The following is a 72,089-nucleotide window of genomic DNA, read 5'->3' on the forward strand; positions in this document are numbered from 1 at the left end:
CAGATGCAACTTTAGGAATTCTTAGAGAAAGGTCACATTCATCCTAGCATCTCCCCTTGGGGCGCACTAGTCATCTTCGTAAAGAAGAAGGATGGATCCCTTCGGTTATGTATGGATTACAAACAGTTGAACAAAGTGACCATCAAGAATCGATACCCTTTTCTCAGGATCGATGACTTATTTGATCAGCTTTAGGGTGCCAAAGTATTTTCTAAGATGGATCTAAAGTCAGGGTACCATCAGTTGAGGATTGTAGAGAGTGATATCCACAATACCGCTTTTCGTACTAGGTATGGCCACTATGAGTTCACTATGGTTCCATTCGGTCTTACGAATTCTCCAGCTATATTCATGAGTCTCATGAATGGGGTATTACGCACTTTCCTTGACCGATTTGTGATTGTGTTCCTCAACAACATATTGATATATTCTCAGAATGAGAAGGAGCACAAGGAGCACTTTAGGCAAGTATTGCAGTGCTTGAGAGATAATCAGTTGTATGGAAGTTTGTCAAAGTGTGCATTCTTTAGATCAGAGGTCAGATATCTAGGGCATGTATATCTAGTGATGGGATCTTAGTTGACCCATCAAAGATCAGAGCTATTATGGATTGGCCAATGCCAACTAATGTGACAAAAGTCAGGAGTTTCATGGGTCTAGAAGGGTACTACAGACGCTTTGTTAAGGGGTTCTCTAGGGTTGCACATCCTATTACATCTCTTCAGTGGAACGGAAAGAAATTCAAGTGGACAAAAAAGTGTGAGAGGACCTTTCTGGAACTCAAAAGGGCACTCACTAGTGCACCTATTCTTGTTGTGCCAGATCCCTCAGCCGATTTCATGGTATGTACAGATGCTTCCTTGGATGGTTTAGGAGTAGTCCTTATGCAAGAGGGTCAAGCTATAGCGTATGAGTCTAGGAAACTTAAGACTCGCAAGCTTAAATACCCTACTCATGACCTTGAGCTTGCAGCAGTGGTGCACGCACTTGTGAGGTGGAGACTTTTTCTTTTGGGTCATTGTTTTGAGCTTCATTCCGATCATCAGAGCTTGCAGTACATATTTACTCAGTCTAATCTTAATGCTCGTTAGAGAAGATGGATGGATTTTTTTATGTGAGTATGATTTTAATGTTCACTACATCAAGGGGAAAGAGAACATAGTTGCAGATGCCTTGAGTAGGAGACATCATGAGATATGCTCCATTTTTATAGACACATATTTGAGAGATCATATATTGCAGAAACTGCTAGAGGATGAGTGGTATTTAGAATGTATGTCAGGTAGTGCGATCTCAGGAGACCCTAGAAGGGAAGTATGAAGATTATTCATTAGAGTCTGATGGAGTACTATGCCATAGAGGGTGCATCTATGTACCTTTTTCTGAAAGATTGCATAATTTTATTATGATGGAGACTCATAGAGATCCTTATGCAGCACATCCCAGAGTTAAGAAGATGCATACAGATTTGAGACAGTTATATCATTAGCCAGGTATGCGGCAATTTATTGTTGTATTAGTAGCTTGATGCCTTGAGTGTCAGAGAGTCAAAGCGGAGCACCACCATCTAGGTGAGTTGCTCCAGTCTCATATGATACCAAAATGGAAGTGGGATACTATATCGATGGACTTCATCATTGGTCTTCCTATGTCATTGCGTCGTCATGATGCCATCATGGTGACAATTGACAAGTTGACCAAGGTGGCCCATTTCTCACCATTTTGAACTACCTTCACAGCATCATAAGTGGCACATGTATTCTTGCGGGATATTGTCAGGCTTCATGGCTTTCCACACAAGATTATTTTAGACAGAGATTCCCTCTTCACTTCTTCCTTTTGGAAGGCATTATAGGCAGCAATGGGTACCAGACTCAACTTTAGCACAACCTATCATCCGGAAATGGATGGACAGGCAGAGAGGGTAAACCATGTGCTATAAGACATGCTTTATATGTATGTCATGGATCATCAGACCAGATGGGAAGATTACCTTCCTTTGGTAGAGTTTGCCTATAATAATGGGCATCACACTTCTTTGGGGATGCCACCTTTTTAGGCTATGTACGACAAACATTGCAGGACACCTTTGAGTTGGGACCACATTGAGGATAGAGTAGCTATTGGTCCCGAGATAGTTTGTGATATGGAGCAACAAGTGGATTTGATTAGACACTACCTTAGAGAGGCATAAGATAGATAGAGAAGTATGTAGATGCGAAGAGGATAGATCGTAACTTCATGGTTGGGGATAGAGTTTTCTTGAGAGTGTGACCGCATAAGAGTCTACTCCATTATGGAAATGGTTATAAGCTCGTACCTCACTTTGTTAGACCATTTGAGATCCTTGAGAGGATAGGACTAGTTTCTTATTGTCTAGCTTTGCCATCTAGCCTGTCACGCATCCATGATGTGTTTCATGTATCCGTTCTGAGGAAATATATTTATGATGAGTCTCATATTCTAGATTGGGATGCCTTGTAAATGGAGTCGGATGGGTAGCTAGCTTTGGAGCCCATTTGCATTTTGGCTTGCCAGACGTTGGCTCTTCGAGGTTGAGAGCTAGACCAGGTTAAGGTCCACTGGGATTGTTATGACGAGGTTATGACATCATGGGAGGATGCAGCACGGATGAGATCCCAGTACCCCCATCTTTTCGATGAACTTCAGGAGGAAGTTCATGCCTAGAGGGGAAGGGTGTGAGGCCCCACCCTGAGCCGTCATAGAATTACAGTTATTTCTCATGTTTTGGAACTATTATTGATACTTTATTTTGATGCATTATTGACATAGATTCTATATGATCTAGTGATTGGATAATATCGATATGGTGTATGTCACTTATCTCTGATTTGTAGTACTTTATTTTTTATGCTAGAAATTATGGATGCATGATTTATAAATGATTAAATTTCATGATGATTATGATGATGCCATTGAGTAGATTATTTTATGTGGATTTTATTGGATAATTGAAAACTCGATTATTATAATCAAATTGTATGCAAATGTTTGAACTGTATTCTTTTCATATCATAATATTATGTGATTATTGGAATTACTAATGTGCAAAGTGAGATGTGCAAGAAAACTAATCCATGTGACCATGGAAACTATTCGAATAATCAAGCCTAAACCTATGTGTGTTTGTGAAGCCAAGGGTTGTCTATTTGGAGAGACAACACCTCATGTGTAATATGTTTTATTTGTAAATGCTTATGCTTGAATGTGTGTTTAAATTGAATTTGTTAAATTTATTAATTCCAAAAAAAATGGACATTGGCATGTGTATTTAAATATTGTGTATTTGTGTGGTGTCACTTGACACATGTGTTGTTAAGTGAGTTGGCAGTGACATGTACCTTGGAGGGAATTTGTTTTACCAATGCATTTTTCAAAATATCCTAGTATGGTCCCAAGAAAGTCTTGGATATGGAGCCATTAGAAAGGTCAACTCAAGGTTGATCCTTAGGTAGACTTTGGTTGAGTTTCTAGAGGGTTAAACTAACTCCCAAGGTTAGGTTAGGGGCATTTTTAAAGGTCCATATGTTATACCTGTGGGTAAAGGCCAATTTTAGCCATGTGTCCACTCCCTGGTGACTGTCTAGTCACCTCAAAAGTTGGGGTTTTCAAGATGACCGAATTTCAACTTTTGAGGATCTCTCCTAGGTTAGACAACCTTCCAAATGAGTGATATTTGCTCTTCCCCATTTTCTTTTACCTTTTTGGGTTGCCTTGTTTAGAGAGCTTGTAAGGTGTTGGGAAGAGAAACCTATGAAAATCTCTCACCCTTTCCAAGAGGATTGGAAAGAGTGAGGAGGGTCTTTTTAGGGAATGGTTTGAGAGGGAGAATTTTGATCACCCACTCTCCATTTTTGGAGACATAGAATTTCTGTTCAAGTTTTTTTTTAGTTTTTGGAGTTGGATTTTTCTAAGTCTTGAGAAGGAAAAAGAATAGTGGATTGGGCAGCTCTCCTACAACTTCTCCTCATTTTCATTTGCAGATTTTAAGGTTGGTTGAAATACTTCCTTACATATTCTTGTATTGTTTATATGAAAAGATTATTTGTGTTTTTCTATGGTTGTTTTCTTTGTAGGCTTGGAAAGATTGTTTTGAGTCCTTCCTTGTGTATTTTTCTTGCATGTTGTATGGTATATGTTTTTCGGTGTTTCAAGGCCATACTCACCTTTGGGAGGGTAGAGTAGTCTTGGGGGTGAAGGGCTTCTTGACAGCCTAAGAGTGTAGAGACTCTCTTCTTGAAAAAGAGAGATACACAAGGGTTATGGGACCCTTGCTGCATTTTATTTTTATGTTGTTTATGCAAAGGGGGTCATAAGGGGAGATTTGGGGCTTGCATGCCATGGGGTACATAATGGTATTTTGGGACAAGTATGTGATTTGTGGTGGTTTTGTTTTGGCAGCCTTGTAAAGGCATTGTGTTCTCCATATTGCAGATTCTCTTCTAGGTGTTTGGCCCACCTTCACCCCTCAAAGGAATAGTCGCTTGGTGACTTTGTTTAACCTTGGGTTGGGAGTTCAAATGTTGTGAAATTTTCTTGTGTTGTGTTTGCATGTTTGTATACTGTTTAGCCTTGCTTCTCCTAGCTCGAGGGTGGCTTCATGTCACATATATTTGTAACATTTTATATTTTTGTTAAATAGATCAGATCATTTAAATTTGAATGAATATATTTGTGCATATATATATATATATATATATATATACATATAAATATGTATATATATATATGTATATATGTATGTACATATGTATATATATGTATATATATATATATGTATATATACATATATATACATATATACATATACATATATGTATACATATGTATACATATATACATAAATATACATATGTATATGTATACATATATATATGTGTGTGTGTGTGTGTGTGTGTGTGTGTGTGTATATATATGTATGTATATATGTATGTATACGTATACGTATATGTATATATATATATGTATACATATATATATATATATACATATATATATATGTATACATATATGTATATGTATATGTATACATATCTATATATATGTATACATATCTATATATACATACATACATATATGTATGTATGGAAGAGTTAAGGGGGATCAAATAAAATAATATAAATAATAATATTATTATTTTTTGATAAAAACTAAAAAATTATTTAAAATTTATTTAATTTAGAAAGAATTGTCCACAAGATTGATGATATTTATGGGATGTCTTGAAATTAGTGTAATCAAACCTATAAAAATAATCCATATTAGTTTTATTGTTCATTTTGCGATAATATTATATTAGGATTAATTTATTTTTTATTTTTATTAAAAGTGATATTACCTATTATTATTATAAAAAAAATTAAACTTCTCTTGAGGTCGGCCTCTTGGCGGGGCCGTGGGGGCCATGGCTGCCACAGCCGTAGGGCTTACCCCTGTGACTATGGGAAGGCCTCCCCATAGTCACCGGGTCAAGGCTCCGTGGTCTGTGAGGAAGGCATCCCACAACCGTAGGGGCAAGCCCTTCGACTGTGGGTGGTGGTCGCCACGATGGACCACCCCTCGCAAACCCCCACTCCACCGTCCCTTCGCCCGCACCACCCTGCTTCAGCCCCCGCTATGTGCAACACCTCCACCTCGGTCACCCACACCCAAACCTCCACCCCTCTCGACGTTAAAACTTTGTGCTCCTTCGGCCCTCTATTCCTTCCTTCACCTGCACACACACACAAAATAAAATGTGTTAGTGCTTCTCAATAAAACCCTAACCCAATTTCGGGTTAGGGTAAAATAAAATGAAAAGGAAAAGTAAAGAAGTGGGAGTCGTAAGGATTTTAAAATAGAACCCTAGTAGGGTTGGAAGATAATAACAAAATAGATAAAATAATAAAAAAGACAAGGAAAATATTTCTTTAAATTTGAAATGGGAATTGCCCCATTTAATTTAAGTTATTATTTAATTTGGCTGACTATTTAGGATTTTAGTTGGAGTTGAAATTAAATATTTATATAACAATATTATTCTCGTATTTGGGTAAATTTATTAGAAGAGTTTATTAATGGGAACTTAAAATAGAATAATGAATAAATTTAAGGAGGTAGTTTAATGATGAATATTAAATAATTAATATTTAATGTTTGGGAAATTTATTTTGCCAATTAAATGAGGTTATTGACTAGGTTATCATTATATTGGATTTAGTTAATTTTAATAGATGGAGTTAAAAACATGATTACTATTGCTCAATTTATTAGTTTAAATACAATGAAATAGGTGTTAACGCTATTTAAATTAGTCCAAAAGAAATTAAATACTAATTGGAATGATTAATATCTCTTGATTAGAAAATTGAAGAATATTTGGGGAAAATTAATTAATTAATAAATAAAGTTGTGATGACCACTTAGGTAAAATTATTTCAGTATTAAAAATATAAACACTATAATGTTGCATTAATTAAAATAACTTTAAGAACCCATTCTTTTAATGCATAAGTCAACCCTTAGTATAGAGAAACTTATTTATCGCATCATGTAATGAATAACATTTAGTATTTTTATGTTGTTTTTAAAAAAAAAATGTTGTTGCGTTTTTGCCCAAAAGTTTGGGCATGACAAAAGCTTTCTTCATCTTTTCTTTGTCTAATTTCCACTTCCTACTAACATTTCTTCCATCAATCCTTGCAATCATCTTGGTCTAATTATGGCGTTATTGTTGATCGATTGGTCTTTTTTAGATTTTTTTGGCCAATTTCTCGAGGGGGAATACCTATATCTTGTTATTGTATGGGGCATTATTCTTGATTGTTCTTTGAAACAACGCTCATAATCACATTGTCTCAAAGAAGGGCAAAATGTAGGCATCTAAAAATAGTCAATGCTTGCGGTGTCGTACTTTAACATGTTTGTGTGACCCTATTTTAGGGTTTTCGCATCTCATCATTAACATTTATTCTATGTCACACACTTGATATTTATCATTTGTCAATATTGTGTCCTTTTTGTGTGTTTCTTTCTTATTCAATTCTAATTCTCTCGCATTTGAATTGGGTCTTGTTAGTATCACTTTTGAATTGCAATCTTTGGTCATGATCATCCTATCATGTCAATTAGATATCGTTGTGTCGAATTAGGGTTTTGTCCTGGGTTTTTACCATTTTCAATCAATTGTAAATCATCCTTGATTAATTATCAATCATCTTGGATCACTTTGGATCCCTTTAAATCTTCAATTTTTCATCATTGTCAATCCTTAATAGATTTGTGATGGATTTGTCATCGGTCCTTATCAATCTCTTCAGCCTTCATCAAATCAACCTTTTATCAATCTTTTATCGATTTGTCATTGATCTCAATTAATCATCAATCTTCATCAATTTTGGATCAATTAGTCATTTATCCTTTGTCATTGATCCTTTATCAATTGAATTATTTTTCATATGTGACCAATTCATCATTGATCTTTGTCAATCTATGTCATCTCAATTATCAAGTACTTGTCAACTGTCCTTTCAATTGCGACCCTTGTCATTTATTGGTTTTAATCATGTCAAGATCCAATTCTCATCTATTTCATTTCTAATCCATCTCTTAGGGTTTAATGATTTATTCATTTAGTCCTTTCTAGCATTTCCCCTTTGGTTAAATAAATTTATTTATTTATCCTAAGTCATAATTAAGTTAATCATTTAGTTGGATAATTTATTTTCCTCTTGTGTGAATTAATTAATAAATGTAAATTTATTAATTAATTCTACCTAATTTACTAATTTTTGAAATTCAAATTCCCACTAATTTCCCCCCTCCATTTTCTCCACTAATTTGTCTCCACTTTTTGTGCTTAATTTGTCATTCAATGAATGAGCTATTTTTTAGGATAATTTGTCATAAATCAAATGGCTATTTTCCCTCTCAATCATGTCATAATTGATGAGCACAATTTTCTCTCAATTTGTCATATTTGCACATAGTAATTTATCATGAAACTTATCATTCAATTTGTGATAATCAGGCCAATTTGTGAATCAATTGTCATTTTTCAAATTTAGCGACTTTTCATCTATAAATTGAGCTCTCTTTTCACTCAATCATTGTTACTACTTATCAAATTGCCATTAGTTTCATATCCAAAGTCATACTATATATTCTAGTTGGTTAGTATTACTGAATCATGCAGTCGGTACATTCAGAGAAGTCGGTATGAACAACCTAGTCGGTTACAGAAGAAAGCAGTCAGAGAACGCAGTATTCACCGACCTATTTACCGAGTAAAGCTTCATGGCTACCGAGTGGTAAAGTTAACTCACTGAGTGAAACATTTTACCAGATACATTGAACCTGGACATGCACATGAAAACATGTTACAACATCAAGGCACATCTAACTGTTTTTGCATTGGGAATTGCACTATGAGATTGTGTATGATTACAAGGTCAATCTAACCAATGAGATATTTTGTTTAGTTATTCATTCGAAGAATCTTTTGTAAGGTTGAAGCAATGAATCAGATCACTGTTGTAAGAGATCTATTTATATAGCATGATATGGGTTAGATATATGAGATGCAATAAGAGATAATAGAGTGTATGCATGAAGGAAGACTGTTACAGAGACACAAAGAGGTCACCGAGAAGGTTATCAGTGAACAGTCGAAGAACAGAGTAAACAGAAGGGTTTACCGAGTTCTATTATGGGTTACCGAGGTATGCTACAAGCTAGGTAATCTTATTCAAAGCACATAGAATCTGCTTTAGCATTTCAAATGTAAAGTTGCAGATATTTGTAATGATTTTATTGTAATATTTTGAAGTTGTAAGAGAAACCTTTAATAGGGTAAAAGACTCTAACCAAGTCTATAAATTGTAAATCCTTTAACCAGGTGCTACACTTATATAGTATTGTAAAAATCCTTTAGTAAGGTAGATCTAACTGATCTTGATACTCCTAATAGGGTAAGCTATCAGAAATAGCTAAATGTAGCTCTTACTGAGCATTCTTTATTATTGCAGTAGTGAAGTTGTGGGTGCCATCCCCACCACAGTTTTTCTCTCTAACCAAGAGTTTTTGCGTGACCAAAATATATGTGTTATGGAGTGAATCATGTATGATTGTTATCTGTTGATTATAGTTTTATTTTATGTTACTGCACTATTTTGTCTATGCATAATAGTAAGGTTATTATCAGAGAAAAGTTTTGAAGTACTGATTCACCCCTCCCCTCTCAGTACATTAGCTTTCTATATTGGGCCTAACAAATCATAACCACATTTTTGAGTATCCTTACACTGTCAATTTCACTCTATTTTTCTATCATCTTGCTTGTATCACACTTGCATATTGTAGGTGAGATCCACAAAAGTCCCATTTGAAGGAGAAAGAAGAACAATGGAGGTCAATGATGGAAACAAATTGCGATGGTTTGTGTTTTGTTTTAGTGTTTTGCCTACATTCTTTTATTGAGTGTATTAGGAATTAATTTCATGAGCTTATTAGGTTTTTTGGTTGCCTAATTGTATGCTTTTGATGCCTTTTCTCAAATTCCTAGCTACATTTTCTAGTGAACTTGACGTGAAAATGTTAAATCTGATAATTTTTTTTAGTCTTATATTTGCATAAAGGTTTTATGTGTGGATTTATTCTTGCATGCGAGTTTTAAGTGCTAATTTGTTGTTGCATGCCTATTCTATTTATGAATTTATTGTTGCATTTAATTTTTCTAGAGTTTAAACAATGATCTATGCAAGATTTCTTAACATGCAATGAATCAAAACTTTCAAATAGCCTAATTAGGGGATCAGTGGATAATAATTCCTTGCTTCAATTTGTTAAGTGGCTAAAACTGAATTTCATTGAGCCTAATTAGGATTTCAATTTGGTGATAATTTCATGATTCCTTTTGCAAATTGGTTAAAATGAACCCTACAATCCTCATATAGATTAAATAGGGGTGTAAATTGGATAAAATTCAATCAATCCTATTCCTTCTTGGTCAAGTGCTTTTGTTTACATGAGAAAATTTTTATGTCTCTGATTTGTGCAGTACCTTGGCATTTGTTAGGAGAAGACTAAACAAAAACTACTAATGCAATCTGATGCGGGATGCATGTCAAAGATCAATATTTGAAACAAATTGTTTGCATTTTTACTAGTTATAAAACATTTGGATTTGCACATTAAAAAGAACATCTACTTTGTTTGTGTTTGCTTTGTTTGGGCATGCTTGTGTGTGTGAGCGGTCTCATAGCTAACACACACTATCCTCTCCTATTGGCCCTCGTTGTCTTGGGTGTACAAGAAAAGTGTTAGCAATACTCATTTTTTTATTTTATAGCTAGAGGGCATGTCTCCCCGAGTAGCCCATAAGGCCAAGTGAGGGGAGAATGACCCAAGTGGCAATGGGCTAAAGCCAAGTCACCTCTCAACTGCTATATAAAATATGTGGGATGAAAGTCTTCACAATGGGTGCTAATTGACTACCTACGATGACTTCCCTAGTACCTATGTTATATAGGAAGGAAGCCTCTCGAGGGAGAGAGAATATATGGATACTCGAAAGAGAGTTTTGTACTAGAAAAGCCATTGTTATAGTTTTCCAAAAACTTTTACTTGTTGACTCAAGCATTGTGATATGCGCATGTTGAAGAAACCTCTCATGTGCCCTTCAATTTGAGATAGTAAATTTCTCAAGATCTTTGGGTCCTTAGAAATTCGAAGCTTGGTATGCCCAAGAAGTGAGTGTTGTGGAGGGGAGCCAGTTCTATCAAGATTCTAACTGTCTAGTTGAATGTGGTATTTTGCAAGGGGATTTAACAATTATTATCCTCATTAGCCTTAGGTGTAATGCCCCGCCAGGAACCCTAAAGGAAAACAACACAACTAGGCAACTAAAGGGTGAAATAATTTTATTTTTTTGTTAAAGACTAAGTGCACTAACTAAAACCATTGCACATTTAACAACACAACGGAAGTCTATCATATGTTTTCCTAAGGGTAACCAACGAAGATTAATTTCGTAGATTATATTAACACCAGAGTTAATCCATTTAATTAGATAAATTGAATACTTAAGTTTAAAACTACAAATACATCCAAATTTCATAATAAAGAAATAAAAGTATTCCAATGCATCCAATTTCCATAAACCATTTGGACATAAGATCAAAACAATAACATTCATTTCACTGACATAATAATATTACAATATCCTTAAATACATGGCTTCCAATAATACCACTGATTACAAAGATACCATATCAAGGTTACATAAGAGTCTGATACAATGACCACAAGGTCTCAACTAAACAATGATCTCGAACAAGAGCTGGTACATAAACCACAAACCAAGAAACACCAACGAAGCCTTTCCTCGCCTAAAGATACAATCCAGGACATCTGATGGGAGGTGGCATTACCACCCGGCCATGTGATCTCGAAATGGAACCACCCCACCGTGCTAGGAGATAGTAGAAAAACCCTCAAGCAAGCAAAGTAAGACAAGTATGAAAGGACTACAAGACTCTGCAAACATCCATGTGACTCAACTCACAAAACACTAGTGACTCTAAGAAGAGAGTGTCATCGCATAGCTTGATGGTTACCATGGTACAGCCTCCATAGGTCTCAGCCCCCATCCTCAGGTTTCTCTTGGTAACCTCTCCCGAGCCTCCGGTTCCAACTAAGTCTCATGCGGACCCTAGCAATCCTTTCGTGAAGACAAGGTGGTAAGTTTGCCATTCCAGGCCTTCTCGTAACATTATGAGCCCTGTACAAGCACTCACCTATGCATGAGGTACATTTATCTTAATTAATATTTAATCTACCCACCCCCTAATCAATTATTAGGTTATCACTTTTTAACTAACTCTTGACGAGTTATCCTGTCATCCACTTCGGGCACGGCCCCCGCTTGAAAGCCACTCTCTCTCCTAGCACACTAACAGGAAATGTTTCTCTCTACAAGAACTCTATGGTGAAACAGACAACCATAAACAATCCTGACAAGCACAGGTGAAGGATACACAAATACCAACCCAAGATTGACCATTTGGACAAAAACACACAATGGCTCATATCAAATAGGTTATACAACAACACCTGGTCTAGGAGAAATAATAACATAGGACACAATGACAATTCAACCAGAATACCAATAAAATTTAAGCTTGACTGAAAACACCATTTACACAAGATCCTAATACAAGCAATCTTTTCTTAAAACAGCCAAAGCATAAATTATTTGCGAATAAAGATTTTTCCAATAATAAGAAAATACCACTATTTAAAAAAAACATCCTTCTTGTCATTTGTCCAAAAAGATTTAAAATAAAAAATAATTCTCCTAATGTATTTTCAACATTTTTATAAAAATTATAAGCTCTATTCCTGAAACATTCCAAACTGTAATTAAATAATATTTAAAATACATTTAAAATATTATAATAACTACCATAAGAAAAACATATATAATATATAAATATATATAAACACTAAATACGAATACACATATATCTATTTATATACATATACATATTAAATTTTATTTATCTAACCCCTGGGTACGAAACTCGAAATAGTCATACCGCAGTACGCACAGGGGTTGTAAATTAATTTAAAAAAAATTAAAAACACTTTAAAATTTGTTTTAAAGTCCTTAGCATGGTAGCCTAAGCTACTGCCAGTAGCACTACTATCGTCGGTAGCTAGTACTACCATCCAGTAGCATTGCTACCGTCTGGTAGCACTGCTACTACCGGTAGCACTGCTACCATCGACAATACTGTGTACTACCGCCGGTAGCGGATGCTATCGTAGGTAGTATGCCCTACCCTTTATTTTTTATTTATTTATTTATTTTTAAATTTTTTTTTTTTAATATATATTTTTTTTAATAAAATTTTAGCAGTAATAATAAAAAACAATTATTATATATATATATATATATTAAATTTAATTAACCCAAATAAATTTAATGTAATTAAAACCATTTCTCAGGTAAATACCCTTTCTCACAAATCTTGCAATTTCCATGCATCCTAAAATCTTGACAAATTTTCTATAATAACTTCTCTTAATTTTCTCAAAATTACATACTTCCCATAAATTAGAAATACACATCAGGCATGGATTTTAAAACAAAACTCGAATTCACCAGAAGAGGGTTTGTACTTAAAAATAACTTTACACACACACATCAAATAGAGAAAAATAGAAATATTTACTAAAAACCCACAACTAAGAATTCATCCAACCTGGTATAGCTTTCCTGGAAGAAATCTGTAGAAGAGCCCTAATCCCTTCAATAACTTCCAATAAATTTCTTCACCTAAATTCTTGACCTGTTCCTGTGTAACTAAAATAAAGACCTAACCCCTATTTAAACTAAAATTCTAGGTTCAATAGCTTTTTCACAAAAAACCTAAATTTAGAATAATAGTAATTTTTTATTTTATTTTCTAAATTTATCACATGCAATAATTAAAAAACATTATTCTTTCTTTTCTTTTCTCATGCACATTAATTAATTTTCTAAATAAAGAACTAAAATAATATTTTAATTCTAATTAATCCTTTTATTCATTTATTTAATTATAACTTTAGAAAATAATAAATACAATTAATCTAATTTATTTTTAAAATAAAAATATATTTATAATACCATGCAGCTTAATTTAATAATTTCTTTAATTAACTAAATTTATAATCTCAATGCATAAACAATACAATAATGAGATAATTTCATAAACTTAGTTAATTAATTAATTAAATCCACTAAAACACTCAAATTAAACAAATCTCAAGCAATTTCCCATAAATGATAAAATGACAAAATACAAAGACTGAACTAACTGACAAGACGACCAACTAACGACACTCATACGAGTGCACTGAGTAAAAATAGGGTCAACTACTATCTCCTCCACTTCCATCAGAAAATATAAGGCGCGCTTAGACTTGTGAAGCTAGGTGGAGACGATACCCCATACCTACCCGGTACTTGTACTTGCAATATCTTGCATCACCGAACCACACATGCATATATATACAATATAGAAAACATGACATACACACCGATGAAGGAGAATTGTGATGTTCCCTGTCTCACCGAAATGAGTGAAGGAAAATAGTCCCCTTGCATCCAATACACTCGCAAACACACAACATATAATTACACATTGCATAAATAAAGTAAAATGTCAGTACATAGCAATAATCCATAAAATGCCTTAAATCACAAATACTGAAATACTACAAATAAATTATACATTTCATCTCCAAATAAAGCATAATGTCATAAAAATCTGAATAATATATCATGGTAATGTATCCACTGAAAACAACCAATAATAAAATGTGAGTCTAATGAGTTCAAACAAGTAGGGGTACTACATTAGGATTGTGCTTGAATATTTTATTTTCATGCAAAAGTCAAACAAACATTTTGTTCTTCGTGCTTGTTAAAATTAAATCATAAACAAAGGACATAAACAACTTATAAAACAAACATTGGAAAACAAAACAACCTTCAAAAGCAATCATAATCAACCTTGGTCCTCAAACAAATTTTTCAAAAGAGTGTCCAAACAAAGTTCAAAAAAAATTCATAGCTTGGTCCAAAACATTTCAAAGTATTCATCCAACATTCAAAAATATTTCATAAACATGGCTTATCAAAACATTGGATATCCTTGTTTCAAAATTCATGTCACTTAGGGTTAGGTTTTTCATAGTCCAGCCTTATGTCTTAGGGCATACATTCATCTCCTTTCATATTAGGGCCATTGCTTAGTTATTATCCCCCTTTGCACTTAGAACCATTTCCCTAGGTCTTGATCCCTTAAATTTATTTCATTATCATATCAAATCTAGGTCTTGTCTTAGGTTGACATTGTCATACATTTGCACTCATATCCTTAGGTCATATCATAGCATTAAGTAATATTGTAACCCTAGATCATATCACTGCATCATAATCATAACTTTGTTCCATATCATACCATAAGGTTGTATCATATTTGTAGTTCATATCATATATTTAGTTCATTTCATATCCCTAGGTCATAACACACCTTGAAACTATATCATATCCTAAGTCATTGTTATTATCATTGTCAATTTGTATTTAGTCTTCAAAATTAGGTTTTTCCAAACTCGAAAAATCAAAACTTTAGATTAAACCCTAAGTTGTTTGTTAGGGAGTCTTGATCTTGTCCAACATTTTTCCTTTTCTCATTATAATTTTGTCAAACCTATCTTACTATCCAAGTGTATAGGTGAGACATTTTCATTTATCCTATTGTCATTTTCTCCTTTGTCCCTTTTCCAATTAAGGTGACTTCATCTCAATTTCCCAAGGTTGCGTCTTTAGGGTTGTGTTTTAAAGGTTTGTCCAAATCTCAAAAAACAACAAAAACTTAGGTTGCATTTGCATTCCCATAACCCAAAGTTGCATTTAGTTGCATATCATTATCAATGCCCTAAAAAATTCAAAGTCCAAAACAAAGATAGCATTCTAAGTCCAAGGTCGCATTTGCATTCCTTAAGATTGCATTTAGTTGCACACCATTCTCACTTCAAAAATTCAAAAGTCTAAAAACATAGATTGCATTATTGTCCTAGATTGTATTATCATATTTTAAAGGTTGCAACTAGCTACATAATCATTGTCATTCCAAAAATTTAAAAAAGTCCAAAAACATAAGTTGCATTGTCATCCTCTAAGACTGCATTTGTCATTCCATTAGTTGCATCTCATTGCATCCTTAAAATCCAAAATCCCAAAAATATTGCATAGCATAGTGACATGTCTATTAAAACAAGGTTCCAAGACCCTATGATGCAAAAAAGTTTGACATATCAACTGATGACTGGTCTAATGAATAACACAATGCAATCAGTTTTTAATCCAAGACAATCATAATTTTATCTAACCCAACAACAAGGCAATATTGATCAAACTTTCTATGATGAAACAAGTGTCCAAATATGAAAACTAGAGGAAAAAATAGCTCAAGAAAAAGAGATATTGGAACAAAAAATGAAAAATATTGAAAAGGATAGATCCCAAATATCCAAATGTTTCAAAAATTTCAAGGTCCAAACCCAAACTTTGAGTTAGTTGATGTACAAGCTCTCATGGAATGATCGGACATACTAGCTCTCATCTCTCAAATAGAAATGATGAAATAATTTCAAGTAACAAGCACAAATTTTAACCAAATCCCAAGTCAAACCTCATTTGATTAAACTTCATCCAATCAAAACTTGTTCAATATGACAAAATCATAGGTATGACATATCCAACCAACACAACCAATGGCTCAACATATCCAACCGACACAACCAATGGTCCAACTTATCCAACCAACATAGTCAATGGTGCAATTTCAATAATATTCTCAACCATACACACAATGTCAATAAGTGGTTCAATCAACTATGGAGTATCGACAACAACATCAGTCAATAAATCAACATCAACAAATACAACCAGAAATTCAAAAACAAAAGTTGCAACACACACCAAGCCAAATTTTGAACATGTCAAACTAGTTCAACCAAAATAAAATTCAAAATAAAAACATAACACCAAACCAAAACCAAATCACCTTCAAACAAATCCAAAATCAAAATTCAAACATGTCAAAAACTCACAAAGATTCAAATGGTTCTCCAAATAAAGGTAGCTCTTTTACAAAGCTCTTAAAGAGAATCTTAAGTGATTCTTCTGAGAAAGATCAAAATCATATACCCATGTCTAGAAACGACTCATCCCCCCATAAGAAAATTGACTCTCTAGTGGCCTCTATTCCTACACCTTTTGAAGCTTCACAAGAACCTTCCATATCATCCACATTAAATAATATAGCCAAGGATGAAATTCCCCAAGATCTATCCATAATTGATTACCAAGCTAATCCAATTAATGATGCAAGTCCATACCATGATTCATAAATGCTAGACCCATTTACACCATGTCCTTAATTTCCCATCAAAGAGAGTCCCAGTCAAAGTCCATCTCCCTCATGGAAAAGCATTGATTCCTTGCTAGAATCCCCCACACGTATTCAAAGTCCATACCCATGTCAAGAGAATGATTCAAAGCACAAAGATCAAGATCAAGATACCAAGAATGAACAATGCCATCCATCTATTGACTACAATCTCATTTCCTTTGATGATCCCACCATCCATGTCAATCCTATCCAAAGTCCTATTGATAGTCCACTCCTTGAGCAAGATCAAGATATCCTAATCCATCCTATCCCAAATGATCCTTTCCCACATTATAAACAAAATGTCCTCTTAAATCCCCTTGGAATTCCACCCCCTAAGAAATATCAAAATATCGCTTTCATTATTCCTAATGATCCCATTAAGAGTCAAGAGAAAAATGCCATTAAAATGGAATATGATGATCCTCCTCCTTGTCTAGATCCCTCCATCCCTCCATCTCCATGTCTTAATCTTTCATATACCCCACAAGATTCCATCTCCAAAGAAGAACATGGCATTCCTCCTATTCTACCTAAAGAGCCTGCCATTGATTCCAATCCCCCTCATGATCCTAGTCCCCTTCATGATATTAACATGTTGGCGGAAGATGTTCATGAACCCCCAACATGCATAATGAATTCCTCCACTTTAGCCCCTCCATATCAAAGAAAATCTTAATGTTCATGATCTCTATGACATTCCTCAAGATGTTGGTATCCCTATCAAACCTAAATCCAAACATAAGCCTTCCCCTTCATCCCTTACATCCATTTTAGGTCCTTATATCCCTTTTCCCCATATTCAAGGTCAAAAAAGGCATAAATCCTTGATCACTTTTCATACATCCAAAAGAAATTCATACCATTCTTATCTATCCACACATTCTTTCCCCCTCCAAGTAATTTGGATGCCAAGCAAAAAGTCCATAAGTCTAGCAATCTGCATGTATTCAAAGATCAACATGTCAAAACAAAGAAACATGATCCAAAAAGAAAAACAAATATCCAAAAGGCCACAAAGGACCATTGAGCAAAAGAAAGAAAAATCAAAATTTACATGTGTTCCTAAATCCCTTATGCAAGAAAAGCATTCCAAGGAACCACAAAAGCATGAAAAATCAAAAACCATGTGGATTACCAAGTGGCTCCTTAAAGAACAACAATTTAAAGAAAAATCCAAATTGGCATCCAAAATTGCTATTTCTTAATCCAAACCTTTCAAATCTATTCTTCCAACACCTCCTTCCCATTTTGGGTCCTTATGTCCCAAAATCTGCATCCTTTCCTCCATCCAAATATCAAAATTTGAGATCCAATTTTCCTCCATCAATCCACCACCTCTCAAGGTGTGTGTCAATATTGATCTTACCAACATTTCCATCCACCCATGCCCAATTATTATAGTATCCTATCCACTATCCAATGCATATTTTCAATCCTTCCATCCCTCTAATCCAATCTTTTGCATAGATACTTACCTTAGTCCCATCTCATTTCCATCCATTATCTCACCAATGTCTATGAGAATAATTTTAATAGTCATGGTCCATTTTTCAAGGCTACTATTCAAACAAAAATCTGCTTGAGTCCTTCCATCCTGTATCATGTGTCCATTTTTTTGTAAAAAGTCAAAAATAGGAAAAAAGTGAAAAAACAAAAAAATTGTCACCTTGTGTGAAATCAAAAAGAAAAAAGAAAAAAAAATGAAAAAAAAGAAGAAAAATCATTCATCCACTAGTGAAAACCTGGCAAATAGGCACCTTGGGCAAGTACTATGATGAAAACCAAGCCAACAATTGTCATGCATAATTCTCCATGAACTTCTTGCATAACATACTTGGGGTCAAGTTTCATTTATGCTATCATGTCATATCCTATTACCCTTCATTATCCTATTACCCTATCATACCCCTTCCATACCCTCCATTATCCTATCATCCGTCATGTCCATATTCCCCTTTCCACCTTTGATCTTGATAAGGCTGAAGATCTTAATGAACATCATGCATCATGTTCACAACTTTCAATCTATCATAGCTTTTGGTCTTTATTCCTTGTCTTATTGCAACCTTTCATCATTATCCCTTAGCATATCACAAATATTTAGTCCATATTCCTTATCCATCCTCGATCTTGCTTATCATATTCATATCCTATCACTGTCCATACACACTTTTCCAACCCTTGATCTTGATCCAACATAAGGACATAAAATACAAAACATGGTTTTAAAAACCTCTTGACAAGTCTCTCATGCCATGCCATTGCCTCACATTATCTAGTCCCTAGCTTATCGCATCACATGATAGCCCTTTGAAATTGAATCTACTTTGTCTTCCCTCCATCCACCAACATTTCAGCAAGCTTATTTATGTGTTTTTCATATTCCCTACCTTGCTAGACACTCAGGGCAAATAAGTTAAAAAAATCAATAAAAAGCAAATAATGTCTTGAAAAAATTCATAAAAAGCAAATAATGTCTTTAAATAATAACTAAAAATCAAATAAAATCCTGAAAAGATCAATAAAAAGCAAATAAAGTCCTGAAAAAATCAATAAAAAGAAAATGAAGTCATAAAAAAAATTCATAAAAATCAAATAATGTCTTGAAAAATACCCTAAAAATTAAATAAAGTCTTGAAAAAATCCCTAAAAATTGAAAAACGTCTCGAAATAAAATAAAATAAAATATAAAATGTCCGAAAGTAATCCAAAAAAAATCATTAAATGTCCTAAAATAATCCAAAAAATTTAAAATATCATGAAATAAATAAAAAACATTCGTAAAATGTCTTGAAAAAGGCACAAAAAATTTGAAAACTTTCAAAAAACTTAAAAATTGGAAAACATAAAATCCAAAAACAAATAGCTTTCATTTAATTTCACCAATAAACTATCCCTTTTGTATATAGACAAACATTTTAGCAAACATCAGACAAATAACACAATAAAACATTGCACTTAAAGAAATCAAGTATCAACAGATGAACTGTTCAATCAACCAAGATTTCAAACTGATCCACTTGTCTTATCAATCAATCAACATTGATATCATTGGTCCTTATAAATATTATGGGTCTTATACAGGGTGTAGTATACTCGAAACTAGACCAAGTCCTGTCTTAGATGAGGTACTGCATTCCCTAAAACCACACAGCATGATTGTCTTATTATTACAACATTACCACTTTTGACAATGAAGATCAGAATGATTGTTTGACTTATTTGAATTTATGAATCTTATCTTTCATTGATTTATCTTCAACCATGTTCCTATGTTTCTCGATGATGTCACTAAGTGATTTAGAGTGACCAGGATGGCTCATTGTCCTTTGTTTTTTTCTTTTGTTTGTGTAGTGTTTCCTCACATTCTGGGGCAAGTATGTCTTTGGTGTCTATGTTGGCATGTCCACATTGTGGCTGTCTCTCATACCTCGACCTTTGACACATGTAATGTCATAGGATGGTTGAACCATTCCTTTTCTATAATGTGTCTATTTTATGCAAAGGGATTGCACTATCGCCTTGGCCTTCATTGCCATGGTGCGTCAAATCCATTTTGCCATAGTAAATAAAGGATTTCACCTACATTGTGGATTTGTGAAAGAAATCTTTCTTCATCTTTTATTTGTCTAATTTCCACTTCCTACTAACATTTCGTTTGTCAATCACTGCACTCATCTTGGTCTAGTTATGGCCTTATTGTTGATTAATTGGTCTCTTTTCTATATTTTTTTTCCCAATTCCTTGAAGGGGAATACCTATATCTTCTTTTTGGGCAGGACATTATTCTTGATTGTTCTTTGAAACAACGCTCATAATTGCATTGTCTCAAATATGGGCAAAATGTAGACATCTAAAAATAGTCAACAAGTTTGTGGTGTTGTACTTTAACATGTCTGTGTGACCTTATTTTAGGTTTTTCGCATCTCATTAACATTTCTTCTATGTCACACACTTTATCTTTATCATTTGTCAACATTGATTCCTTCTTCTGTGTTTCTTTCTTATTCAATTATAATTATCTCGCATTCAAATTGGGTCTTGTCAATATCATTTTTGAATTGCAATCTTTGTTCGTGATCATCCTATCATGTCAATGGAACAACGTCAAACTTAATTTGTCTCGAATTAGGGTTTTTTCCTAGGTCTTTATCATTTTCAATCAATTGTCAATAATCCTTGATCAGTTATCAATAATCTTGGATCGATTTTAATCTTGAATTTTTCATCATTGCCAATCCTTTATCAATTTGTGATGGATTCGTCATCAGTTTGTGTCAATCTCTTAAACCTTCATCAAAACAACCTTTTATCAATCTTGATCAATTTGTCATCGATGTCAATCAATCCTTAGTCTTTGTCAATTTTGGATCAATTAGTCGTTGATCCTTTGTCATTTATCCTTTATCAATTGAATTCTTCTCCATATGTGATCAATTTGTCATTGCTCTTTGTCAATCAATGTCATCTCAATTATCAAGTACTTGTCAACTGTTCGTTCAATTGTGAACCTTGTCATTTATTGGTTTTAATCATGTCAAGACCTAATTATCATCTATTTCATTTCTAATCCATCTCTTAGGGCTTAATGATTTATTCATTTAATCCTTTCTAACATTCCCCCCTAGGTTAAATAAATTTATTTATTTATCCTATGTCACAATTAAGTTAATCATTTAGTTGGCTAATTTATTTTCCTCTTGTGTGAATTAATTAATAAATGTGAATTTATTAATTAATTTCACCTAGTTCATGACACGTAATTTACTAATTTTGAAATCCAAATTCCCACTAACTTTTGCCCTTTATTTTCTCCTCTAATTTGTCTCCACTTTTTGTACATAATTTTTCGTTCAATGGATGAGTTATTTTTAGGATACTTTTTCATAAATCAAATGGCTATTTTCCCTCTCAATCATGTCATAATTGATGAGCATAGTTTTCTCTCAATTTGACATATTTGCACATAGTAATTTTTCATGAAACTTGTCATTCAATTTGTCATAATCATGCCAATTTATGAATCAGTTGCCCTTTTTCAAATTTGGAGACTTCTCATCTATAAATTGAGCTCTCTTTTCAATCAATCCTAACCACATTTTTGAGTATCCTTATGTTGTCGATTTCACTCTATTTTTCTATCATCTTTCTTGCATCACACTTGCATCTTATAGGTGAGATCCACAAAAGTCCCATTTGAAGGAGAAAGAAGGACAATGGAGGTCAATGATGGAAACAAATTGTGATGGTTTGTGTTTTTGTTTTAGTGTTTTGCCTTCATTCTTTCATTTAGTGTATTAAGAATTAATTTCATGAGCTTATTAGGTTTTTTGGTTGCCTAATTGTATGCTTTTGATGCCTTTTCTTGAATTCCTAGCTACATTTTCTAGTGAACCTGACGTGAAAACATAAAATCTGATAATTTTTTCAAGTCTTACATTTGCATGCAGGTTTTATGTGTGCATTTATTCTTGCATGCAGGTTTTAAGTGCTAATTTGTTGTTGCATGTAGGTTCTATTTGTGAATTTATTGTTGCATTTAGGTTTTCTAGAGTTTAAACAATGATCTATGAAAGATTTCTTAACATGCAATGAATTACAACTTTCAAATAGCCTAATTAGGGGATCAGTGGACAATAATTAATTGCTTTAATTTGTTTTAGTGTTTTGCCTTCATTCTTTCATTGAGTGTATTAGGACTTAATTTCATGAGATTATTAAGTTTTGTGGTTCCCTAATTGTATGGTTTTGATGCCTCTTCCCAAATTCCTAGTGACAGTTCCACCAAATTATGATATGTTGTTATCAAGATAGTGGACAGTTTTTGTGGGTGGAAATTTGTAGTTAAAACTTGTCTTATGCCACTATCTCGGTGAATGGGAATGATATCAAATTGGAAAGAGAATCAAGGTTTGATACCATAGTTGAGCACATAGACCCAAACATCATAGTATGTTTTGGTGATATTGATATGGGTAACTTCAGGGTTGAACCATATCAACCACTTCCCCAAAATATAGACCGTATTAGTGAGGAAATATAGGGTGATCAAGAAGGATTGTGGCAAATGTATTTTAATGGGGCGTGCAACAAAGAATGTTCAGAAGTTGGGGTAATCCTTATTGTACCTAATGGAAAAAAATTCAAGTATTCCTTTTAGATGTTGTTTGAGTGCACCGATAATGTGGCTGAGTATGAGGCTCTGCTCTTGGGATTAAATTTGGCCATTAAGCATGAAATTAAAATATTGAGAATATAGGGTGATTCAGAATTGGTCATATCTCAAATCAGATTGAAGTACTCCTCCAAGAACAAAAGGCTGAAACAATACAAATGTGTTGTCTAGGATGCAATAGAACTATTTGATGCTTTTAATATCAGCTAGGTTGAAAGGTCAAAAAACATTATGGTATATTTCTTGGGAAACATTTCCTTGAAGATAAATGATATCACTCTTGCAGGAATATCAAAGGTCAAAGTGAAAACTAGGCCATCTATCCTAGACAACATATGAAATTGGAAAGTCTTCAATGATGATGATGATCTACTTAGGTTCCTCCATTGTGTTGATGAATATGAAAGTCAAAAAGATATATTTTAATCCTTTTGTTGAAGTTATTGATGGCAAAGATAAATGTTTGGGAATGAAGTTGTTCAGTTAAAAACCAACAAGATCCCAAAGGGGCTAGTAGCATTAAAGAGTGTTTGATAGCAATGATGGTGAAGCTATGAAATCATCCCCAATTAATAAACAAGACTTAAAAGAAGTAAACTTGGGGATTGAATCATCTCTTAAGAAGGTTTACATTGGCAATAAAATCAGCCCACAATTTAGGACCATGTTGGTAACCTTGTTAAGGAAGTACAAGAATGTTTTTGCCTAGTCATATGATGATCTAAAGGCTTATAGAGAAGACTTGTTTCAACATGAAATTCCTTTGGATCCCAATGCAAAACCTTTCAGGTATATTAGCAAAGGTTGATCAATCCAATGCTCATGACCCAAAATGCAAGAGGAACTCATGAAGCTTAGGGATGGTGGAATTATCAAACCAATTAGACATTCCACTTGGTTATCTAACTTGGTTCGTGTTAGAAAGAGAAATGGAGATATAAGACTGTGTGTGGATTTCAAAAACCTAAATATTTCTTCACTTAAAGACAACTACTCACTTCCAAATTTGGAGGCCATGTTACAAAAGGTCACTGGTTATGAGCTGCTATCAATGATGGATGGGTTTTTCAGGATATAACCAGATCAAAGTAAGAGAATCTGAGTAATATTAAACTACCTTTACTACTCTTTAGGGAACATACATGTGTATGTATGGATGCCATTTGGGTTGACTAATGTTGGAGCAACCTTTCAAAGGGATATGGATGTGATATTATTAGATATAACTGATATCATTATGGTAGTTTATTAAGATGATTTAACTGCATTTTCCAAAAGGGTAGAAGAGAATTTATTACATCTTGAGAAGATATTCACCAAGGCCCTAGAATATGGATTTTCTTTGAACCCCAAAAAGTGCAATTTTTTTGTGACCGAGAGAAAATTGTTGGGCCATATAGTATTAAAGGATGGAATTACAATAGATCTAGAGAGGGTAGAGGTGATAGATAGGATACCCATCCCAAAAATTGTGAGGTCAATATAGTCTTTTTTTGGTCAAATAAACTTTCTCTATAGATTTATCCCCAACTTTGCTAAAATTGTCAAGCCTATTCCCAAGATGCTAAAAAAAGGGGGCCAAGATTGATTGGACTACCGAAGCGTTAGAATGCATTTGCATCTATCAAATGAGCAATCAAAGAGGAACTACTGATAAAGTATCCTAATTTTAGTAAGCCTATCCAAATCTTTTCATTTGCTTCTTTTTCACACAGTTACAGTTGTGATGCTTAAAATGAATAGTGAAGGATATGAGCAGCCTATAGCCTTTTATACTAAATCACTTCAAGATGTCGAGTTAAAGTATTATTTGGTGGAAAATCAAGCCTATGCATTGGTAAAGGTAGCCAATAAATTTATGCCTTACCTTGTAGGAGCTAAGGTTACAACATATGTACCTAATGCAGTAGTAAAGGACATTTTTGTCCAAATTGAAGTGATAGGGAGGAGATGCAAATGGATTAAAAAAAATCATGACTTTAGTATAGATATCCAGATTACCATTTTAGTCAGAGGGCAAGATTTACTAAAACTCATGGAAGAAAACTTGGAAGTTTCACAAGTAAATGCTTTGTGTACTTTAGAAGATGATATATGTAGTCTTATATGCACCCCATGGTACACAAATATTATCTATTTTTTCAAATGCATGAAATACCCCGATGATTTGACAGATAATTAGAAAAGGACCCTAAAGCTCCAATCTATGAAATATGACTTTGTCAATGGGGATATTTATTATAGAGATAGGGATGGCATTCTATTTTTTTGTTTGAATGAACATCAAGCATATGTAGTATTGAAGGATATGAATGCTAGGATATGTGGAATCCATTTCACAACAAATACTACAACCCATAAAGTCTTGAGGGTGGGATATTTTTGGCCTACTTTATATAAAGATGCTTATTCTTATGTTAAAAAATGTGAGCCATGCTAGAAATTTTTGGGTAAGATGAAATATTCAAGTGCATTTCCCCTCAAACCTATCTAAGTGGAAGCTCCATTTTACAAATGGGGTATTTATTTTATTGGTGAAATAACTAAGAGATCAAGTGGTGGACATAAATGGATCCTTGTGGCTACAAACTATTTTATAAAATGGGTAGAAGCTATTCCAATTAGGGAAGCAACTAGAGAGGTTGTCATTGACTTCTTAAGTAGCAATATTATTACTAGGTTTGGGATACCAGTGAGGTTAATAATGGATAATACCATGTGTTTCGGATCTAAAGAGTTTATTGATTTTTGTGTCATATGGTATTAGCATATCTTATGCATCATCATATCACCCATAAGGTAATGGATAAGTTGAAGCAAGTAATAAGAGTCATGAAGATCATCAAGAGGACTCTTGAGAAGAATAAGAAGGCATGGGACTCAAAGTTGAAAATGGTGGTATGGGATGATAGGGTAACTATCAGGAAGGCTATTGGTAAGTCACATTTTGAGCTAGTATATGGGACACAATTTATACTTCTAGTAAACAATTTGTTGCCTAAATATAAGTTCATCCATGAAAATGATGTAGATATGCCAAGGCCACTGAGTGAGAGGATGGCTTATCTTGTTGAGTTAGATGAAGCAAAAAATAAAGGTCATAGGAAAAATATGAAACTATAGCAAAAGAGAAAATACCTATTTGATAAGAAGACAATAGATAGGAAGTTCAACTTTAATGATCTAGTTCTGGTGTGCAATACACAAGGTCTGGACAAAGGAAAACATGGGAAGTTTGAGGCCCAATGGTTGGGTCCATATTTAGTTGTAGAAAAAAATGGTGAGGACTCAGAGCTCTTGAAGGACATGAATGAAAAAATGAAGGAACTACCAGTGCATGGATAATTCTTGAAACATTTTTTTACATAATTTCCCTTTCCATGCATAGTAGGTTTATGTATATATGTAAATATCCCTTGTGTTTTTCTTTGGTTAGTCTTCTCCCCCAAAGATTTTGGATTCTTGCTTTGATCCAAGAAATCAAGTGTTCCCAACTAGAGCTTCTCTTAGGAGTATAAAACTTTTTTGTTCTTACCTGTCTTTGGTCCCCTAAAGTGCCTCCTAGGGTTAGGGTTTATCCCTTAGATTTTGCAAAAATATTGACACTATGTTCTATTTTGTCATTGACTGGCTAGGGTAGGTTAGTGGTTTTTAAGTTATGTCTTGAGGGGTGTTAGTTTGTTGTTTAACTAACCCCGTGTGCTAGGAATTGTGAGTCTTTCTAGTAAATCATTATGCAGGAGGGTCATCTTTATTTCCCTTAGTCTCCTAAGTCTTTGTTTTCCTAGGAGTAAGACCTTCTACGGCCCCCTTACCCTCAAACAATAAAGCCACATGTTGAATAAATCCACTTAAGTGAGGGTGTATGTTCCCTTGCAAGGCTCTTATTAGGCAAAGAATTAGGATGTAGGCTAGTGGGGAGCCCGTCTTAGGAAGATCCACAAGATCTATTTAGCTATCTAAATGATGCTAAAGGATAGCAGGGAAGTGGTCTAAGCTCTGTTTTAAGAACTATTTTTGTGCCTCATGTAGTTGCCTAAGTAGGTGAATTCATTCCATAGGGTAGCAGGATAAGAATGTTGCAAGAAGAAGATACCACCACTAAACCTGACATGGCTAAATCAAAAGGAGAACTCATATTGCAGGCTAGCAAGACAACATAACTTCAAAAGGAAATGGTTCTTCTCGTGGCCCCACGAGAGTCAGAAATAAAAGGAAATCATCTCACAAGCTAGTGGGATGACTACAAAGGGTGAAGAGAGAAGAACACAAATGGACACTGAGAGGGGGGTGAACCAGTGTATTTCAAAATTTTAAGTTCAGTGTGCAGATTTTAAGGATGTAATGCAAACATAAACACACACACAAGAGCACATCACATAACACTAGATGTATGAGGAAAACCCAATGTGGGAAAAACCTCAGTGAGAATAGTTGTTGGAATCTACTGCTCCAATCCAACCTCATGGTGCAAAATAGTTTACAATATGTTTTAGGGCACCAACCCAAGGAGCACCAGCCCCTGATATTCAGAGCACCAACTCAAGGAACACCAACCTATAGTTTTATGAGCACCTACTCAAAGGAGCACCTACCCCCGCTCTGAGCATCCACTCAAATATTTACAATGATTGTTCAAGTTTACAATGCAATGATATAACCTTGTTACAAATGAGTTTTGTAACACTTACAAATTTCTCATATTATGAGAATGACTCTCTCTGCCTGCTGAAGGTTTTTCTTCTATTTCTCCTCCTTCCTCTAGTTATCTTCTTCTGCTACTGAATTACACCTACCTAAATGCTCTATGCTTACTCTATTTTCTCTTGGCTGCAACACACACTATCTCTCTGTCAATTTCTTACTCTACTCTCGATAGCAACACTTTTTGTACTTCACCACCACAACACACATCTCTCATCAAATCATATCAGATTACTCTACCTACTGTCAGCTCTCTTTTTCAACAGGATCTTATTCTCTATCTATAGAATGATTTCAGACTAGTTGCATACATTAAATGTGTTTCATCTATCTCCAGGTCGATTGGTACATAGATTACTAAACCTAGTAATCTTAGTCTGCAGTAGATTGGATTTCCCTCCTTGAATCAATCACCTACATTAAATGACCCTACCTTATTTTCTTCTTTTTGGTCTCTATACAGTTCACCTTCTGCATTAGGTTGCTATTTTTAGCAAACTTGATCTATCCAACATATCTGATCCACCCACTATTGATCATCTTGATCCCATCAATAGACTACAACATGTTCACCATTAATATGCCATTCATTCTCTGTTGACCTACTCTAAAAATATCAACAACTTCTACAATCACCAACGTCTACATATCGGATTTCATTATCGACCACTTGGGGGCCACTTGTCTTCATTTTCTGCATCCACATCACTTGGTCAATGTCGATCAGCTGCCACATAAGCCTCTGCATCTATCAACATGCATCCATGGCATCAAATTTTTTTTTCAACATTTATGGTCACAGTTGGTTGACCGCCACGTGGATTACTGAGTCTATCGGCTTGCAAACATGTCATCCAAATTACCTGGTCAATCCTGGTCAATCACCCACGTGGACCCACATGCAACATATATGTGTTTAGAATATTGTGTATTATGTGCCTCACATGTATGCCTACCTATTCTTCCCATGCGGGATAAGCCTACATGGGATAAGGTCTCTCCCCTTTTAGTTTATCCTAAAAAACCTTCATTTTACTTTGTTAGCTCGCATCACATTTACAAAGTCTTTTAACTCATGTGGGATAAGCTTTGTCCCTTTTTGTCTTCGCTTGTTAAGAAACTTGTTATCTCATGACTATTTCCTTATCCCCATGGAGACGCATGGGATAAGGAAACCTTTCCTTTTCTTTTGTAGTCTAATCTTGCAACAATGTTCTTGCACTTGTAAACCCTCACGGGATAAGGGTTTCCTTCAAGGCATCACTTAACTTTGTTATCGTGCACATTCCTTGTGCAACCATTTACTTCATGCAAAATAAGGGACTTCATACTTCTCTTTAGTTTCTTGTCTCACGTGACTTTTTGTGTTCACATTTGACACTGCGGGATAAGAGGGAACAACTCCCCACTTTAACCACTTTTGACTTTCTTATCCCGGACAATCATTGTTGAACACATTTGATAATGTGGGATAAGGTAATAGCACCATTCTTTTCACTTGCGTATTATCCTATAGGTTTTCTTACATACGAATAACATGTCTTGGGATAAGCCGAGCAACATAACCTATGTTTTACTGACTTTATCCACCACACACCAGTGTTTTCCCACATGGCCACTATCTTCAACTATTCATGTTGCAGGATAGCAGGGGTCACATAACCATTGTATTATTGACATCCCTATCACAATGCAGCATTAGCCCGCAAGGTCACTATCACCATCGTATTATTGACATCATGATAGACCAACATGACTAACTTGTCATGTTATTGACAACTATGACTAATACTGCATGTGATAACTCAACGTGTTATTGACAATTGCAACAAACTTTTTCTGAGTCAGATCAGATTTCACAATACATTTTCAACACAACTGTTTGTGTCCTCCTTGTCAATTTTCATTCCCCAATGACACACCTCATGCATTTCTCCTGTATCTTCTTGTGCATATAACACAGTGTGTTATATGATGTTGCAACAACACTTTTGCCAACCTATCAATTTGAAATCTCCACTACATCTTGTCTGATCTCTCCACTACATCTTCTCAATTGTTGACATCAATGACAATCCAATGCCAAAAAAGAGGTCCCACCCCACATGGCTCTAAATACAAAGATTTCAACTCTGTGGGTTAGCGGGGTAAGGTGAAATAAGGGATAAAGTGTCACCCGCTAACTGCGGGGATAAAGTAGAGATAATAAAAGCAGTGTAGGCTAGTGGGAGGAACAAAAATAACAAAGGGAAAGATAGTCCCCTCTACCCCATAGGAAGAAACAAAGAAAATGATGACCCTGTGGGCTCGCAGGAAAGACTACAGCGGGACAGATATTGCTCGAACTTCTATCCTGCAAGGTAGTGTTGGCATTTGCATGATGATTGCATTGATGAACTATTGTGTTGTCATTTATGTCAATTGTAACCGGTAATGGAAGTTGTAATGCAATTGGTAGGTTAGTAAGTGAAGAAAACCGGTATTACTTTAGAAGCAGTGAGATCAATAGGTAACCCTACCTATTGATGTGTCAAACCCTAACTGACGGAGCTTGGTGAATTGGTTGTGTTGATCTATTATCAAATGGTGATCAGAGATGATCATGCCACATATGCATATTGCATGTGATGAGTTTCAAAGTTGTTTTGGCGCGTAGAGATAACTATTTTATCTTGGGAATGAGCGAGTACATCACATGGAGAGGAAACCATGTGATGAGTTACAAGAAACCACATGATGAGTTATAGGATTCGATGAAGAGATGATCAAGGAGAAGTCAAGGTTCTCTTGTAAAATGTACAAAGATTGCTATGTAATCCAATGGTCATGTTTGAACCAATTTGTTTGTAATCTCTATGAGATATTAGGTTTGTGATGTGTTACCAACCTATTGTTTTGCCTATAAGGTCAATGAGTTGATTTGTTGTAGTGTTGGCAATTTTGGTTAAGTGTCAGTATGATTGATTGTTGAACAAGAAGGAGTATCTGCAATATGTGTGAAGGCAGATAGGAGCATGAAAAGGATCTGATCAAGCAAAGTAGTGTTATTTACTAGATCAGCAAAACCCTATTGTTCTCTAACAATTACAACAGTTAAATTCCTTAACCGGGTAAGCTTTAACATGATTAGTGCTTTCTAAATCCTCTAACTTGGTGATCCACTAGCTTGGATTTTAAATCCTCTATCAGGGTTACTCCTAACAGAGTATTGCTTTTAATAGGGCATTATAATCAATCCCTTAACCGGGTGGTCCCTAACAGGATTTGTTCCTAACAGGACATTTTTGTAAAGCTTCTAACAAGACTTGGCTCCTAACAGGGTGAACTTCAGAAGAGTTCAAAATACTTGTGGGTATTTATCCAGGCCATGGTTTTTCCCATTTGGGTTTCCATGTCAAAGATCATTGTGTCAAGTGGTGAATGGTTTTTGAGGTTATATTTTGATATGGTTAATTTGCTTAACTGATAAATCCACTTAGATGTGTTATGATGACCGGCAGTAATTTGAAATGTACTTTTACTATTGTTAGTTAAATGGTTTGAGAGTTTCAGATTTGTTAATTTGTTATGTCAGTCAATCAATTAACTTGCCAGTGCAGTTGCAGTTTGTAGTTCAATGTTTGAACCAGTTAGTTCAGAGATTGATTTATGAGTGGGTTTTTGAGTTTGGTGAAAGTTTAGTTTGTTATTCTATCTAGTGATTCACCCCCCCCTCTCAGTAGTTGTCTGAATCCTTATTGATTCATCATATCATCAATTGGTATAAGAGCATTTTAGGTCCTCTAGTGTCTAAGCCTAATAGCTTGAGGTAAAGATCTAGGAAAACATGATGAAGAAAGAAGGTCCGAAGTTAAATAGGGAAAACTATAGAATATGGAGTGATAGGATGAATATCTATATGAAAATCTTAGGAAGTCAATATTGGGAACATGTTTTTACCAAATATACCTTGCCTAGTAGGATTCTGATTGATGATCAAAAGAAGGAGCAACAAGAGAATAGTCAAGCATTGGAGGCCATTATCAGTTCCTTATCTGATTTAGAATATGTTGATGTCCATGGTTTGGAGACTGATTATTATGTGTGGAAGAAACTTGAGGATATCTATAGTGGTGATGAGCATGTGAAGATTGCCAAATAAGAGAGTCTGAGAGGTAAATTTGATGACATTCGGATGGTTGAAGGTGAGAATATTCAACAGTATGGTCAGAGGATCAAGGAGATAGTCAGTGAGATAAAAAGTGTTGGTGGTAAAGTGGAGGATACCACAATGGTTAGTAAGGTGTTGAGAACCCTTCTATCAGTCTATGATATCCGAGTTGCAGTCATTCAAGAACTAAAGTCTGTTGATAAAACCAAGGTAGATCTTGACTCCATCATTGGTAAACTTACTACATTTGAATTAAATAGTTTTGATGGAAGTATTTAGAAACCCGAGTTTGCATTTAGAGCTTCAGTTTCTAATCCATCTATGAGGAAAAGAAGAGAAGCCAGTCACAGTTATGAGTCTAGATCCAATAGAGAAGTTGATGATGAAGACAGACTGATCGAGCTTGAAGCATTGTTGGCCAAATGATTACCCAAAGGCACTAGTAAGTATAGAGGTAAATTAACTTTGAATTGTTTTACATGTAACTAGATTGGACATATTGAAGCTAACTGTCAAAATGGAGACAATGAACATAAATGGGAAAAGTATAAGAAGTACAAAGGTAAAGGCAAAAGAGATTGCCTCATTGCAGTTGATGATGGAATCACTAATGAGGAATTTGAGGGAGATACAAATGAAGACATTGTCTTTGTTGCCATTAAAGATGAGACATCTGATCATAAGGCATTAGTTTCTCGCATGGATAGTTTTGATGATTGGATTATAGACAGTAGTTGTTCACACCACATGATCGGTGACTGAAGTAAATTCCTTACTTTGAAGGAGTTCTATGGAGGTGTAGCGAAGAATTTTTGGAGAGAAGCTGACAACACAGTTGTCTACACTATGAACCGGATATTGGTTAAAAGAGGTACAGATAAAACTCCTAATGAATACTGGTATGGTAGATCACCTAATGCTAGTTACTTTAAGGTTTTCGGTAGTAAATTTTTTATCAAGGGAGGTGACTATGTTGGTAAGTTTGATGTTAAGAGTGATGAAGGCATATTTCTTGGTTACTCCATCAAGAGAAAAGCCTACAATTGTTACAACAACCGGACAAAGAGAATCATTGAAAGTGTTGATGTCCGAGTGGATGAGTGTCCTGAAGTTTTAGGAGAAATCAACGAGGAGAAGAAAGAAGATGAACCTTACATTCTGATTTTGGAACTAGAACCGGTGAAACCAGAATTTGGTGAAGTGAATATTGCAGTACTAGTTCAACCCAAATAGGTAGATTCTGTAGAAGATGAAGATAGTGAGGAAGAAGAATCTGAAGATAATGATCATTTTATTCCAAGGTATTTAAGACTCAATCATAATCTTGATCAAATTATTGGAGATAAAGATGTTGGTGTGTTAACCAGAAGAAGAATTAGAGAGAATTCTTGTATGATCTCCACTATTGAGCCTAGAACAATGAAGGAAGCCTTTGGAGATGACCATTGGATCAAAGCTATGGAAGAAGAGCTTGACTGGACTGAGAAGAATAATACATGGACCCTAGTACCTAGACCGGTGAACAAAAATGTAATTGGTACAAAATGGGTATTCAGGAATAAATTAAATGAAGATGGAGTAGTAGTCAAAAACAAAGCTAGAGTGGTATGCAAAGGTTATGCACATGAAGAAGGAGAAGACTATGGCAAGACATTTGCACTAGTTGCTAGATTAGAATGTGTTAGGACTTTACTTTCATTTGCAATATATAGGGGATTCAAAGTATATCAGATGGATGTGAAGTCAACATTTCTAAATGGAATACTAGAAGAGGAAGTCTACATTGTACAGCCAGATGGTTATGCTTTGACAGATGCAAAGGATATGGTGTGTAAACTACATAAGGCACCATACGGTTTGAAGAAAGAACCAAGAGCATGGTATGAAAGACTACATTCACACTTGATGAAGATAGGTTTCCAAAGAACCAGTGAAGACATCAAAATATATCTTAAGACTGAAGGAGATAAGATACTGGTTAGTGAAGTGTTTGTGGATGATATCATTTTTGGAGGCAATGATGACATGAGTGATGACTCTACAAATGAGATGAAAAGATAATTTGAGATGTCTCTGGTTGGAGAGATAAAATTCTTCATAGGTTTACAAATTCAAGAGATGAAGAGTGGTATTTTTATCACATAGTCCAAATATGTGAAAGAGGTATTGAAGACATTTGGAATGGGAGACTGTAAACCAGTTGCGTCACCAATGGTTATAGGTTGTAAACTGTCTAAGGAGGATGATGTTGCATCTGTTGATGAAAAGGAGTAATAATCTATGATAGAGAAACTACAATATGTTGTTCACAGCAGACCGGATATTGCTCATGCAGCTGGATTAGTTGCCAGATTTCAGAAGAACTCGAAGGAAACACACATGGTAGCTACTAAAAGGATATTTAGATATTTGAAAGGTACTATTGATTATGGATTATGGTATCCATATGCAGGTAACTTTGATTTGAAAGTCTATACTGATACAAACTGGGCAGGAAATGTTGATGATAGGAAGAGCACAACCGGAGGTGCATCTTTCTTGGAGGAAGGCTTGTATCTTGGAGCAGCAAGAAGAAAAGTTGTATATCACAATCTACTGCTAAAGTTGAATATGTTGCAAGGTATATGAATTGTACCCAGGCAATCTGGATGAAACACATTCTGGAAGGATTCAAGTTAAAGATCACAGAATCGGTAAATATTTTATGTGATAACACCAATGCAATAAATATTTCAAAGAACCCAGTGTTACATGCTAGAACCAAGCATATTGAACTGAAATATCATTTCTTGAAGGAGAAAGTGCAGAGTAAAGATGTGTTACTAGAGTATATATCAACTAAGGAAAATCTAGCTGATATCTTTACTAAACCTCTGCCTAAGACTACTTTTGAGTATCTTAGAGGTCAACTAGGGGTTGTGCCCCTACATGAGGTCAATTGAGTAGATGTGGAAGACATTAATCTCAGAGCCTATTGAAGATCTTGAAGCAGGATTGGTGTAGAGTGGAGCTACTCCATAGAGGGAGCACCTTGTTGCAGAACGGTGAAGTATGACACTGCATGTTTTACTTTCACTTTGGCATTGTTGTCAAACAGGGAGAATAACTATATGATTATGGGGGAGAAGAACTGTATGATTGATAGGGAGAAGAACTGTAGCTAGTTACCAACTGAAGACATGGATACTCAGTTGAAGGAGAGTACATGGAAAAATATAAACCAGGATTCCTATACGTGTGTAAGTGCATTACTCTCAATCATCACATGAATCAAAGGGTATTGATATTTGTATTACCATCAATGCCAAAGGGGGATATTGTTGGCATTTGCATGATGATTGCATTGATGAACTATTGTGTTGTCATTGATGTCAATTATAACTGGTAATGGAAGTTGTAATGCAACTAGTAGTTGAGCAAGTGAAGAAAACCGATATTACTTTAGAAGTAGTGAGATCAACCGGTAACCCTACCTGTTGATGTGCCAAACCCTAACCGATGGAGCTTGGTGAATCGATTGTGTTGATATATGATCAAATGGTGATAGAAGATGATCATGCCACATATGCATGTTGCACGTGATGAGTTTCAAAGTTGTTTTGGCATGTAGAGATAATTGTTTTATCTTGGGAATGAGCGAGTACATTGCATGTAGAGGAAACCATGTGATGAGTTATAGGATTCGATGAAGCAGTGATCAAGGAGCGGTTGACACTATCTTGTACAATGTGCAATGATTGCTATGTAATCCAACGGTCATGTTTGAACCGATTTGTTTGTAATCTCTATGAGATCTTAAGTTTTTGATGTGTTACCAACCTATTGTTTTTCCTATAAGGTGGATGAGTTGTTTTGTTGTAGTGCTGACAGTTTTGGTTAAGTGTCAGTATGATTGATTGCCGAACTAGAAGGAGTATCTGTAGTATGTGTGCAGGTAGATAGGAGCATGAAAAGGATCTGATCAAGCAAAGCAGTGTTATTTACCAGATCAACAAAACCATATTATTCTCTAACAATTACATCAGTAAAATCCCTTAACTAGGTAAGCTTTAACAGGCTTAGTGCTTTCTAAAACCTCTAACCAGGTGATCCATTAGCTTGGATTTCAAATCCTCTATCGAGGTTACTCCTAACAGAGTATTGCTTTTAACAGGGCATTATAGTCAATCCCTTAACTAGCTGGTCCCTAACAGGATCTGTTCCTAATAGGACATTTTTGTAAAGCTTCTAACAAGGCAAACTTCAGAAAAATTCAAAATACTTGTGGGTATTCATCCCCACCGTGGTTTTTCCCATTTGGGTTTCCACATCAAAAATCATTGTGTCAAGTGGTGAATGGTTTTTGTGGTTATGTTTTGATATGGTTAATTTGCTTAATTGATAAATCCACTTAGATGTGTTATGATAACCAACAGTAATCTAAAATGTGCTTTTAATATTGTTAGTTAAATGGTTTGAGAGTTTCAGATCTGTTATTTTTTTATGCCAGTTAACTGGTTAACTTGACAATGTAGCTACAATTTGTAGTTCAGTGTTTGAACCAGTTAGTTCAGAGATTGATTTATGAGTGGGTTTTTGAATTTGGTGAAAGTTTAGTTTGTTATTCTATCTACTGATTCACCCCCCCTCTCAGTAGTTGTCGGGATCCTTATTGATTCATCATATCATCAGGCATAATTTAAAAGAGAAAAAGGTGGCGAGGGATAGCAGGGATAAACTATAGAAGATGATAAAAAATTAAAAGGTGGTGTTGGCAAAAGTTAAAAGATGCCACATCAGTAGTCAAGGGGGTTCAAAGCACGATCGTGGTCATCTCCAAATCAACGATGGATTTCAAACTATTGGCATTATGGATTAATTGATTATGTGTTGCATTGATGTTTTATCATTGATGTCAACACTAGTTGATATAGATGGTTACTGACGAATAAGTTTTGGTTACTGGTAGAAGATCTAGTGTTACCGGTAGAAGAGATTATCTATTGGACACTTCCAACATGTTTGGATCAGTGAAGTATATTGGATTTCATGTGTTATATGCTCCATGTGCATGTTTGGTTAGTTGGTATTGGATTGGTAATTGGATGTTATCATACACTCTAGTAAACCCTTACTGGCACTGGTTTAAGGCTTTACCGAAAGAGCTTTCATTGAGGAATCATGACAAGATGCACAATTGGTGTTGGTGCAGCTTCTTCATGGACTTCAGGATGTTGAAGATGTTCGTTGATCATGCTTCAATTGCTTGAAGACATTGCTTTGGCATGGTGGACCCAAAATAGGTCTGGTACCTATCTAGGTTATGGACCAGTATCATGCTAGTGTGTACTCTACACATTACCTGAATGATTCGAGATGATTTATGGATTTTTTATTATTGTTTTGGTCTTAAGACAACATGGCATATCATTGTAAATAGAATCATGTAATGATCTTATTGTAATATCTTTAGGTAGCCGACCTAATCGGTTTAGGCCTTAGGGTTTGTATAAATAAGAGGTAGAAACTCTTTGTGAAGTATCATGGTTATTGGAAGGTCATGGTCAGGGAATTTAATGTGTGAATGTTGTAATATCATTCATGCAGAGGAGTTGATCGATCATTGGTGATCGAATTGGATTCAAAAGAGGATTTAGTCCTCAGGCATTAAGCTTAACTGGGATTGTAATCAGACATGGTAGATGCTATTTCTAGTAGTTCACTCCATTGGATTGTTGTCCATTTATCTTGAGAAGGTTTTAGCCTCTTTGTAGTCAGTGAGACTCTTTTGTAATGAGTAGTACGCTCTAGGAAGTATGCCTTCGTGCAAGTGCAAGCCCCTTACTGTAACACATACTTTTTGCAGAAGTATCATCTGACTGTGGGTAGGTTTCCCACCATGGTTTTTCCCTTTCCAGGTTTTCAATGTACAAATCATGGTGTTATGTGGTATGGTTTCTTTACATTGATTATCTGGTTAATTATTAAATTGTATTGTTTACCGGTATCTGTTCCTACCGGCATCTGTCTGTGCTTTATCGGTACTTGATTTGTTTAAGGTCATATTGTGGATTAAAAGTTATAATCTGTTAACAACTGATTCACCCCCCACCCGTCTCAGTTGTTCACCAGTTATCCTAACAATTTGTATCAAAGCTTTGGTCCTCTTTTGTGGAAGCTTAACTGCTTGAGGTAGATCCTATGGCAACTAACACTTCTAATCCACTGGCAGCTATTTTTCAGAAGAGAAATCCCTAAGCTTGATGGAACAAATTACGGGATATGGAAAATTCTAATGGAGACTCATCTTAGATGTCTTGGAAAGGATATTTGGGAGATCACTGAGAAAGGATACACACCTTATGATATGACATCTAGCAATCTTGCTCCTATAGACCTGGATAAGAATATCAAAAATGATTGCAGAGCTAGAGAAGCCTTCCTGTGTGTACTTACTGATCAGCAGATTATGGGATTGACTGACAAATCATTAGCTAAGTTTATATGGGACAAATTGCAAACACTAAATGAAGGTGACCCCAGTTTCAAAATTGCTAAACTTGATGGTTACCGAGTAAGATATGAAAACTTAAAAATGGAAGATAATGAAAGAATTGTTGTGTTTATGGAAAGAGTAAATGAGATTGTTATGGGAATTCAATGTTGTGGAGGATTTCTAAGTGAAGATGAAATAGTTTCCAAAGTCTTGAGAGCCCTTCCACCAGCTTACAAGATGAAGACAACTGCAATTAATGAGTTAAGAACAATGGAAAACACTTCAGTCAATAGAGATATTCTGATTGGGAAATTATCTGCTTTTGAGCTTGAAGAATTTGGATCTTCTGGAGTTGTAAAGTCTGAACCTTCTTTTCATGCATCATCATCAACATCTACTAGAAAGAGTGATTGGAGAGCCCTATATGCAAAAGAACTGGAAGACATGAGGAAAGAAGATGAATAAATTGAGCAACTTGAAGCCTTATTTGCTAGAAGAGTACCTAAAGGTCCAACTAGAAGTAAGTATGAAGGAAAAATACCTTTTAAATGTTTTGCATGTAATAAGATTGGTCATTTTGCATCTAGATGTCCTGAAAGGAATGCAAGGTTTGAGGAAAGAGTTAAGAAAACTTTTAAGCCTAACCCAAACAGGTATATATTCAAGAAAAGTAAACAATGCTACATAGAAGATGAGGAAGGAGTAACTGAGGACTCTGGAGATGAACCGACAGAAGACTCTACTAGTGGATCTGGCAATGGTAAGGAATGGGTGTTCTATGCTTTGAAGGAAGATGAACCGGCAATGGAAATGGTCATAATTAAACCGGCAATGCATCAACCAGTATAGGAAGCTGAGACAGTCACATCAGCACAATCAAAAAATTCAACTGTGACTGATGATCAGAGCAGTGAACTTGAAATTCAAAAGACACCAAGGTATGTAATATTAAATCATCTTGAAGATCAAATTATTGGAGATAGAAACAAGGGAGTTATGGCAAGAAGAAAATTGGAAAATGAAGAGGTATGTCCTATTTCTCAAGTCGAATCGACAACTATTATTGAAGCTTGTAAGAATAAACATTGGTTACAGGCTATGAAAGATGAATTAGATCAGATAGAGAAGAATGAAACTTGGTCTTTAGTTCCCTGACCTAAAAATAAGAATGTTATTGGAACTAAATGGGTTTTTAGAAATAAATTGGAGGATGGTAAAGTTATATGAAACAAGGATAGATCGGTTTGTAAAGGATATTCTCAAATGGAAGGAATTGATTATGGTGAGACATTTGCACCTGTAGCTAGAATTGAAGCTATTAGACTATTTCTTGCCTATGCAGCTTATAAGAACTATAAGGTTTATCAAATGGATGTCAAATGTGCATTTTTGAATGGTAAGCTTGAGGAAGAAGTTTACATTGAGCAACCTGATGGATTTTCACTAACAGATGACAAAGATATGGTTTGAAGATTGAAGAAAGCTTTATATGGTTTGAAACAGGCTCCTAGATCTTGGTATGCAAGGTTGGATAAATATCTTTTGAAGCTTGGTTTTACTAAAGGTAGTGTTGATAGTAATCTATATTATAAGATCACTGATAATGATATTCTGATTATTGAATTTTTTGTTGATGATATCATTTTTGGAGGAGAAGATAAACTATGCATGAAATTTACTAACAACATCAAAAATGAATTTGAAATGTCCATGATTAGTGAGATGAAATTTTTCTTAGGTTTGTAGATTACTCAAGTTGACAAAGGAATTTTTATCTATCAATCTAAGTATCTGAGGGAATTGTTGAAAAAGTTTGGTATGGAGAACTCCAAACCAGTAAGTACTCCTATGGCTACAAGTGAGAAATTATCTATCAAGGATACTTCTACATCGGTAAATCCGAGAAGATATAAATCTATGATTGGTGGTATGTTATATCTAACTCGGACTAGACCTGATATTATGAATGCAGAAAGTATTGTTTCAAGATATCAAAGTAATCCTAAAGAAAATCATGAATGTACAGTAAAGAGAATATTTCGGTATTTGCAAGGAACAATAGAATATGGTTTATGGTATTCAGGAGATGATGATTTCACTTTAAGTGCATATACTGACTCGGATTGGGTAGGTGATACTAATGACAGGAAGAGCACTTTTGGTGGAGCTTTCTTTCTTGGAAAGAAACTGGTTTCATGGATCAATAAAAAATAGGCATGCATTTCTTTATCTACTATAGAAGCTGAGTATGTTGCACCAGCAACTAATTGCACTCAAGTTTTGTGGATGAAGCAAATGTCGAAGGATATCAGGGTAAATTGTAGTGAACCAATAGTTATCTACTGTAATAACTCTGTAGCTATTGACATGTCTAAGAATTTGGTATTTCACTCTAAGATTATGCATATTTCAATAGTATAACTTTCTGAAGGACAAGGTTGAAGAAAAGGAAGTCAAATTGGTTTATGTGAACACTAAAGAACAGATTGCAGACATATTCACTAAACCATTGTCTAAGGAATCATTTGAGTATTTGAGAGACAGGTTAGGGGTTTCTACCCATCTGGAAGAGACTTAATTGATGAAGTTTGTCATCAGTCCGACATGTATTATCAGAGATATTATTCATTCTGACACTAATGAGTGGTGCTACTACTCAGAGGGAGCAGTTAGCTTTGAGATTCAGAGGTTTATATCATTGCTTTGATATTTTTCTCAAATTTATGGCATTGATGTCAAAGGGGGAGTGATAGTAATGTGAAAAATCATTTAGAACCTTACAAAGATATCATTCACAGGGGGAGAGCTATTTATTGTTGGTTATCTTCCATAGGGGGAGACTTGTTTAGCATTTATTGGTACTTAGATGTTTTTCACATCTAGTGTTTCCATCAATGCCAAAGGGGGAGATTGTTGGCATTATGGATGAACTACTTATGTGTTGCATTGATGTTTTGTCATTGATGTCAACACAAGCTGATATGGATGGTTACCGATAGACAAGTTTTGGTTACCGATAGAAGATCTAGTGTTACCGATAGAATAGATTATCTATTGGACACTTCTAGCATGTTTGGATCAGTGAAGTATATTGGATTTTATGTGTTATATGCTCCATGAGCATTTTTTGGTCACTTGGTATTGGCTTGGCAATTGGATGTTATCATACACTTTGGTAAACCCTTACCGACACTAGTTTAAGGCTTTACCAACAGAGCTTTCATTGAGGAATCATGACAAGATGCACAATTAGTGTTGGTGCAACTTCTTCATGGACTTCAGGATGTTGAAGATGTTTGTTGATCGTGCTTCAATTGCTTGAAGACATTTCTTTGTCGTGGTGGACCCAGAATAGGTCTAGTACCTATCTAGGTTATGAACCATTATCATGCTACCATGTACTCTATACATTACCTGGATGATTCGAGATGATTTATGGGTTTGTTATTATTGTTTTGGTCTTAAGCTGACATGGCATATCATTGTAAATGGAATTATGTAATGATCTTATTGTAATCCCTTGATCAAGGTTACAAACTTCTCTCATGCATCTTGTGTCCTCCCATGTACCCCCTTTTTCATAAGAGACTTGTCCATAGAAACCCTAAAGTCATTTGGATTGGCCATGTGTAGGAAAACTGAAATTTTGGGCTTTCCACCCCTGGTAATGAAATAATTGATGAGTAACTTGTCTTGAATGTAATCTATAAACTACAAGAACTCCAAAAACTAACTCTCATGTTGAGCCACTACGAAACCTCATTATGTAAATTGTGAAACTCATCTATGCATCTCTGTCAAAAATATTTTGAAATGGAGTACACTTTGAAGCACTCCAAAATGGTATCCCATGAGAGGGTTTCCAATGTGATTTGGTGCATTTTATCCTCCCATTACCACAAGGTGGAAGCAAGTCCTCTCAAAAATTGCATTGAAAATTATGTCTTTAGGTTGCTCACATATAGATGCAACCCAAAGCATAAGTCCAAGCTAAGTAACCAAGACTTAGCCTCAACCCCATTTGTGGATCTTAAAAATGTAGAGGATTGGAGATGAAGCAACTCTCGAATATGATCCTTTGGCTCATGATATGTGCTTTCTATAGTCTATACCTCTTTTATTTATGCATAACGAGGCTAGGTAATGTGTATTGATCAATCTTCTATCTCCTCTATGTGTATTTCCCAAATTCAAGGCGAACTCCTAATAAAATCCCAAGATGAAAGTATATGCTCCTCTACTACAAGTGGATCCTCATGAGGTGCCTCTTTTGTGGGTGAAAACCTATCCTATATCGCACCTATCAAATTCTATAAGGCTTGTAAGATTTTAGGTCCATACTCGGGCTGCTCATCTTTGTGAAAACTCTCAAAGTGATATGACTCTTCTTGACCCTCATGTGAATGTGCTTCTCTTGAAGCACTAGGGGATGGATGATCCATCCTCATTGTGTGTGACATCATATAATCCCAAATTATTTTTAATTAAGTGCATGTTAAATTCAACCCAAATTTCTAGTGTACGAAACCAATCTTTGATACCAATATCATCCTCTCATTGGGACACAACACAAACCTCGAAATTTTTTTTGGAAATCATGCTAAATGTCTCTAATGTCTACTCACATATGAACAACATCAGACCCACCATGTGCACCTAAGGGTGGTGCATAGGAACCACCACATTAGGTATGTTGCCTAGAAGGTGGAGAGAGGAAAAAAATGAAGTGAATGCGAAGATTCTAGTATGCTTACTTTAAGATGATGACTAACCTATTTGGGCATGGTATTTCGCAAACACAAACACCTTAAGAGAATGACTGACTAGTCGATCCTGGATTTTCTTGCATGGAGGATTATGGCTCTAGTCGAGCCCAATTATATGGATTATGGGAGATTAGTCCCCTTATTATAGAGAGCCTTACCTGATTCCAGGCACAGCTTTCTCAGAGCAGCCCTCAACTAATCAGGGATTTATATCTGTCGAGAATACAATATTGATTTTTGGAAGGAAGGTCTGGAAGGTCTAATCGGCCCCTTCCATAGATCGTAGTCTCTCAGACCCCTACAATTCTATGGGTAGAATTCCCCTTCAATAGATAGTAGTTGCTTCCACAATCGGTCAATATCCCACAAGAGTGCAGGCATAGATAGCATATATAAAAGAAAAAGTTGTAGAATCTCTTGAAAGGAATGGTTTAATTTTTTACATGATGAGATTAAGGTGAAGAATCTACCTGTGCAGGTTTGCAATTGGTTCTAGTCCTATTGTCTCTTGAATGAGAACGAACTGCTTCTTTCACTTGGTTTGAAACTGGATTTGTTGGGGCATAAACTAATGGTTTATGCATTGTAGCTTCTTTGGTTCCATGTCCACCTATTGCAACTATAATCCCCCCCCACCCGGTTTGAACAGTGGGTTCCCCACCTACTTATTCTAGCAACCTGATTAATTGAGTGGGAGGAGATATTCAATTTACTAAAAACTAGTAAATGATGTTTACAATGCAACACAAGTAGGGGGTTGAAGTCGACGTGAACGCCTACGCAGGATTGCAACAATGCACAAATGACTTGCCCTCTTCTTTTTTTTTAAGTAATGCCCATTGTCGTCAAATTTTGACGAACGCGGGCACTTTTTTGAAAAAAAAAATTCATTGCTAATTCCTTCTCCGTCGAAACCAAATGTCAAATTACTGTTGGAATTCTAACGAATTCGGGCATTTTTTCAAAAAACAAATCAAATTTGGTCACAATAAACCTTCTCTGTTAGAAACCTCCGTCGAAAATGTAGACCAAATGTATTAGTTCCATTTGGTAAAACACTTGAATATCAAAACTTATACACAACCTTGTGGCTAGTTTCTTTTAATATTCATTATGATCACACTACACACCTACCCATCAACTCGAGGACTTACATGGACATAGTGATATAATAGGAGAGGTAGAGACCATACACAAAAACCAAAGATATAACTACATACATGAATGACACACATCCTACAAGTAGTGACAAGCTTGCTTTCATTGTCTCTCCTACACTTCTCATTTTATTTAATAAATTGTTGTACTACATTACTATATGGTTAACTATAAAATTCACATTGCTAATGCACCATTTGTATAAAGATTAAAATGTTCTTCTTATAAGTATTGTCACTTAATTGACTCTTAGCTTCAAGTTTACTATTTCCTTTTTGCATAAGCCCATCTAATAAGAATGGATAATTTGTCAATAATTTATAAGAAGAAAATAAAAGATGAAACAAGATAGAGTAATCTCATTCTAGAACACATATTCTTATCTTTGTACATATATGTTTGTGAAGTGGAAACCTGCACAACTTGACCCTATGAGCATGTTGGTAAGAATTCATTTGCAGCCAAGGTGACCTAATTCATAGATCTAAATACAATTTTCAATTGTATTACCTTTATCTTTCTTCATTAATAAGATCTAATGTCTAACACAATCCCCCACATTGATGAAGTCATAATTAACATGAAAAGTATTCATAGCTCACTTATAACATTCTTTTATCACCTAACATAAGATGTTTTCAATCACTTCATACATCATAGGTAGAAGTACTATGATTTATCATTTTAAGTATTCGTTTATTCAAGGTTAATATTGTATTTCAAATCTTTCTTTAAGAATACAATATGTTCAACACAAGACAATCCTACGTGGACAACATAGTCATACTTAAGATTTAACTATAAAACAACCTCTTTACCATCATACTCAAATACAACATTTCATGGTAGCATCAGAGTATAAACATATATATATGCCCATTTATAGATGGGACCTCACATTTACTCATAATTTATTGATTTCTCAAGTCAATATATAAAATGGATTTTATTTTTTTGTTTCTTACCATTGTATAAATACATAGATATATTCACAACTTAAATCAACCTCTCTACTAATAATAAGTACTCTAAATGGTAGTGCTCAAATACATATACAACCCAATATATCATATGTAATAAAAAAAAATCATGAGTTATATTATTTCCTAAAGGTATAGTACCAACAACAATTAAATTAAGTCATATAATGCTAGCAGTATAGTATTATAGATGGAGTGATTAGCTAATTTGAAATCAACCAATAATAACCATGTAGGGATAAATCAATATTACATGCTATCATTTTACTTATTAAGAGCCCTATACCTCACACTAATATGGTTTAAGTGAGATGTAACAAAAGTAGATGAGGAAGTATCAATATAATGCATCAACAGTAAATTTTAAAACAATCTCAGCAAACAGATTGTGTACAGTATGTCTCAATACTGTGACTAATACAAACAAGCAAATTGATGCTTAGACTATTGTAAAGGAAATGTGCATTCGAAGGAACTAATAGACTCTACCTCCAAAATCTAACTGACATGTAGAAGAAAACTCATACGTAGAAGAAGACTCATAAATATGAGAGGTCATCAAAACATTTACAAGTCGCACTAAAAGGGAAAGCATAAGCAATGCCTGAGAACCACTAATAAGAACTGTATGGATTCCATGGGATGAAGCATCAAAGGGTAATCAAAATAGAATTCAATGGGGAAAATTTCTAGGAAAGCTTCTAAGAAGAAATATTTTTTAGAAAAGTGATATATGCAAAGCATTTAAAATCGTGATGTACCATTATATAAATGTAATGGTTAGTTGGTATAGAATTACAACTAGGCTCTACTTAGTTAAACAAATTGCAAAAGAGAAAATATACTTTTGACCTTGGGTGCACATGCACATGTTATTATGTGAAATTACTGCTGCAAGGGAATTCCTAAAAGAAATCTCCAAACAGGAAACTCTTGACCCTTTGTACATATTATTGCCATGATGAATGCTATGGAAACTCTAAGCTTGAGATTGTGGACAGAGTAATTGAAAGAAAACAAGGTAGGAGACCTTTGATAAATGCAAGGACATTCTTATTGCAAAGAAAGAAATAGAATGAGCATCGACTCATCTACTACACACATATTGTTCATGCAAACAAAAAATTAAGAACATATGGGTATGTGCACAAAGATGGTGGTCAAAAAAGTAGACACCACCCAAAAAAAACATGAAAAAATAAACAGCGCATATGCGATTATAAAATTTGAAATCACCCCGTACGTGCTTAGGTCCATTTTTTCTGAGCCTATAAAAGGTAGCATGTACATGCTGCTTTTAGGAAAGTGAGCACATATGAGCTACTTTTAGGAAAGTGAGTGCGGATGCGCTCATAAGCCCTAAAGAACTGCGTATGTGCTCATAAGCCCTAAAGAACCGCATATGCAGTACTTGTCAATTTTTATTTTTTTTAAATGGGGTCTTATTTTCCCATGACCACCACATTTTTTTCCCCATTTCCTCCACAAAACCACGAACGGGGTGCCTCACTTCTCCTCCAAATGCTATGGATCAAGGTTAGTTTTTCTCAATTTTTGTCTTTCTTTCCCGTTTATTCAATTTGTTTTACATTTTGAATTTAATTTTGTTAATTTTGATTAGGTTTTTTTTTTTTTGTTTCAAAAACCAGATTTTGATAATCCACAACAAGAACAAAAAAATGCACCTCCTGAAAACCCACAAGATACACCCCCAATTCCTCCTTTTGACCGCACACCTGAAACACAAGAGCAATTAATTAATCAATTAGGGAAAAACACATCCAAAATAAATAGATTGGTTAATAAATTGAAAACATCTGAACTTGAGCATCATAAATCCCTCGCCACTAGCCTAGAAACATTAGCTAGTGGTGCCATAGTTGTTTCCACACAAATTACAAAATGGGGAAACTTTAGGGATAGGTGTCGTCAATACTATGCTGATGGGTTATCATACAAGGGAGTGAAAAACAAAAATATTAGTAAACAACAAATATTTGCCCTTTTTGTTGATCCTAAAACTAGTGAGTCATTACCTCTTAATGTAAAGAGGTTTCCCATACATTGGTGTACCAATGTGCAGATGAAGAATCTTTTTTGGCAGAGGTGGTGGATGGTCTTTGATGATCCACCTTGTAATAATTATAAGGTGCCAATGTATTTTTTGAGAAAAGTATACTGTGAGTTTGTGCTCAATGTGCGGCCAAACTATTTAAGAGAGTTCCATGGTAGAGGTGGCAGCTTTGCCCAAGATAGACCTGGAGCCCGTAGGCGAGTAGTCGCGAAGAGTCGTCACCCCCTAGCACCCAAACCCAAGGTGCATCAGGTTGTCCCAGTAGAGATGAAAGAGTCGATGGAGCTACAGACTCTTCAGGTAGACACAACATTGATTGGTGCCATCATCCAGCATGGGACATCGTTAGCACATACTATTGTACTGGATGATGAGCCATTAGTTTCACCAGGTAGTGAGAGAGAGCCCATTTAGCATATGTGTGTCAGTTGCTCAAGGATATGCTTAGGGACAGATGATGTGGCCGTTGTAGATGGATCCACATCTCATTCATGCATGATTTGCAGGAGTAGATGCCTAGCCCGCATGACTAAGGATTTGGCGCTGACAGATGAGTCGATGGACATGGTGTTTCCCCATTAGTAACAGACACAAGTGTGTTGATTTGAATTCATAGAATTTTATTTATCAGTCACTTTAAATTTGTAATTACATAAATGAATTTTCATTTATACATCGATTTAAATTGAGACAAATAATATGCATTTCAAGATGCAGTAGTGGTATCCCATACTCCTCCTACGATTAATACAGCTTCAACTTTGATGCTTGAGGTATAAATTTTGTAACATGTTAAAATGGAATAGTACATTTTGAATTCAAAAAAATTAAAAGATATACTAACTATCTTTAATACTTGGTCCAATTTTTGGTTTGTAGGTGTTGACAGGGGACCAAATGCCCCAGATTGATGACATCACACTCTTAGCAATCGATTTTGGCCTACAAGGATGGTATCATATTTTGTACAACCTTTTTTATGTATTGTTTTGATGGAGTATGCAAGTCATTTCATTTTAGATTTTTTAAATTATGTTTAATATATTATCTGTACTATTATCTCATGTTAATTTTGTTTTTTTAGGGTACCCCCTCCGCGTCTAGGCCTCGTCCTAAGAAAAAGAATTCCTCGAAGAAGCCAAAACATGGGAAGAAAGTAATTGAACATATTTTTAGTTGTACAATTGTTTGAAAATGTTGAATTCAAGTCTTAGTTGGGGTTTGTAGATTGATTAGTGTTTTTTGTCTATTTTACATGTACAACAACCATTGAGCTATGTGGATTTGTTGAATACATCCGATTCGCCCATGGATCAAGAGAGGGTGGAGGTGTGTATCTCTACTTTATTTTCTTGATTTTATGATTATATGCATGCGTACATGTGAACTTGTGATAAATTATAATTTTATATTTTTTCATATAGGAAATATCCATAGTTGCTTCATCAATGACCAGCCCTCCTCCGTGCATTGGAGAAGCATCTAAGGATCCGATACACTTTTGTTTGATATATTACATTAATTATTTTTAACCTACAATACTTATCATTATATTAATTGAATTTAATCTTTGTTCATTTTTTGTATAGGTAATAGCGACAGTTTCTCCATCGATGGTGAGACATCCTCAGTCCATTGGAGAAGCATCTCAGGCACTGGTATGTCATTGTTCTCTATATTATAGGTTTTAAGTGTTTTTGATGTATTTATGTTAGTACATTGTATTAATTGTACATTTAATCTACAATAGACCCCTTTGTGGTTCGGCCATAACACGGATCCTTTTAAGTTTGTCTTTAAGAAAACTCCTAAGAGTGACAAGGAGAGGAGAGCAAAGACATTAGCTCCGAGATCAGTCGATGAGGTAATCTACATTTCAATTGCAAAGGAATTATAGTTAAATGCATAGTTATGTTGTTAATTGTGAACTATTTTCTACAAAAGAATTGTAAGTTGGCTTTTGAATTGTGGTTTTGTAACCATCTACAAAGCCGCGTATTGCATTGAAGAGGCTCGATTTTGATGATCCACCACAAGTTTAGGATCATATAGTGTTAGTTGTGGTCATAGAATGACCAATAAATGTAGATATATTCTATATTTTTATTGTATATCAATTTGGACATGGCATATGCCACATTTTTGTAATACTTGTATTGACTTGGCAGACATGCCTTTTTTATATATATATAAATGTTGATATTTGATCCAATAAATGTGTACTAAGTTCATTATTATGTATTTGTTGTATTTTGTGGCTGTCCTTTTATAAAGTTAATTGATCATTTACCTATATAATAAAAAATATGAATATAAACAACAAAAATCTATGATATAAAACATTGCAATCGTGGAATATGATTTGATAAAATTTCTAAAATGTCGAATTAACCCTACAAAACTCCTTGTATTCAGTTCATTATTGTGTATTTCCTGTATTTGGTGGCTGCCCTTTTATAAATTTAAATGAATATTTGCCTATGTAATCAACAATATGAATATAAACAACAATATGTGTGTGGTGCAAGAGCACCCTCACACTCACAATGGTCAAATTTTGGTTCTCATGTGCACAAACCAACATCACAAGCACATCTAGGTGGGAAGGTTTACGCTAGGCATGCTCCTCTCATGCATCCCAAAGTGCCAGATCGTCAAGAGTCATACCCTACCGGCGCGATCTCTCAAGTGCCCTGAGTCCAAAAAATTGTCAAACTTTGACAGACTATTTCTTCCAATCCAGGACACATATGATTAATCTATTTGAACCTATGGGGTTGTATGAGGCTCATCTACAATATCCTATCTCAGTTTTTGATGACTCAGAGCCATTTTCAAATGGTAGCATTTTTTTGCCTGCTGCAAAAACTGTTAGTTACATGCAATGCAATGTTGCAGGATGGGCTAGAATTGGTTTGATTCGTCATATGCACAATTCGACATCATGAGCATGTCCAAGTGGGTAGTTTTACTCTAGGCATGCTCCTCTCGTGCATCCCAAAGCAACAAAATGTCGAGACTCATACCCTACTCACACGATCTCTCAAATGCCCTAAATCCAAAACATTGTCAAACTTTGATGGATTGTTTCTTCCAATCTAGGACACATATGATTGATCCATTTGAACTTGTGGGGTTGCATGAGGCTCATCTACAATGGCCTATCTCATTTTTTCATGATGGAGCCATTTTCATTGGTAGCATTTTTTTGCCTGTTGCAAAAACCATCAGTTCCATACAATGCAAAGTTGCAGGATAGGCTAGAATTGATTCAGTTTGTTGTGTGCACAAACTGACATCACAAGAACATCCATGTGGGCAAGTTTATGCTAGGCATACTCCTCTCATGCATCCCAAAGCATCGGAATGTCAAGAGTCATACCCTACTGACGCGGTCTCTCAAGTGCCTTGGGTCCAAAAAATTATCAAATTTTGACGAACTATTTCTTCCAATCCAAGACACATATGATTGATCTGTTTGAACCTATGGGGTTGCATGAGGCTCATGTACAATGGCCTATCTCAGTTTTTTACTACTCAAAGCCATTTTCAATTGGTAGCATTTTTTTGCTTGCTGCAAAAACCGTCAGTTGCATGTAATGGAAAGTTGCAGGATAGGCTAGAATTGATTTGGTTCATCGTGTTCACAAAATGACATCACAAGTGTGTCTGAGTAGGTAGGTTTACACTAAGAATTCTCCTCTTATGCATCCTAAAGCACCAGAATGTTGAAAGTCATACCCTACCATGTGATCTCTCAAGTGCCTTGAGTCCAAAAAATGTCAAACTTTGATGGACTGTTTCTTCCAATCCAAGATACATATGATCAATTTGTTTGAACCTGTGGGGTCATGTGAGGCTCCTCTACAATGGTCTATCTTGGTTTTTGACAACTCAGAGTCATTTTCAATTGGTAGCATTTTTTTGCCTACTACAAAAATTATTAGTTGCAAGATAGGCTAGAATTGATTCGGTTCTTCGTGTGTACAAACTGACGTCACAAGTGCATCCAGGTGGGTAGTTTTATGATAGGAATGATCCTCTCATGCATCCCAAAGTGCCAGAAAATATTGAGTCATACCCTACCGGTGTGATGTACAAGTTGCTTGACAACTTTTTTGACAATTGTTTTGACAATAATGATAATTTTTGCTCAAATTGTATCTAGACTCAATCTATAACTCCTATGACCTAATAATGACTCAAATAATTATCCATGATTATACAAGAATCAAGAATTCTCATGATTGACCTTATCACATCACATAAACTAAAAACATAGTCACAAAACATAGACACAAAAAATAGTCACAAAACATTGTCACATATTATTGAAAAATTTGCCTCTAAATATGGTCAAATAGGCTCTTGGCTATTTGAATATACAAAAAAATATCTTACAAATCATCTCATGGGCTTTTATACAAAATTTAGCATTACAATATGTGCGATTCAACTCATCGCCATTTTAATATACAAAATTTGGCATCTACATATGTACAAATCAGCTCATTATCATTTAAATATACAAAATTATGCCCCTAAACATGTAAAAATCATCTCATGGGCATTTATATATACAAAAAATGAATATAGAACAATTTATCGACGATATATACAAAATTCTCAAAATCATTCTACTCTGAACCATAGAATCAATCAAGTGAGCCTTCAGGATAGGCTCTAACCCGTATTGTGTCAAGTATTGCCTCCTGGTCAAATTCATGAACTTTCCATAAAATATTGTTATGAGGTATACCACGATACTTCATTAAATGAATATTTGTTGCAACAACAAGGTTAGAGAAATGAAGAATATGTCTATGTGTTTCAAATTCCTCGAACAACCAAACATCAGAATTCTTGATAGGGTATTGCCTAAGACATGTTCTTGTCATGAAAATAGACCCTATTGGGTACTCAATACCCTCTCTATCAATGATTGTGGTTGTAAATTTTCTTTTAGGCTCAACACAACACCACAAATAGTAATCCATTCCTTCTTCATTGTTCTCTTCTGCAACAACTGCATACATGTGACCTGCATTTTATAAAGTGATAATTAATAGCAAAAATAAAGTATAATGTACAACAAAATAAACTAAAAAGAATAATTGCAAAAAAATTAACTCAAAAAATCACCTGAATCCACTAGGTCAAATACATGGTCAAAATCCACTAATGTCTCCATCTGGCTCAATTGTAGTGATTTGGGAATTTGATATGTATCAATGGGAACCAATAGTCTACAAGACCATTTTTCAATCCACTCTTGTGATTCACATTCTTTCCACAAACAATACATGCATGAAGACCAAAAACATACCTTCTATCTCGTATAAATTACTAGTGAACTTGCATTTGAACTCATAAATGAGTGCATGTCACTCGATCCTGCAACTGTACAACAATCTAGATAGTCTTCAATGTTAGATTCAGTGATAACCAAAAATATCTACGAACCATTGATGTACCTAGATTACCTGGACCCATCGTAGACTTACACCACCACAATTGTTTTTGCATCTATCAACTCAGCACCACCTTCGTACTTCAATTATTCTCTAGCTAGATCTCTTTTTACACATGCTCCTACACCATCGTGCTCTCCCTTACCATGTCCAGCCTCGGTAAAATTCCAAAAATGTTGTACACCGCTTGTCATATGCATCCTTGTCAGCCAATAAAACATCCTTGCATTCTTGAATTGTGTGGTGCAATTCTCTGACCATATTAAGTGTCGGTTGTATCGTATGTTCCTTTCCCTTAAATTATCATAGAAAACTTTAAAGCATCCTTGTAAAAACTCCGATGAATGAGTATGATCATCACTTATGTAGAAGTGATACTCTCTTACAACATTTCTATCCTCCTCTGTGCTATCATCTGCATGCTTGAATGCTATGTGTACAAAAATAGAAACTTGTGTGGAACGATAATACATACATTGCACTTCATTTTGAGGTTGTAGTGTATAATTTTCAGCAAAATCAGAGATAGAGTCAATGGTGCCAAGAGGAAATGTGTCCTTACATAACTTGAATTGCTCATCTAACCATCGAGCTCTATGCGTATGCATTATGTACTCATAAAATAGTTTCTCTTGAAACATTTTCATAAATTTAGCTACACATATATCATTTTTCACTAGCTCACATCTCTTCAAATCTTTTCCCTCTTTAACTCTGTATGTGACTATCTTATATTTTCCAAAAGAAACTAGTTTTCTACCAATTTCTTGAGTGTTCTCCAAATGTACACATCTTGGTAAATGTTGCAAACCACCACATATAGCACAAAAAACTTCCAAACAAGACATCTTATAATAAATGCAACCATCATGTCTATTACATAGCACACTTGAAATAAATTATCTTACCGACTTAGGAGGTTCTTGTATATTGCATTCCTACAAAACACTGTTAGTATGCAAAGTAGAATAAATATGACAAAAAAATATCATACTGCATGGAAAATTCAATATGCATCGTACAACAACAAGTGGTGCGTACATGATTAATCTTAATATAAAAAAGGTTTTGCCATTTCAAAAAGTCTTTGAGAAATTCTTATTTGAGGAAACTTTTGAAGGAATCTTTCATAAAATTTTGTTTGAGTCATATCCAAATAGTGTTTGACATGTGGCTCATGATTTGTAGACCTGATTCACCTTCTAACATCATCTCTTTGGTTGGGCGAAACTCTTGTGATGTCATGCCAAAAAATTTCAATTAATGTTCTTAGTGCATCAACAACAACCTTGTCTTTGTGTGGTAGTCTACCCGAGAATGCCCAAAGAGAATTATTGTTAGGTTCCTCTATTTTTTCTCTCCTCTATAATGCTTTAATTAATGTTATTCTACTAAGGTTTAATGACTTACTTGTTTTGCTTATCAAACGATCTTTTTAAATTTTCTTTCTCATTATGGTTGATGTAATGGCATGTCGAGTAGCATTAGAATCTTTAGTACATGATTTTGAACCAATAGTTTGATATGCATCAAATAGATTTCTCATAATAGTTCTTTCACTATTACTTTTAGATGATCTTAGCCTAGAATTTTCATTGTCTCTCTAAAACTCAAATTTTTAATCATTTGAACAATTAATTTACATCTTGCGGTTTGATTAAAGTTTTCAAAATAGTTTTGCCATATTCTTTTAACCATTCTCCTACAAGTTCGTTCATTCATTTTATTGGGCATTGGCTTCAATATATCATCATCATTGTCAATTAGATACTTTGGTTTCCTACGAATGATTCTAGGAGGTGTTAACATTAGTGCATTGTGTACATTCAATTCATCAAATAGAGAAGGTGTATGTTCATCATTTAATTGATTATTCAATGTGGTATCTTCTTCAATTACATTAGGTTCATACGGTAAATCAAATGTCTCTTCTTCAATTGCATTAGGTTCATACGGTAAATCAAATGTCTCTTCTTCAATTGCATTAGGTGCATTATGTTTGTTTGGTAAATCGAATTGAGATATTGAGGATGACATGCCTTCTTCTCCCATTTTTCTTATGTCACGTAATTTCTTCATACGTTGTTTTTGTCTTTCTTTTTCAGCCTCTCATTGTTACATCATTCATCACTTGTTCTTTCCCATGGTTGATATTGGTTGTCCTAAATAGAATCATATTAAATATATATGTAAACAAAAGTTCATTAACAAACAAATAACCATAAATATGCATCTTATCATTTTTTTTTGAATCAAAATTATTAAACAATCACAATAGTATTGACAAAAATAATAAGAACAACAATTCAATCATTTGAAATCATGCAAAAACAAAAAATTCACTTACTTCTATGTATAAAATAGTGATAGAAGTATAGCAACAGTTGCAGTGGGGCCTTCAATGACCTCAAAAACTATTTCTAAGTACCTCATACGTGCTATATTAATAACCATGTGCGCGTTGTTAGTCCCTAAAATGTTGGCAAGCCCAACGGTATTTTTTTTCCCACCCTGTAATAATAATTAGCGCATACGCACTCCTACGCCTTAAAAATGTTATGACAAGGCAACGAACTAATAGGCTCTATACCCCGTATGTTCTTACAAGTAATAAGTAGAGCGTATGTGCTCCTACACCTTAAAAAAGTTATGGCAAGGCAGCGAACTAATAGGCTCAGTACCCCATACGTGCTATTTGTAGTAAAGAAAATGTGAAGGAAAAGGGAGGGAGGGAGAGAGGGACAGAGGGAGAGAGAGAGAGGGAGAGAGGGAGAGAGAAGGAGGGGGGATGGAGGGAGAGAGAAGGAGGCATATGAAGGAAGGGAGATGGGGAGAGAGGGAGAGGAAGAAAGAGGGGAGGGAGAGAGAGAGGGAGAGAGAGTAGGGGGAGGGAGAGAGGAGGAGGGGGAGGGAGAGAAGAAGGGGTATGGAGGAAGGGATAATGGGAGAGAGAGGTAGAGGGAGGGGGAGAGAGAGAGAGAGAGAGAGAGAGAGAGAGAGAGAGAGAGAGAGAGAGAGAGAGGAAGGGGTATGGAGGAAGGGAGAAGAGGAGAGAGGGAGAGAGGGAGACACACACACACACACACAGAAGGAGGGGGGGAGGGAGGGAGGGAGAGAAGAAGAGGTATGGAGGAAGGGAGAAGGGGAGAGAGGGAGGGAGAGAGAGAGGGAGGGAGAGAGGAGGGAGGGAGGGAACAAGGGGTATGGAGAGAGAGAGAGAGAGAGATGAGGGGGGAGGGAGGGAGAGAAGAAGGGGTATGGAGGAAGAGAGAAGGGGAGAGAATCAAGTCTCTATTTTTCAATTAAGTATCTCTCTCTCTCTCCCCCAATCTTTATCTCTGAAGTCTGTCCCTCTCATCCTCTATCTCTCTATCTCACTCTCCCCTTCTCTTAGGTGTATCTCTCTCTCATTCTCCCCCTCTCTCCTCCTCCTCCCTCTCTCCCTTTCTCATTGCCTCTCTTTCTCACTCTCTCCCTCTCTCCCTCCCTTCGCACCTCTCTCTCTAGTCTCTTGTACTCTCCTTCCATCCCTTCCTCCCTCTCACTCAAACTCTCTCTATCTCTCACCCTCTCTCTCCTTCCCTCCCTCCACCTCTTAGATATCTTGTTTGCCTCTCTCTCTCTCTCTCTCTCATGTATCTCTTGTCTCTCCCTCTCAGTCTCTATCTATCTATCCCACTCTCCTCCTCTCTTAGGTGTATCTCTCTCCCATTCCATCCCTCTCCTCCCCCTCTCTCCCTCTCTAGGGTCATATGGTATTCTTAGGGGTCATATGGTATCCTAGGGATCCATGGATGTGTCTTAAGGGATCATAGGACACCATATGACTCCTTAGGACACCATATGACCCATAATGACACATAAGAGTTCATATGGAGTCCTAAGGGGTCATAGGAAACCTTATGACCCCTTAGCACACCATACAACCCATAATGACACCAAATAGTGTCCTAAAGGGTCATGGAACACTATATGACCTCTTAGGACACCATTTAGGGTCCTAAGGGGTCAAATGGTGTCCTAAGGGGTTGTAGGAGATCATATGACCCATTAGGATACCATATGACCCCTAACAATGCCATATGGTGTCTTAAGGGGTCATAAGGTGTCCTAGGGGTCATAGGACACCATAAGACACATAACGACACCATATGGTGTCCTAAGGGGTCATATGACACCATATGACCCTTAGAACACAATACGGCCCCTAACAACATCTAAGGGGTTGTAGGACACTATATGATCCCTTAGCACACCATAGGACCTATAACGACACCAAATGGTGTCCAAGGGGTCCTAGAACACCATATGACCCTTTAGGACACCATATGGTGTTGTTATGGGTCATATGGTGTCCTGAGGGGTCATATGGTATCTTATGACTCCTTAGGACACCATATGGTGTCATTATGGGTTGTATGGTGTCTTAAGGGGTCATACGGTGTCCTAAGGAGTCATAGGACACCATATGACCTCTTAGGAAACAATATGACCTCTAATGACACCTAAGGGGTCATATGGTGGGCTACTAAAATGATATATTATTTAAAGTTATGAATAGAACATCATATAATAGAACATTGGTAGTTTAGTTTTAATATAGCTAAGTTAGACCATTGTTATCATAAGAGAGACTCCAGGCAAACAAACAATGAGGCTTCACTAAAAAGCAAGTGTAAGAGCTTGACCTAACCCTAAGAGTACTGCCTTTCTAAAACATATGATGCTCTTAAATTTGCAAGGTTATAGGACTGATCTCAATTGTGACTATAGGAATTACACACTTGATTTCTTTCATGGGTATGCACTCTTCCAGGCCTTTTAACAAGTGATTATCATCATATACTACCACTGCCATGCTTACAACAAACTTCAATTTCTTTAGATGACAAGCGTTGTGTAACAACATGGGAACTCTCGCATACCCACCACTATCATTCTCTGTGACATCATCTATGTTACTCTCCCTCTTTCTCTTCCTACCATTTGTTTCCTTCTGAAAAACATATTCTAGGTAGTCTAACTCATCATTTTGCTTTGTTGACACTATTTTCCACATCTGCTCTGCTCATTAAAAACACATTCGAGAAGAATATTGCTGTAGGTTTCCTTGTTTGTCACAATAATGCACCCGTGGTTCAATTTTAGACTCTTCTTCTTCCTATTCAATATACACACACAAATCCATCAGTCAATTTTTTTAGGAGAGCATAAATGATAAAAATCAAACAGGAAGTTGCAGACAAGAAATAAATTCACTTACTTCTATAGAAGTGCTGACGCAGTTGTAGTAGGGTATGGAGGGAGGGAGGGAGAGAAGAAGAGAGAGAGGGATGGGGTATGGAGGAAGGGAGAGAGAGAGAGAGAGGTACCTTGTACGCGCTTGAGAGGGGGAGACACTACACTTATATGTGTGTATATATATACTTAATATATTATATATTATTATATACATATATATAAATATTATATATTATATATTAAAATTATATATTATATGTATATACACATATTATATATACAATATCATATTATACACACTCCCAAAATTTAAACAAATGTAGCACGTACACATTGTTTATAGTTAAAATAGAGCATATGTGCTTCTTACACCATAAGTACCCCATACGCGCTTTTGACTGTTTAGGCTTGGAAATAGGCTTGGATGACAAAGCTACAGTTTAGAAGTTTGATTTCCCTCCATTTCCCTCCTTTTTGACGTGTTTTATTTTATCAACTTGGTTTCTCGACTTTCTCACCACCAGGTTTACACTTCATCAAGTGAGTATTTCTAAAATTGCCACCATATTTTCACCCATCTTCTGAACTTTCTAACTATATAATTTTAAAAAATTTGAACATTAATAGCATATTTATTGAATTTCTTTTACCAGTGTCTCCATAGTTCTCACAGACATAGGTGCACCATTTTTTTAATAACTTTTGATATACTTATCCAAATTTAAAAGACTTTATATATTATTGTAGTGCACTTGATTCATTACAATTTAAAAAAAATAAAATTGTATTTTTGATTTGTTTAGTGCAGCTTATGCTTCATGCACAAACATGTATCTAATTTTGAGGATATTCTTGATTGGAAAAATCATTAAAAAAAATACTCAACAAAAAATTACAAAAAAATACACATCTTCTAGTGCTCACTCTTAACTATATTTCTGCCAAAGGAATTGGCAAAATACTAAATATAACTATGACCTTTTTGATACGCACATCAGACACTATGTTATGTTTTTCAGAAAAAATTAGGGTCTATTTTTCTTGTGCGAAGGATTTGACCCCCTTACTCTTATCCAATTTTGAAAAAGTTTAGTAGTTTCGAAACTAGATTCAGAGTACTATAATATTTGTTCTCTGATTATCTTCATATATTGAGTGGATGACTTTCAAATTTTGCCTCCAATTTCAGATTCATCTGATTTTAGAAAAAAAGTGTCCACTTATACCCCCCTTTTTGACCACCATCTTTGTGAACTTACCCATATACTTATCTCTTAAATAATGGTGGATCGATTCAGAGCTTGATTTCTTCTTTTCCCTTTATCTCCATTAACTCCTTGGTACCTATGTGCATTTTCTTAGTGCTTCACTCCATCCTTTTCTACCCCCGAAAAAATAATAGTTCACAGTCCTCCTCTTATGCAAAGGACTCATGCCCCCTCCCCCATTTTGAAACCCCCAATCCTTAAATAGAATGAATCATGAGGGTTCACATCAACCCATATCTAAATTACCAACTCGTTTTAGTTATAAGAATTGCAATTTTAAACATGTAATTTCCAACATCGAAGACCTCAGAAGGAACTGTTAGCAATTGACACTCAATTGGATGGCTTTACTATGTTGTCATTGATAGAAACATGGTATCTTGTTCTGGTTTCATGTTTTGGTTCACTTGTGTATCGGAAAACACTTCACCGACACTGGCACTAACACTAGCAATGGCACCTGCACCAGCACCGACACCGACACTGGTAGGAAGGAAGGATTTCTTTGGTTATCAAAAATGCAGGCCGAGATAGTTTAGAATAAGGTTATCGATATTGGAGGCCGACATCTCTTGGATCTGGCATCAACAATTGTTTTTGATATTCATGTATTTATGTTATCTAACCGACATGTATATTGATATTGCAATTATCTTTGTAAGCTGGTATAAGGCATGATAAATTGTATAGGGTATATAGGTCAGTTGGATTAGATCATTTTGATATATGTGGATGGTGATATCATGTGAATATGTATTAGGAAGGATATAGTGAAGGAGATGTGAAATATATCATAGAGATTATGTATGTGAGGATATTTATCTAATGGTTATTCTGGTAAAGGGTTTAGGGTTTCAAACTAGAATGGACAGAGCTTAATTAGAACTCTATTCTGGCATAGAAGATGTTATCTTAGTAGTTCAATCATTCCTCCGGATTGTAGTTTGGATTTATATGTAGTCAGTGAGGCTCCTTTTGTGATTGAGCATTGTGCTCTAGGCTGTAAGCCTTCCTGCAAGTGCAGGCCCCTATATTTTGTAATATCTCTTTATATGGCCAATGGATTGATATTGTGGGTCACAAATCTCACTGTGGTTTTTCCTCTTTGAGTTTTTCCACGTATAACTCTATGTGTTATGGTATTCATTTATGTGATTGGCTTATTGGTTTCTTTACTTCTTTCAATTCTATATGTATCGGAATACCGGTTGGCATATGCATGTTTTAATAAGGTTAAAATTGATCATACTAGTAGAACAATGATTCAGCCCCCCTCTCAGTGTTCTTGGATTTCAATAGGAACTAGATCCATGGTGTCGATATATCATCGTCAAGGATAGCGATCCTCCCCCCTCATTTGAGCTGGATCGATCCTCTTTATCTTCAGCCAATTCTCCTCTCTCTCTCTCCCCTCACATTCCCCATTTTCTTATTTTCTACCACCCCCCTTTTCTTGGCGTCCACTCTTCTGACATATTAACGTGCACTCCTCTATAATGGTTTTGACAGATTTTATTCCCCCCATCACTAGTGCCATTGTACTCCGCCAACTCACCTTGCATTTTTCATTTATTGTTTTTCTATACTACTATCACCTCTACTTTATTGTTAGACAAGCATAGTCGATTTATTTCCTTCTGCACTGGCTATATTTAGCTTCAAGATGGTAAATGGATTATGTCATTCAATGATAGACAATAATAATAATAATAATAGTGATTAACGAGTCTTATCAAGATTTAGAAAAAGAGGGTTTATGACATTTATGCTTACCATCAATCAAGATGTTTCCTATTCCATAGATCTATGTAGCTTCCTCTCTTGCAAATTTTATAGATCCACCATCATACTTATTTAGAGTGATAAATTTTTCTTTGTCTCTGGTCATGTGATTTGAACATCCAAAATCAATGATCTATGATCTAGGTTCAACTTTAGCATGCAAAGTGGTCTTCTCTTCCGATCTTTTGGTTCTTTCCTGATGCTTCTCCTCTATAGCTAGAAATAAGGATTCTTCATTCGATTCTTCAACATATTCTTCTTTAGATGAATGTGCTTCCATAGAACATAAACCCATTTTCCCTTTATCATTTGTTCTTCTCTTAAAGTCATTTATTCTATATTTACTTTTCTTTTCATCATCCTTAAAACATAAACTCCTCTCTCTCTCTCTCTCTCTCTCTCTCTCTCTCTCTCTCTCTCTCTCTCTCTCTCTCTCTCTCTCTCTCTCTCTCTCTCTCTCTCACACACACACACACACACACACACACACACACACACAAGGTATCAGATATTATCTGATATCCAATATCTTTTATTATTAATATAATTAATATATTAATTATTAATTATATTTATAATAGAAAACAATAAAAATCGGATATCCAAAAATATTAGATATCCATTACATCTGACAAAAATTAGCAGCCTTGGTATTAGCCTCAAGATTGCATTGGGATTTGGCTAGGACATGCCAAACCTAGAAAGTCAACAAAAAGAACATGTTTTTGAGTTTTCTTGCTTTTCCAGACTTCGCCTTGGTGGTTGACGACTTTTTTTTAGTAGAAATTGATGAAATGAAAAGGGTTTTTTAAGGACATTCTCAGATTTCTAGCAATATTAATTTTGCCTTATTTTGACTTTAATAAATAATTATTATTCATTTTCTAATTGAATTCTAACAAAAGCCCTGATTAATAGGTTGATTCAAAAACATCTATAACTTTTAAATGGTGTCACATTTTTTTAATTCAAAATATGTGTCACATTCTATGCTTCGCATACTAAGGATTTAAAAAAAATGAATTTCATAAAGTTTTGACCAAGTTAAGGTAGTTAGACATATGAGTTTTTTTATATTTTTAAAAAGTTGTAAGAAATTCATAATTAATTATTTACTTTAAAAAATTACATAAAAATATGTGTCACATCTAGACATGAGTCTTCTACTTATATCTAAAATATTATAAAATATATATTATGATTTGATTATGGTTAGGGTGGTAAAAAAGGAACATACTTCTTATCTTTTTCCTGAAATTTTAGTAATACTACATTGAGATTTTAATTTTTTGTCAAATAGATTTTCTTTTTTTAGAAAATAACTAGTAGCTTAGAAATTACATTCAATTTTCTATAGATTCTATTCTTACATATTTTTTTTATAATGTTGATAACTTATTCAAATTTTTACGTCAAGTTGCCTAACTCTATTTTTCTAAATTTTCATTGCCACTTAAGGGTTTGTTTGGCCCACCATGATCCTGCAAATACCCATGAATAAAATAAAATTTATTCAATCTTCTACTATTCATTGCATGCATACACCTCTTTTTACATCATCAGAAAAATCATTGCCTCAAGAAAATGGATTCAAGTATTGAAAATTTGAGAAAGGTTATTGTAAAGGGACCTTGCAAGACCTCTTAGGTTTAGAAGGCTTGTGTGTATGTTTCATAAACTCTAAGAAATTCCCCATCAAAGTTTGGATTTTTTTTGCATTTAGGGCACTTAAGAGAAAATATTGGTAGGATATGGCCTAGAATGTTCAGTGATTTACAAAGAAAAAAGGAGCATGCCTAGAATAAACGCACCCATATAAATGTGTTGGCATTGATGGTATGGCCCCATGACAAACATAATGAAATTTATGCAATGTTGCAATTTTCCAGTGCATACACACGACTCATTTTTTGTCATCGGAAAAATTGCTTGTACTTTTATAAAATGGATTCAAGTTTTGAAAATTTGAGAGATTTTATTGTAGGACCTCATACAACCCCTTACGATTAGATGGCTCATGCATATGTTACACAAACTCCAAAACACACCCCATAGAATCTTAATAGTTTTTTGCACTCATGGCACTTAAGAGAAAGTATCAATAAGGTATGACCCAATTCATTCAAGCAAGTTGGGGAGGAAAAAAAGAGTATGCCTAGCATAAAACCACTCACTAGGATGTGCTAGAATTGACGGTATGACCTCATGATGAACATAACAAAAGTTATGCAATGTTTCATTTATTCATTGCATGCACATGCCTCTTTTTATGTCACCAAAAAAATTGTTTCTCTTAGAAAATGGATTCGAGTCTTGAAAATATAAGATTTTATTATAGTGCGACCTCACATGACTACATAGGTTCAGATGGATCACGTGTATGTGTCAGGGACTCTTAGAAACACCCCATCAAAGTTTGGAATTTTTTTTCCATTTAGGGCACTTAAGAGAAAGCGTCAATATGGCCCAAAAATTTTAGGTAAGTTGGGGATCAAAATAGGAGAATACCTAGTATAAACCTACCCACCTAAACATGTTGGCACTGATGGTATGACCCCACAACAAATAAAATGAAATTTACATGCATCTAACAATTTTTGCAACATTTGATTTTCTTTTGCCATAATTAGCTAGATTGGAGTCTTCAAAATATGAGAGGTTATTATAGAGGGGCCCTATATGATCTCATAGGCTCAGAAAAAGTGCTTTTATGTGCCACCCACTTTGAGTTACAACTCACCAAAGTTTGGTAGTTTTTAGCACTTAGGTCATTAAAGTGAAAGTGTTGACAAGGTATGGCTTGGAACGTTCAGGGAATCTGGGGACCAAAACAAGAGCATCCCTAGAATAAACCTTCCTGCCTGAATTGGAATTGATGGTATGACCCCATGATGAACATAACAAAATTTATGCAATGTTCATTTATTCATTGCATGCACATGCCTCTTTTTATGTCACCAAAAAAATTGTTGCTCTCAGAAAATGGATTCGAGTCTTGAAAATATAAGATTTTATTATAGAGGGGCCTCACATGACTACATAGGTTCATATGGATCACATGTATGTGTTAGGGACTCTTAGAAACACCCCATCAAAGTTTGGAATTTTTTTTCCATTTAGGGCACTTAAGAGAAAGCGTCAATATGGCCCAAAAATTTTAGGTAAGTTGGGGATCAAAATAGGAGAATGCCTAGTATAAACCTACCCAACTAAACATGTTGGCATTGATGGTATGACCCCACAACAAATAAAATGAAATTTAAATGCATCTAACAATTTTTGCAACATTTGATTTTTTTTTGCCATAATCAGCTAGATTAGAGTCTTCAAAATATGAGAGGTTATTATAGAGGGGCCCTATATGATCTCATAGGCTCAGAAAAAGTGCTTTTATGTGCCACCCACTTTGAGTTACAACTCACCAAAGTTTGGTATTTTTTAGCACTTAGGTCATTGAAGTGAAAGAGTTGACAAGGTATGGCTTGGAACGTTCAGGGAATCTGGGGACCAAAACAAGAGCATCCCTAGAATAAACCTTCCTGCCTGAATTGGAATTGACGGTATGACCCCATGATGAACATAACAAATGTTTCATTTATTCATTGCATGCACATACCTCTTTTTATGTCACCAAAAAAATTGTTGCTCTCAAAAAATGGATTCGAGTCTTGAAAATATAAGATTTTATTATAGAGGGACCTCACATGACTACATAGGTTCAGATGGATCACATGTATGTGTCAGGGACTCTTAGAAACACCCCATCAAAGTTTGGAATTTTTTTTCCATTTAGGGCACTTAAGAGAAAGTATCAATATGGCCCAAAAATTTTAGGTAAGTTGGGGATCAAAATAGGAGAATGCCTAGTATAAACCTACCCACCTAAACATGTTGGCACTGATGGTATGACCCCACAACAAATAAAATGAAATTTACATGCATCTAACAATTTTTGCAACATTTGATTTTTTTTTTGCCATAATCAGCTAGATTGGAGTCTTCAAAATATGAGAGGTTATTATAGAGGGGCCCTATATGATCTCATAGGCTCAGAAAAAGTGCTTTTATGTGCCACCCACTTTGAGTTACAACTCACCAAAGTTTGGTAATTTTTAGCACTTAGGTCATTGAAGTGAAAGTGTTGACAAGGTATGGCTTGGAATGTTCACGGAATCTGGGGACCAAAACAAGAGCATCCCTAGAATAAACCTTCCTACCTGAACTAGAATTGATGGTATGACCCCATGATGAACATAACAAATGTTTCATTTATTCATTGCATGCACATGCCTCTTTTTATGTCACCAAAAAAATTGTTGCTCTCAGAAAATGGATTCGAGTCTTGAAAATATAAGATTTTATTATAGAGGGACCTCACATGACTACATAGGTTCAGATGGATCACGTGTATGTGTCAGGGACTCTTAGAAACACCCCATCAAAGTTTGGAATTTTTTTTCCATTTAGGGCACTTAAGAGAAAGCGTCAATATGGCCCAAAAATTTTAGGTAAGTTGAGGATCAAAATAGGAGAATACCTAGTATAAACCTACCCACCTAAACATGTTGGCATTGATGGTATGACCCCACAACAAATAAAATGAAATTTACATGCATCTAACAATTTTTGCAACATTTGATTTTTTTTTGCCATAATCAGCTAGATTGGAGTCTTCAAAATATGAGAGGTTATTATAGAGGGGCCCTATATGATCTCATAGGCTCAGAAAAAGTTCTTTTATGTGCCACCCACTTTGAGTTACAACTCACCAAAGTTTGGTAATTTTTAGCACTTAGGTCATTGAAGTGAATTGACAAGGTATGGCTTGGAATGTTCACGGAATCTGGGGACCAAAACAAGAGCATCCCTAGAATAAACCTTCCTGCCTGAATTGGAATTGACGGTATGACCCCATGATGAACATAACAAATGTTTCATTTATTCATTGCATGCACATGCCTCTTTTTATGTCACCAAAAAAATTGTTGCTCTCAGAAAATGGATTCGAGTCTTGAAAATATAAGATTTTATTATAGAGGGACCTCACATGACTACATAGGTTCAGATGGATCACGTGTATGTGTCAGGGACTCTTAGAAACACCCCATCAAAGTTTGGAATTTTTTTTCCATTTAGGGCACTTAAGAGAAAGCGTCAATATGGCCCAAAAATTTTAGGTAAGTTGGGGATCAAAATAGGAGAATGCCTAGTATAAACCTACCCACCTAAACATGTTGGCACTAATGGTATGACCCCACAACAAATAAAATGAAATTTAAATGCATCTAACAATTTTTGCAACATTTGATTTTTTTTTGCCATAATCAACTAGATTGGAGTCTTCAAAATATGAGAGGTTATTATAGAGGGGCCCTATATGATTTCATAGGCTCAGAAAAAGTGCTTTTATGTGCCACCCACTTTGAGTTACAACTCACCAAAGTTTGTTAGTTTTTAGCACTTAGGTCATTGAAGTGAAAGTGTTGACAAGGTATGGCTTGGAACGTTCAGGGAATCTGGGGACAAAACAAGAGCATCCCTAGAATAAACCTTCCTGCTTGAATTGGTGTTGACGATGTGGTCCCATGTTGAACAAAATGAAAGTTATGCAATATTACTACTTTTTATTGCATGCATCTAACAAATATTTGCAACATTTGAAAACTTGTTACTATAATGAATTAGATTGGAGTCTTCAAAATATGAGAGGTTATTATACGGAGGTCCTCCAAGACCCCATAGGTTTAGACAAAGTTCTCCTATGTGTCATCACCTTTAAGGTACAACTTAACAAATTTTGGCATTTTTTGCACTTAGAACACTTAAGAGAAAGTAGTGTGAGTATCTCATATGCATGGTAATCATAATAAATTATTCATAAAGGTAATGAATAAATTAGTAAGACTTGTATGAATTAATGAATTATGATTTCTTTAGAAGCATATTAATGGTCCCTTATTATACTATAAGTAGAGATGCATGTGGTACTAGATGCATTTTTTTCCTAATTGGTGGATTCTTGAATGTTTTGATGCAAAACTAAGTAACCTACATGAATACATGGATTATTTGCATGTCCAAATAAAATTTATTCATTTTCATTTCAATGAGAACTTACATGAGTATTTAGTAACACATTGTAGGATGTACAAGTTTTATATTTTTATGTTGTATTGCAAATATAAATAAAATATGTACATATACACAAATAAGGTTGACATTACAAATATTTTTCATTTACATTCAATCCAATGAACCATTTGGATCCACTCTACTCTTTATCATGTCAAGTATTGCCTTGTGATTAGGTTCATGAACCTTCCATAGGTTTGTGTTCAATGGTCTTGTCGGTGCCAAAAACCACAAATTGGAAAATTGAAGGGTTTGCCAAATCCTCAAATAATCCAACCAGCCTTGGCCAACGAATAGGGATAGTCAAAGAGTAAATCCCTCTGCACTTTAGGCTCCACTAAACCTAGGCGGGTATACCTCACACTCTCAAGCACAAAAGAGATCATTTAAAGTGGATTTAAGCCTTTTAGCAAATTACAAACTGGCAAATTGTTGTCTGCAATTATGTTTTATTATGTGCTTTAAATAAATGCCTTTGAAAAGAAATGATTGTGAATATATATTGAAAATGAGATTGCTTTCAGGATCTAAAAGACATATGCATAGATTAGTTCATATAGGATTTGGGAAGAATGTTTCCTATCAAGGACCTTGAATGCATATAGATCAAAACCTTGAAAAATCAATAATAGACTAGTGCCTCTATCCAGGGATATATATGACACTTTGTGGACATAATATCTTATCAAATCAAGAGACAATTTCTCATCAACTATGAAGGTTCAGTATGTGTTACACAAACAATAAGAACTCAATCTTTCACTTAATGCAATAGCATGTGATTCACATCATAGCAAATCTATAAACAGATTTATCAAGAGGACAAAGATAACTCATCAACACAAAAGTGTACACAATATTTGAAAAAAGAGATAGTGAACCTTGTATATTAATCTTCAGGAAATAATTGCATACATAAGTTGCACTTGTAAATACTTCTTACATATTGCTTGCACAAAATGATACTTCTTCTTCCTATAGACTTCTCTAATACAAAATGATATTCAATCCTTACAACATTATGTTGTTCTTATGACTCTCCCCCCCATATTTACATTTTTAACCACTTATATATGTGGTTGAATGGGCACCATACCCCTTTTGGGGTGAAAAGTCACCATTTTACATTAAAATTAACAAAACCCTTTGAAATTAATATGCAAACTAGTTAGTCAATAACCTTGCTTTAAGCTATCTTTCGGGTTTTTGTTTGGTCAGCTACCTTAAAATTCAGATACGAATCTGAAATTTTTTGTGGTGGTAGGAAACATCCACTTCTAAAATGGTTCTTCATCATATTTTATATTTGCATACATTTTTATTCCAATTCGACATCTTCTTTCTTGCAGGTCGAGATAACAAGTTTTTCAGCCTTCTTACGGTCTTCTGTATGGTCTATAGCCAAAAACACATTTTATAGATCTAATATTTTTACCGGAGCTTGGAAACTTGATTTTATGAAATGGGTTTTTCTTATATTTTCATATTTCATTCATTTTAATTCTCTATTCATATCATATTTTCTACAGATCAAAAACACTAGTCTTCCATGGGGTCCATTGGAATTAATTTATTCATATCCTCCTTTACTCTAGTTGTTCAAATTATTAATCATCCATTATGTGTCATTTCCATCAAGTGACCACCATTTTTAATAGTAGGGTTCTTGAAATTATTTGTAAATTTGAAGCCCCAACAAGTCTACCCCATATCTAATAAAATGAACATTTTATTCCCCAACAAGGTTGGAATAATGAAGACTTTTCATGTGTGTCTCAAAGTCCTCAAACAACCACATATGAGACTTCTTCACTAGGTACCTTTTGAACCATGTTTCAATAACAACCATTGATCTTGTAGGATGTTTTCTCCATCCATAACATGTGCTTCAAATTTCATTTTTGCCTCAACACAATGACACTAATAATAATCTATTCCTTCTTCATTATCTTTAGTTGCAATAATTTCATAAACATGCATTGCAATGAAATGTGCATTAAATGAGATCAATTTACTAAAAAATTAGGGTAAAATATTCACTCTTAGTAAATTTTCATGTGGATAATTTACCCGATTGGACTAGATCTGGCACATAGTAGAAGTGAAGTGATGCTTCCATAATTATGAGTTGTAGTGTTTTCAGAAGTTGATGCATTTCAAGCTAGCTTAGAGGTCTTGTGTACCATTTGTCCACCCACTCCTTTAACTCACACTCATTTTAGGTTTGATGTCTCATGAAGAACAATAACATGTTATCCATTGCATATGGATACTCCATGAACTTGCATTAGAGCTTCTAAAAGAGTGTAGCTCACTTGATCCTATCAATGTACACCAATTCTCATATTTTTTAATATTAGTATCATCTACCAACCCAAAAAAAATCTACAAAGTTCTTACCTTCATTAACTATACCCATTGTAGCATTACACCACTCGACGATATATTGTACAACTGTCAACTTTGCATTATCTTTGTACTTTAACTCTTCTCATGCTAAATATATTTTAATGCATGCTCCTACACCATCGTGCTCCCCTTTTCCACGCTTGACCTCAAATAAATTTCATATATTTTGAACACTAGTGATATTATGCATCTTGTTCAACCAATAAAACATCCAAAAGTTCTTGAATTGTATTTCACAATAACCTAACCATATGATATGCTGACGAAGTGATATGCCCTTGCTAGCCAAATCATGGTAGAACATCTGAAAACAATCTTTCACAAACTATGTAGAATGTGTATGATCCTTATTGATGTAAAACTGATACTTCTCAATATCTTCCTACCCTCCTCCATACTATCATCTGCATGAATGAATTATGCATGCACAAATATAGCAACCTATGTGGAGTTGTAATATTGTGATTGCACCTAATTCCATGGTTGTAGTGTGTAGTTCTTTGAAAACTCAACAACTGAAAAGATGGTATCAAGTGTAAATGTTTCCTTGCATAACTTGAATTGCAAGTCCAATCATATAGTTTTATGGGTATTCCTTGTTTACTCATACACTATATTCTCATGCAAACTACCTATAAACTAATACACTAGAATCTTTTCACTGATCAATTCACATATTTTTGACTCTTTTCCATCTTCTAGAATGTAGGCTACTACCTTATATTTTCCAAATTTCACTAGTTCATTTCCAACTACATGTGTACTCTCCATATGTTCACAAATTGGGAAATGTTGCAAGCCACCACAATGAACACACGTGCCATCCAAGCAACACTTGTAATATAGTTGACCATCCATTCTTTCACATAAGATGTTAGATATCAAATAATTTTAATATCTAGGTGGAGCCTTTATGTTACATTCATGTAAAATATTTTTAGTATGAAAATCTACACATATATGTCGATAAACATCATAATTATTAAAATATTCAATATATACACTACAACAAGTTGTGCATGTGTGATTTATTTTGTCATAAAAAGGATTTACCATTTCAAATAATATTTGACATTTTAATTTGAGGATATATATCTAGAAACATGGTAAAACATTGTGTTTGAGTCATATTCAAAAAATTCTTTGAATGTAGATCATAGATTTGACTACCAATCCTCCTTACAAAATATCTTTGATTGGGAGAAGTCGTTGTGTTGTTCTTCCAAAATTCTTCAATTAGGGATCTCAAGGCTATGAAAATTGCTTTATCTTCCCACAGTAGTCTACTAGAGAATGCCCATAATTCATAATTATTTTGATCCTCCACTCATTGACACCTTTCCATGGCTCTCATTAGAGTCTCTCTACTTATTTTCAATTCTTTAGTTGTCTTTTTTATGAGGCAATATTTCTTGGTTTAATTTCTTACCGTTATTGATGTCATGACATGTCATGTGCCATTACTATCTTCCATGTGTGAGGTAGAACCCACATTCCCATATGTTCTCATTAGATTATTTATAATACATTTTTCACTTGATTCATCTGATTTTCTTAGCCCAAGAATATTCTTGATGGGCCTAAATTTCATATTTCTCACCATTTCAACAAATAGACATCTTTCAGTCTCATTTAACTTCTCAAAAATAATCTCCATATCCAGTTAGCATATCTTTGAATGTATGCTTTGAAATATTATATACATTGGTTTCAAAACATTAGCATCAATTTCAATCAAATACTTAGGCTTTCTATGCAAAAATATAGGAGGTAATTTGAAAGTTTGAGTTGCCACAACATTAGGAATTTCAACAATATCAGGGATAGATGGAGTACCTTTAACTAATGATAAAAATGATGTCAATGGTGATGTCAATGGTGATGTATGTGCAACATGAGATTTTGTAGAAGGTGTGCCTTCAAATTAAACTATGGTAGATGACATGCTCTCAACCTCAAGATTCCATTGTTTCATTACACAAAGATTTTTAATTCATTGCCTTTGTGCCACCAATTATGTCTCTCTCTTAGATTGGGTGGATGTTTCTTATTCTTCTTGAATTGGCGTGTCTCCTTCTATGGTGTTCAATTTCTTAAATTCACAAATTTGCCTCATTCCTTCTTTGTTCTTTGCATTCTTATCTTCATGCTCTTCCAATGTTATATTCTTTGGTCATTTCCTCAACATGATGATGATTTCTACATATACATGCGCAAAGAAGACAAAAAAATTAGTTCATAAAGAGAGCTCAAGAGGAGTAAGAAGGGTAGTCCCAATGAATCTATGACTTT

Source organism: Cryptomeria japonica, chromosome 7 (assembly GCF_030272615.1).
Source record: "Cryptomeria japonica chromosome 7, Sugi_1.0, whole genome shotgun sequence".
In the NCBI taxonomy this organism is placed as follows: Eukaryota; Viridiplantae; Streptophyta; class Pinopsida; order Cupressales; family Cupressaceae; genus Cryptomeria; species Cryptomeria japonica.